At 43.7% G+C, this 72,089-nt stretch overlaps 1 protein-coding gene across 1 annotated transcript; it reads right to left on the reverse strand.

The window, feature by feature from the left end:
- Nucleotides 1–19,768: 19,768 nt before the first annotated feature.
- On the reverse strand, nt 19,769–36,541 carry LOC146752512 (kinesin-like protein KIF20B). Its single transcript, XM_085531746.1, has 12 exons — nt 36,425–36,541; nt 35,010–35,205; nt 31,684–32,560; nt 30,770–30,908; nt 29,918–30,040; nt 29,358–29,519; nt 27,505–27,624; nt 25,780–25,980; nt 24,697–24,823; nt 24,009–24,151; nt 20,168–20,313; nt 19,769–19,805 (listed from the first exon to the last, which is right to left on the reverse strand). The coding sequence occupies exons 1-12, from the start codon at nt 36,539–36,541 to the stop codon at nt 19,769–19,771; spliced, it is 2,388 nt and encodes a 795-aa protein (XP_085387872.1).
- Nucleotides 36,542–72,089: the final 35,548 nt, after the last annotated feature.

The raw sequence follows: 72,089 nt of genomic DNA on the forward strand, positions 1-72,089 counted from the left end.
GCAGTTTTGCCATTTTCTCAAAATTAATAAATAGTAGGTTAGGTTATAGAGTTTTGTTCTCAACTTAGGGATTTGTATGGAATAAATATAAATTGTTGAGAAAAATAAGGTTGCTGATTATTCACAATTATACATATGAGTGTGTATGTATGTATAAACATAATGTAATGATGTAGAATAAGGGGTGGAATGTCATGGTTTAATAATTTTGTAATTTTTGCTATCAGTATTCCACATCATAACATCATATAAAGCATGAATAATTTTACTGAATCTGCAACTTACAGAAGAAGACTACATCTCCCAGAGAGCAACACGATGGGTCACGGGACTTGGACTCTATATTAACTCTGTCGCAGAACAGACTGACGTCTTTCGAGTTCTGACGTTCAGGGGAGTGTGTGGGAGCCTTCAGCCGTTCGCCTAGATTTACAGTAGGCCTCTCGGTTACGGGACTCATTCTCTCTCCTATTTTGCTTGATTCGTTAGCTCAATTTTCAATTATATTGTATTATATTGTGTTATCCTGTATTTCGATATAGTATTTAGTAAATAAGTGTGCCTCCTTAGATCGTTGCCGCTGTTTTCTTTTCTTAATTAATTTTTTTTCCTTTCGGCCTAGGGCCCCTCCGGGGCCCACAGCCCCTGTCACGGGCGCAGGTGGATTTTTAGTTCAAACCGTGACAAAGGTCAAGCAGCATAGCAAAATAAATACCCTAATCCAGCATCCAGAGTTGACAAATAATGCAGCTGGGAAAACAAGCAGCAAGCAAGGAGCTGTGCAATGCAGCTTCATGAGAAGACTCAGCAAGCTCCACACATAGGGAAACTATCAGCACCATGGCCTGCACATCTCCAACTCCCACAAACCCTGTCCACCCTGGACAGATGTGCTGTTACCACAACCCTTGGAGCCTCACATCTGGCACCAAAATGACAATGGTTGTTGAACCCAACATGTGGCTCAGCAGCACACAGTGCTTTGTGTACTGCCCCATTCCCAGTGGGATGGGGATGAGAACTGGGAAAAAGAGTACAACTTCTGGGTTGTAACAAAACAGTTTACTAAGAGAGATAAAAGGAGAGGAGTAATAGTTATCACTATATATCCGTTGATATGGAATCGTATGTAACAACTGATGCACAAGCACTTGCTCAGCACCACCAGACTGATGCTCAGCTGGACCCTGGGCAGTGAAGAGACTGAGATGAACTCCCACCCCTTTCAATACAATTTCTGCTTCCTGTCAGCTGATAGAGAACGTCCCTTTGGCCACTTTCAGTCAGCTGTCCTCACTCTGTTCCCTCCCAGCTCCATGTGCCCTCCACTGACCATGGCCTTGGCTCCGTACAACACTGCTTAGCAGCAGCTGTAAACATCTGTCCAGAGCGAGATAACTCAGGGCTTTGTGGGAGCTGGAGAAGTGCAGGCCATGGTGCTGATATGTGTGGATGTGCTCCCTATGTGTGGAGCTTGTTGAGTCTTCTCATGAAGCTTCACTGCACAGCTCCTTACTTGGTGCTTGGATGCTGGATTAGGGTATTTATTTTACTATGCTGTTTGACCTCAGTTTGTACCATGATAAAATTGGCAGCTGACAAAGTGAATTTTTGTGCACATTCAGCTCTGCGGTCATCTTTGGGATTTGGAAGTAATATTGTCCATATGATTAGGAATTACACAATTTACATTGTCGCCTCTGTGAGTCCGGGGGTGTACTGGATATTGTGTTGAGGGACATGGTTTAGTGGGAGCTATAGGTAATAGGTGAACGGTTGGAATGGATGATCTTTCAGGCCTTTTCCAACCTTGGTGATTCTATGAATCTATGATTGAGGTTAAACAATTATTCAGGAATATCACTGAGAGATCTACCACAAGGTGAGAAGGCTCTGCATGGCAGAGGGTGTGGGACAGTCTGGGCAGCTGCCTGGAGCGGTGGGCACCCCCAGGGCTTTGGAACTTCATCTCCGAACAACTGCAGGATCCTGAGAAACTGGTAGAATAGTGGGGGCAGGTCTGCTGTGACACTGGTATGACTGCAGTGTGCCAGATCCAGAGAGCTGGATCTGCTGACAATGCTGCAACCTCTGCGACTCCTGGCACAGACCCTGCAGCAGCTCCAAGGTTTTGCTACACGTCCTGCAGTTGCTCCAAGCTCTGGGACAGATCCCGCTGTCACTCCATCCCTCATAATGAGCTCTGCAGTCACTCCTGCTACGGGTCCTGTAGCTGTTCCAAGTATGGTAATAAGAAAATGGTACAAATTCCTCCCAAGGGAGGAAGTACAGCCCTGCGGTGGCTCCAACCCCTCCAATGAGCCCAGTGGCTGCTCCAACATAGTCACAGGTCCTGTGGTGGTTCCAGCTCTGGCAGTGAACTCTGAGGTCACTTCAACTCCTGCAACAGCCCGACAGCCACTTCAGCTCCTACAGTGAACCCTGTGGCTGTTAAAACCCCTGCAACTAGTCCTGGACTTGCAAACAGATGCGCACAGGGATTAGTTCATATATGTTTACAACTGCATATGTTGTATATGTGTGAAAATACACTAAATATATTATATATGTATAAATACATTTGTCATAATTATTATCCTTTTCTTTTTCTCTTTGTCTCAACCCATAAACCTTAAACAACAGCACTGCCCCGAGGCGCTTACGGATCTCCTTGGGACTATTCAATCTGATCTGGTCACACAGTGAAGAGCACCCGAAGATCTCAAGGTTTTCTCAGGGAGCAGCTCCTGAGGTATATTCATTATACCAGCTTTGGAAGAGGCCTCCCTCCAGTTCTCTGGTCCTGCACTAAAGGGGCCCTCTTGTTATGGCAGTGCCATCAAGGAGACCAGCTCTGACAGACCTGTTCATATTGCTGGCTACTGACTGCAGCCCTGGAGTGCTGCTGTAGAGACAACAGGAATGTCATGAGACACACAAGACCTTCAGGACTGCACAAATGAGAGGACTTGAGAGCACAGTGGTGGTGTAAAGAGATCAGAAATGAAAAGAGCACGTTGAGCTGCTGTCCGTGGCTGTACCTCCCCAAATCCAGACAAAGTAGGAAAAAAGAAAAGCTAAGTAAAAGTCTATTTTGAAACCTTTTTAGGTATACTTTAACGTATTCGGGGAATCTGGATATATGTTTACATGAGCTCTTGGAGTGAAAAAAATGGAAATTAGGTAGGAAATAAGTGTAATACATTTTTATTTATAAGTTCAATAACATTTTTTTGCAGGTTGCTATATCTCACATAATCAAACAATCAAAGATGCATAAAACATGAAGAACCATCACTGGGAATCCTATGAGAAAGTTGTGCATTTTATGGAAGCTGGATTAGTGCTCACTGCAACACCTTCCTGAGAGCGTGCTTGATCTCCCTGTTCCTCATGCTGTAGATAATAGGGTTCAGTGTTGGAGGAACCACTGAGTACAGAAGTGCCACTGCCAGATCCAGGAGTGGGGAGGAAATGGAGCGGGGTTTCAGGTAGGCAAAAAAGGCAGTGCTGAGAAATAGGGAGACCACGGCCAGGTGAGGGAGGCACGTGGAGAAGGCTTTGTGCCGTCCCTGCTCAGAGGGCATCCTCAGCACAGCAAAGAAGATCTGCACATAGGACACCACTATGAAAACGAAGCATCCAAAGAATAAACTGGCACTAAAAATTATAAACACAACTTCTCTGAGATTTGATTCTGAGCAGGAGAGCTTGAGGATCTGGGGGATTTCACAGAAAAACTGGTTCACAACATTGCCTTGGCAGAGAGGCAGTGAAAACGTACTGGCAGTGTGCAGCAGGGAATTGAGAACCCCAGTGCCCCAGGCAGCTGCTGCCATGGTGGCACAAGCTCTGCTGTCCATCAAGGTCCCGTAGTGCAGGGGCTTGCAGATGGCAACGTAGCGGTCATAGGACATGATGGTGAGAAGGGAATACTCTGCTGAGATGAAGAAGACAAAGAAAAAGAGCTGTGCAGCACATCCTGTGTAGGAGATGGCCCTGTTGTCCCAGAGGGCGTTGGGCATGGCTTTGGGGAGAGTGGTGGAGATGCTGCCCAGGTCGAGGAGGGCCAGGTTGAGGAGGAAGAAGTACATGGGGGTGTGCAGGCGGCGGTCGCAGGCTACGGCTGTGCTGATGAGGCCGTTGCCCAGGAGGGCAGCCAGGTAGATGCCCAGGAAGAGCCAGAAGTGCAGGAGCTGCAGCTGCCGCGTGTCTGCCAACGGCAGCAGGAGGAACTCACTGATGGAGCTGCTGTTGGGCATCTGCTTTTGTTGTGCTTGGAGTCCTGCTCAGAGTGCAGAAGATAATGACAAGTCCAGACCATTCTCAGAGACACTCCTCCTGCTATACTATGAAATGTTTTTATTCTCTTACAACAGTGTACATTTAGCAACATTACTTGCATTTAATTTCATGTATTTCAACATTCCTTAAGCAGAAGCAGCATATGGAGCTCTAACCTTCCTCTTATTTTCTTATGCCTTCTCCCTGGATATTTTCATCTGTTTCATGTCTCATATCTTTACCCCAAGTGCTCTTAGAGCCCTTTACCCCAGCTTCTGTGGCATTCAGTTTCAGTTAGAAAATGCTGCCTGTTTGTAGGATAAGTGAATTATTCATGCCTACAGAAAATGATGATAATTCCATCCTTCGAGAAAGGGGAGACTGAAAGCACATCATGTGTGACTGTTCACAAAACAAGCAATTGATTGATGAAAAATTCTCAGAACTCTTATTGCCCCTTTTAGATTTCTGACTCCAAACCTCTTTGCCACAGAACAGGAAATGGAAATCCCCTGCCTTGGCTCTCCTCTTGCAAAGTGCCCTCACAAACATCCTGTTGTGCAGTGGAGCTGTGATCCCCTGCCCCAGGCAGCAGCTGTGGCAGCACAAGCCCTGCCGGGGGCTCCTTCCCCCCACCTGTCTCCCCGCAGCGCCCTGGGCAGCTCCCCGGGCAGGCTGAGTGCTGAGCCTGGCAGGCGGCAGAGTCCCATACCCAGCACACAGCCCCTGGGGAACAGCAGGGACCCTGCTCTGCAGGACAGCCCTGGGCACCCGTCTCAGCTGGAGCAGAAAGCTTTTTCCACAGTAAAGAAACATGCAGTGCCTGCAGTCAGATCTCCTATGGGATGTCCCAGTTATAGTTATCCCTTAATTAAAAGCAGCTCATGGTCAGCTTTGAGACTTACCTTGTCATGGTCTGTGAGCAATGCTCCTGCAGAGAGCTCACAGCCCACTCACACCACACACATCCTGCAAGCTCTCTTCAATTTCTCTCCTCTCCTTCTGTCACCTGCAGGCTGTGCTGTGCACAAGAGCTGCTCCTGGGCACAGCTGTCTCTCTGCAGCCCTGCACACTTTTATGAGCTCCCTGTGTCCCAGGAGCCTGGACAAGCAAGCAGCAGATGATGTCATTTTTATCCTTCCCACTCATGACCCCTGACACATCCCTGGGTCCTCATGGCCAACAGCTCCTGAAAGACAACAGCATCATGACTGTGCTTTGAAATTCACTCAATTAACCACCACATGTCCAGTGGTCAGTGATGAAGCACAAAGGGCACCCAGATGAGGACGGGGAGGTTTGGACTTTCCCTGTGCAGGACAGTGATCCAGCTGAGGCAGTGCAGGAGTCTCATCCCTTGACAGAAATCCTGGAGCTGAAATGGGATTCAGCTCCCTACACACCCACAGGAGCTGGGATTTCTCTGGTTCAGTTCAGAAGTGCACAAGGAGTTGCCTGCACGTGAGCTCCTGCTCTGAGTCCTTGGTCCTTCAGCTGGGAGGCAGCTGCTCACACACAGACACTGGGTGATGCCCAAGGTGCCTGGGCTGCTCCTGATGTGTGCCAGTGCTTGTAAACTGTGTGGGAAATCCCTGAGACAGACAGTTCCTTCCTGGGCATCAGCTGAGGGCCAGAAAGGGGATAGCACCGGCTGTCTGGTGAATTCACTCACAGCTGCAAGTGCAGCACAGGGCCTTCAGCAAAGCCATGCCCATGGTGTGTTCGTGCTGCTACGTCACCTCCAAGACACACGATCGGTCTAATGTTTGTGTGCCACCTTCTGCACACTGATACCATAGATGAGCTATCCAGTCAGGCTATGTCCAGTGATGCTTTTCAATGAGGATGTTTACTTCTGTGCTTTTGCACTAATGCAAACACCAACACACAAGAAGCTCGAAATCTTGGTAGAGCTGCTGGCCTGAGCTCCTGTTTGGACCATGGGGACAAAGTTTAATGGCTTCCTGTCACGGTTTGAACTAAAAATCCACCTGCGTCCGTGACAGGGGCCGTGGGCCCCGGAGGGGCCCTAGGCCGAAAGGAAAAAGTTAATTAGGAAAAGAAAACAGCGGCAACGATCTAAGGAGGCACACTTACTTACTAAATACTATATCGAAATACAGGATAACACAATATAATACAATATAATTGAAAATTGAAAATTGAGCTAACAAATCAAGCAAAATAGGAGAGAGAATGAGTCCCGTAACCGAGAGGCCTACTGTGAATCTAGGCGAACAGCTGAAGGCTCCCACACGCTCCCCTGAACGCCAGAACTCGAAAGACGTCAGTCTGTTCTGCGACAGAGTTAATATAGAGTCCAGGTCCCGTGACCTATCGTGTTATTCCCTGGGAGATGTAGTCTTCTTCTGTAAGTTGCAGATTCAGTAAAATTATTCATGCTTAATATGATGTTATGATGTGGAATACTGATAGCAAAAATTACAAAATTATTAAACCATGACATTTCCACAACTGCACTGTAGCACAAGGGGGATACCGAGTCTTTAGGATGGGTGGGTGAGGAGATAGAGAAGGGTGAATGCCCTCTGTGAGAGTGCACTGAGCTCTGCCTGGGGATGGAAGAGCAGACAGGTCAGAGCTAATGGAAATGGCCAACAGAGGAGACCATCAGTGTCTTTTCCTGTCTTCCTGATCAGGGAGAGTAAATGGAAGGTGCCCTCTGCAGACAGATGGGAATCTGATGTTGTCTGTCCCTTGTCCCATTTGGGGGCCTTTGTCACTCCATTATCTGCGGCAGGGACAGCACAGCAGGGCATGTGGTATCCAGCAGATCCATGGAGAGCACAGATGGCAGCTTCTTGACCAAGCCATGGAGGAACCAAAGAGGAGAGGTGCTCTGCTGGATCTCATACTCCCTGGCATGGAAGGACTTGTGGGAACTGTGAAGGTCAAAGGGGCATCAGGCCATGTGCAAGATGCAAATGTATCTCTTTTAATTTATTTATTTATTTTGAGGCTGTAAGCTTAATAGTTGATCATAAATGTCAATAAAACTGAAACAAATAATTGAAGACAAAGATGGAAATCAATGAAAATGTGTTAACCCTTCTCAACATGAGAAATTCTCATGAGTCTTGTTCCATTTTAAGTTGTATATATGAATCTTTGAGGTGATTTGATGTCTTTTTTTTTCTTTCTTTCTTTCTTTTTTTTCTTTTGCTGAAACTACAATGTTTTCCAGAACTGTGTTCGCTGGACACAAATGTCTTCAGATTCAGAGACACAGACAGTGGTGCCAGTGCCAATGCCCTGTGACTATAGCCTGGTGCCCAGCACCACTCTTCCCTGCTGCCTATTTGATGTGTCTCATCCTCCAAGTGTTTTCAGCTCTCCTAAATAAAAGGGCATGTTTTCAGCAGACCATTTGGGCACACACTACTCCCACTGCCCTCCAGATTTCTCCATCCCTTGCTCTTTGTTCAGTCAGATACCTCCCAATTATCTGTCTGATTTCTGACTTTCAGGGGGATTACTGGAATTTGTTCCATCTCCCCAAATTCTGAGAATCAGTGAGAATGTGTTAACCCGTCTCAATGTGTGAAATACTCACAAGTCCTGATCAATTTTAAGTTGATACCTCTCAACTACCTGGCTGATCTATCCCAGGACGATTACTGGAATTTGCTCCATCTCCCAGAGTCTGATGGCCTCTGTTGTCAACTCCTTCACTGTGATTCAATCTATCCTATCCTACCTCAGTCTAATTCATTTATTTTAAAAGTATTCCATATGAAAGACAAACTTCAATAGATGCAGCTTGAACATGGCATGCAGTTGATCACTGTGTTTTACTGTTCATTCAATTGCATCACCTTTCTTTCCATTTGCTGGCCAGTTAAAAAAGAGAAATCTTTCCTTTTCCATGTGCAGCTGGTTCTCTGAGGAAAGCCAGTGGGAGTTGGTGCAAAGCAGTTTTAACACTGAGCGGATGAATGCAGAGGAGAAGAGTGATGTGAAGAAAAGTGATGCAAGTCCCATTGTTCCATTGTGAGCAGAAATTGGGTGGGGAGGTTGAGAAGGACCTTTGTCAACACAGTAACAGTACAGAACTCATTGGGACAACCTGGATTGGTATCAGTTGCACAGTGCTGCTTTAAAACCAGATATAAATAAAGAGAAAATAAATTTATAATGGATTCTCTTTAATCTCTCTCCAGATATCCCTCCTTTTTGCTGAACAAGTTCTGATAACCTGAAGAAGATAACAAGATGGCATAAGGCACAGGAGATTATTTAGGTTATAATGGTCCCAGGGTGCATTTGATGCTGAGTTCATCAGCCTCCAGTGCAGAGAGAAGTTTGCACGAAGTGCTCAACAAGACAAAGTCAGAAGTAACAGTGAAGTTTCTTGGAGTATTAATGGGCCCACTGAGGAACATTAACAACAAGCTTCCCAAGGGACTTGTTAGAGAAGATAACTGGAAGCCATGACTACAGGCAGGCAAAGGCACTGGCATGCTAAGAAACCTCTCCTTTGCCTTACGAAGCAGACAGGTCAAGCTCAAGCCCTGATTACAAGACCAGTGGTAGAGAGATCCTGTATCTCATGTTGGCTCAGGGCATTTCCTGGGGCAATGGGTTGGAGGTCTGTATGATGTTAAATGAAAGACATGGGGACAGAAGATCCCAGGCTCTACATGTGGTGCAAGGACGCTGTGAGGTTCATGTCCCCTATGAGACCTATGTTTCATTGCAGGATGTGAGAAGGGATGTGAGAAGGACCCAGTCTGAACAAGCAGTCAATCCCTGTGAAACTCTGAACTTCAGATCTCTCAGTTCCAGTGCCCTCCTTTGCACATTCTTCCAGAGTTTGAAGTCCTTTATGTTCTGTGGTGCCCAGAACATAGTGAGGCAGTAGCAATGCAGAGCAGAGGGATGATCCTTTCCCTCACCCAGCTGACAATAAGTTGCTTCATGCACTCCAGGGGACCGTTGGCTTTCCTGGCTGCCTTGGCACACTGCTGACTCACATTCAGTGTGATGCTGACCAGCACCCCAATCCTTTCCAGTCAGACTCCTCTCCAGTGTCCCATATCCACTCAGTGTGTATGTCCAGCATTGCCCCTACCCAGGTGCACAATCAGGAACTTGTTCTTGTTATACTTTATGCACTTGGTGCTTAGTACCAATTGGTACCCACTTTTCTGACTTGTCCACATCTCTCTGCAAGTCCTCTCCACCCTCAGTGGAGGCAACAGCACTTCCTCATCTGGTCTCATCAGCAAACTTGCTCAGAACATCTTCTAGTCCTACATTCAAGTCATCTGCATAAACATGAAAGGAAAGTGGCCCCAAAATGGAACCCTGGGGACCCCGACAGTGACCATCTACCAGCCTGATGGAACCCACTAACTATAATCCTTTGGGACTGACCTACTGGCCAACTGCTCACCCACCACATTGTGTTTCTGTCTAGCCATATGCAGAACATTCTGTCCAGAAGGTTGTTGTGAGAAACAGTATCGAAATCTCCACTGAAATCCTCATGGATTACATCAACTGGCTTCCCTTGGTCAACTAAACGGATAACTGTGTCACAAAATGAGCTTAAATTAAACAGGACCTTCACCTCACAAACTTGTGTTGCCTGCAACCAATGACAGAATTGTCCTTCAGATGTTTTTCCATAACTCCCACCATCATTTTCTCCATAATTTTACCAGGCTCTGGACTGACAGGTCCATAATTGCCCATGTCATCTTTCTTGCTCTTCCTTACAATGAGACAACATTTGCCAGCTTCCTGTCAGCTGGCATGACCCTAGACTTCTATAGATGCAATTGAAATGAGAGCCCAGAGCACACTAAGGTGTCATCATTGAAAGAAAGTAGATGTGCCATAGCTTTGCAATGCCTTGAACTCCAGAGTATGCCACAAATGGAGCAGAGGGGAAGATTTGCCTCTTCTGTAGTGAACTCATTCATTTGGTAAGCAGAATAACACTACCTGATACATGGGGACTGTGTCTCCACTCTTCTCTGCTCAGCTCACAGGGCAGCGGTGCAGGGTGTTGCTCTCATGTCAGTGCAGGTAAACTCACTTTAACCCTTTTTCCTCTGTAAATGCTTCCTCTATTTGTATGCTCAGATACACTTCCACATTCACTCAAGTACGCTTTCATATATAATTAACAATTACACTTTCTTATACCATCAAAACAGTTTGTCAAACAGTACGGTTCTTCAGTTCACATAAACTCCCTTAATACAGTCTGTATTCTTCAGTTATAAACACCGTGCCACAGAACCAGCACTGATTGAACCACCTCCCTCACACACTTCCTCGCAAGCAGTACATAGTATTACATAAATGGGTTGACACTCATTGGTCGGGTGGAATGTACACCTCTCCTCAGGACAATCTTACTAATCTACAGAGTACAAACTCCCATCTTCTTACATACAAGCAGAAAGTACATATGAGTGGACAGACAACACAGTCTTTCACTTTGTCCGTGTCCGGCCATTTCCCTCACAGGAGGAAGGAAACATGGATCGGGACTCGGCACTCACCCTGCAGCTGTTCTGTGTCTCACTCACACCACACTCACTCTGACATTTAGATCAAAAACCATGGTTAATTCATACTACACAATGCTGACAACGTTTTCCAGATGGAATCTTAATAACACTCATACTCTGGTCGACCAGTTGCAAACATTAATGTTTTTCCCAGAGTCGGCTTGACACACGGTACCAAACACTTAAAGCAGATGATAATATTGAACATACAACCTATAAGCCCTGTGATTACAACTTGGAGAACCCAGGCTACCATTTGACAGGCTATCCACTATATCCCATACCCGTAGGAGACACCAACCTAGGTCCCTCCTATTGCCAACCACCTGGGAGAGAGTATTTGTTCTTGTTTCCATTCATATGACATACAATTCCCTTTCATAGGAACTCACCCAAGGAGTCTTCCTACCCCAGCTGGCAACCAAAGCCATGAGCTCACCTCCCTGGGAGCAGCACGTATGGCTGTAAACTGTGTAGGATGTCTCCTCAAGACATATGGGCTCCACTTACCATACACATACCTGGTCCACCTATGGGCGGTCCTTGTCTGTCCCTGCAGTGATCAGGTGAGGAAGGGAGTCCTTCAGAGAAATCTCATAGTGCGCAAAAAGTGTCTCCCTCTCAGCTGGTCCTGCAGCGAACAGAGCTGGTCCCACCTGGGCCGCCAAATTGACTACAGGAATTGAACTCTATAACCTCTATAACTGATACAGTCTCCCATGACATACTTATACCAAAGTTGAGGAAGTATGGGATAGGTGAGTGGACAGTGAAGTGGGTCGAGAATTGGCTGACTGGCAGAGTGCAGAGGGTTGTTGTTGGCAGTGCAGTGTCTGGCTGCAGGGCTGTAACTAGCGGCGTCCCCCAGGGGTCTGTGCTGGGTCCGGTCTTGTTCAGCATCTTCATCAATGACCACCCTCAGCAAGTTTGCTGATGACACGAAGTTGGGAGGATTGGCTGACACACCTGAAGGCTGTGCTGCCATTCAGCGAGACCTGGACAGGCTGGAGAGCTGGGCAGTAAGAAACCGGATGAGGTTTAACAAAAGCAAGTGTAGAGTCTTGCACCTGGGTAGAAATAATTGCATGCACCAGTACAGGCTGGGGGAAGAGCTGCTGGAGAGGAGCTCTGCTGAGAGGGACCTGGGCGTCCTGGTGGACGACAGATTGACCATGAGCCAGCAGTGTGCCCTTGTAGCCAAAAAAGCCAATGGCATACTGGGGTGCATTAAAAAGAGCGTGTCCAGCAGGTCGAAGGAGGTGATCCTCCCCCTCTACTCTGCCCTGGTGAGGCCTCATCTGGAATATTGTGTCCAGTTCTGGGCTCCCCAGTACAAAAAAGACAGGGATCTCTTAGAAAGAGTCCAGCGGAGGGTCACAAAGATGGTGAAGGGCCTGGAGCATCTCCCCTATGAGGAGAGACTTAGCGAACTCGGTCTGTTTAGCCTTGAGAAAAGAAGGCTGAGAGGGGACAGGATCCAGGTTAATAAATACCTGAGGTGTGGGGGTCATAGTGGTGAGGCTGGTGTCTTTTCAGTAATGTGTGGGGACAGGATTAGGGGTAATGGGATGAATGTACAGCATAGGAAGTTCTGCACTAATGTGTGCAATAACTTCTTTATGGTGAGAGTGACAGAGCACTGGAACAGGCTGCCCAGGGTGGTTGTGGAATCTCCTTCTCTGGAGACATTCAAGACCTGCCTGGATGCCGAGCTGTGCAATGTGGTGTAGGGAACATGCTTTGGCAGGGGGACTGGACTCAGTGGTCTCTGGAGGTCCCTTCCAACCCCTACAATTCTGTGATTCTGTGAATATCAATGGGGTGGTTTTGATGGGGAAAGACTACCCCTTTGAATGACCTTTCGTCAGGGCATGTCCTGGGATTCCTAGGATCCTCAAAATGCAGCATTGCTTCTGTCGCTGAAAAATGGGGCCCTGTGTAGGACGGAGGGAGGGTCCATGAGTCCCTGGCCCACCTGACTGAGTATTTCCATGGTCTTAGCAAAGACATACCTACAACATGAGAATGACAATTAGCTGCGTTCATGGTGGCATGGCCACTGCTGATGGCCTTGAACTGTCTGAACATAACTGAAGAGGCTCAGGCTGATGCAAATCAGCTATTGAATGACAGTGTTGAAAAACTGGAAAGACAGGTGGCAGTTTTGATGGGGAAAAAACCTAATTCAATCATTCTCCTATGGAAGATCAGGAACATCTCTCTGGAAGACCATGGGGACCCTGTACAAGGGAATCTGTATAAAATGGACTCTGTAAATGAAGGCACTAAAAGGTCAGATTTTGAGGTTCCATTTGGACTAGATCTATTTGAGATCTGACTGATTGTAACCCAAAAATGAAAAAAATAATAAATAAATGCAGGATAGGCTGGTGGGAGTGCCCTGACCAGTGTCCAGCCCCCCAAACCCTGCTGCCCATAATACAGCAGCTGAACTGATGGATATAGTACAGTGGTTTAGACAGAAACCAAGAGAGCATGCCAGCATAGCTGCTCTGGTTATGGGACATGGAGGCAGAAAGCGCTGTGGTGAATGGACTGGAAATTTCAAAACTGACATCCATTACTACTCACCCCGCCCTCAGGCAAAGACTGTATGCTCTGTCCAACATAATGAGGATAGCCATTTGATCAGTGAATGATTTATGGCTGTGTGTCATATAACATGGCCAAATAAGAATGACATACCATTAAATATCAGCCTGTGGTCCTCTATGGAGGACTAACAAAATTATATTAGAGAATTAGGCATGAAAGAGGCAATCTATGAAGATGATTTTGAGAGCCCAGTCAATAAATTTTTCATCAGGAACGAGGGATCTCATCCTACAGCCATCACCTTTACATCAGGATGGGTCTATGTTATCCATACTGAACCCCCCAGTGGCCCTCAGGTGCTGTAATACAACAGGCTGCCCAATTGATGGGGAGACAAGAGTGCCTACGGCCAGATGCAGGCTCTGAATGGTGGTGGAAAGGTCAGAGAACCATCTGCTGTCATGACTTAGGCGTCCAGCCCCTAAGGTAATCCAGTCTGGACCCATTAGGGTCTTGAGACAACAAATGTTTAAAGACCAGATTAGAGCAGGAGTTCAGTTTAAAAAGATCGATGGACAGGATAATCAGGAAAAAATATCTGTTAAACAGGCCCAAGCACTGAGTATTTTCAGTCCAACCTTTTCAGCCAAACTAGATGTGAATGTAACTCAAGAAGGGTCTGGATGGGGGCTCTGGCAGAGCCAGAGTTCTTTGTGAACCCCTATGAGGTTTTGGTCACAGGTTTGGCATGGAGCAGAATAAAGATACATCACAGTTGAAAAGCATTTATTGGCTACCTATTCTACACTAGAGGTGGTAGAACCAGTAACTCAGATTTCAGAGGTTATCGTTAAACAACAAGTCCAGTCCAGGGGTGGGTAAAAGATCTAACACACATCTCTATGACGGGGGTGGCCCAATCACAAGCAGTGGTGCGCTCAGTTGTTCTGCTTGCCTGCTCCTCAAGGAGTTAGGAGAAATCTGTGCCTGTTGCGTGTTCGAGTGCATGCACAATGCCATGTGGAGGGCTTATCACAATAAAGATTGGCGGATTTGCTGCGTAGACCAGTCAGAACTCAGATCTGCGTTGTGCTTCCTGCGGCACCAAACGCCCAACAGTGGCAGTTCCGTGTATTGGCCAGCAGGTGGCAGCAGAGACCATGGAAAGAACGTCTGCGGGACAGACCCTGGGGATCCGTTCTCTTTTGATTATAGGGGAAGAACACAAAGATGGAAGAGGAGGGAAAAAGGAAAAAAAAGAAAAAAAGAAAAAACTAAACCACAGCAAACAAATAAAAACTTCTCCAAACGTAGCAAACGTGAATGTCTGTCAATAAATAAATGAGTAATTGAACTGATGTCCGTTTCCCCTTCCCCCTCTCTCCCCCCCCCAACTTCTGAGATGAAAAAAAACCACCTGGTATCAATTGGACAGATGCACACAGTGAAGCCAGGGATGGTCTGAAACGCAAAGCAGCTGAGCAGCTTTTAGAAGAAAACAGAGTAGTAACAACTTCTGTACCTACATTCACCACTCTGAGATCCTGTCTGGGTCACCCAAGGCTTGTAAATAACCACTGGGTCGGTTCTGATGTCGAGTGATTTGTTGTCAGTTCTCTCATGGTTCTCCGGTCAGTTCTCCGGTGCCAGGATCTGCCACAGGGCATTCTGACCACGGGCATCATGTTTCTACGCTGCCGCCTGCATTTAACAGGCAATGGGACTGCCCAGCATGTGCAAGGCAGCACCTCTTTCACACCACCAGAATGTTTAAGGCTGTTGGGATTGTTGTTAGCGTCCCATTAACACTGAGGCTAGAGATACCCTTAGGATTGACATTACTATTAGCATTACTTTGATGGTGCCCTATCTGGGTCATCTTCAGGGGATGTCTGGAGTAAGGCACAGTGTCAGGAGAAAAAGAACAGACTCTGTTACTTTATAAAAGTGATAATAGAGAGAGTTCATTGGAAAAAATACAACTCTTAAATAATACAAAGCATGCTTCTGATTGGATGCAGGCATCATCTGGGCTCTGATTAATATTACTTTTAAGGTAAAGATTATTGTTACCTTAATGATTGTTTTTTGGATTATGATCAGGGTTAAGGCTCCTTTTGCTACAAACTTCCAGCATCATTTTTGTTGTTACATTTGGAGTTAGAGACGATTTTAGAATCAGGGTAAGGGTTAGGATTAGAGTTACATTGCGGGTTAATGCTGTTATCTTTACAGCTCCTGTGAGGGTTGGGGTCTGGGTCAGGAGTTTAAAAAATGAAATGAAAAAAGCATAAAAAAAATATATTGAAAGCTTCAGATTTCCTTAATCTTTGTGGGAATCATATAATGTGCAACTCAGATCTACCTCTTCGTGCAGTGACTGCCTGTAAATTTGCTAGAGCCTAATATAATATGGCCTTGTGCTTTCCGCTAACTCACCTTCATTTCATTTTCATTACATTTGCTTGGTAGTCAGATTTTGGTAGGTGGATATTTTAAAACAATCTGACACTGGCAAAAAATTAAAAATAATAATTAAAAAAATGCACGACAGAATCAATTGTATCAATTTTTATAGATAAGATAAAGAAGAACAGTTTCCCTTAGTTTTCTGTGCCTCTTTACTTTTCTACCCTCTCCCCTTGTGTGAGAAACTCTCAAAGTCAAAGATTTCTGGTTAGGCAAAGATGGCAGCGATAGCAGCAGTGCTTATTCATTATTGCAATACTGCGCGCACATCCCCTGTTGGCAAGGGAGAAATTGCACACCAGTCAGTGAAATCAATTCTGTTCTATGCCCTAAACCCAATGCAGGTGATGCTCTCACGGCTCTCATTGGTTGAGCAACACAGGCTCACAGACTCCTCGAGACTGTTGCTAGGATTCATTTCCATATAAGGTCAATTACCAACCTCTTCTTTTTAGGTCTGCCTTGTACTTTTCTGTGGAGAGAGAAGGGCGATGTTTCCAAAAGTCAGTACATTCATTCTGTCCTGTGCTGGGCTCTACCCACCCTGTGTATTTATCTTGTGCTTGTCTCAATTCTACCCATGTCAGAATGCCCCCAGTCTGAACTTAACTCTGTTCAGCAACTTTCTTGGTGGAAAAACTACTTATACAGCTGTTTTACAAGAGGGTTATACATTCAGTTAGAGCCAACACTATGTACTGAAAATACTGGAAACCTCCACTGCAAAAACACAATCTACCTCTCCCATCTGTGCAGCCTTGCAGACCCAGAGCATGCCAGGTTATTTCTGCTTTCATAGCATTTGCATGCTGTAGGGTGAGCAAAAGGTTCTGCTGCTTGATCCTTCTGCAAGAGCTGCCTACCGGCAAATGGTTGCAGGGATGGAGGATGTGACAGAAAGCATTTGTCTCCACAAGAGCAGAGTTACATTCAGTGCAGAGAGTGTGAGAGTCAGGTTGGTGTGGAAAAGCACTGTCACGCTGGGGATGATGCAGTGCTCACATGTCTAACACTCACAGACATTACTGTCAGAAGGATGGTGCTGTGTTGTGCTTCTACCTTTGGCAGCCCCTGGAGAAATGCTGTGGCACACAGAACACCTTTGTATTGCACTGACTGCTGCCATGCAGCATGGATTTAACACACCAAATCCAGAGGAGCATGACTGCATCTAACTGCCCTGAGAAAAACTACTGTAGCTGAAGAGATGAGGAGGCAGCTGCTCATCTGCAGAACAAGCAGCACTGCCAGACATTGGGCCAGGTGAGCACCTCCTGCTGCAGCGTGATGATGACAGGGCTGGAGATGATCTGCAAAGCCAGCTTAAAAGTGGGAGTCATGAGTCAACATGGCAGGAGGACAGAGGTGTTAGGGAGCAGCCAAGGCATCAAAGAGTATCAAAAGGCTTTGAAAGGTATCACAAAGTGACAGCCAGGAAGACTGGGATTATCATGAGCAGCAACCTGGATGCTAGAGATTATTTGCTCCCATACAAAATGGTAGAGATCTTGCTGCAGACATCCCAAAGCCAGGCAAAATGGGAACCCAGAGCTCTGCCTGCACGAACCCCACAGCCAGAGTGTTGCAAGCTGAGCTGCCTTGCTGTTTGTTGCATTCATCCCAATCCCTGTGAATGAAGACTCAGAATGCAGTCAAGGCGATGACTGAGCATGAGAGTGACTTTATTCAATAAAAGACAGGAGGGCTTGAGAGGTCAAGGGTGAAGATGGGACTCCTCTTGTCAAGATGAGAGTGGCTCAGAGCTGGTGCTGCTGCCTGGTGCCTGGGACTGGCAGTCTGACTCTAAGTCCCCATCTAAGATGCTCAGCTTCACCTCACTGATGCTGACCTGCTCCTGCATGGTGGTGCTGCTGCTGGGGCACTCAGGCTGTGCTTGGGATGGGCAGCACTGCAAAGGCGCTGGGTCACAATCCAGGCAGGTGACTGCTGTGTCTGGCAGGCTCAGGTCAGCATCTTCAGCAGAGCCAGGAGATATGAGAGCATGAATGTGGATGAGCCCTTTGTGTCCATCACTGTTACCATGTGGAAGGCTGTCATCCGAATTGCAGCGATTCGTGCTTAATAAGAACTCTCCATTGATGGAAACACACTGCACATCACTACTTGGTTTGGATCTTTGGGGTTGACAAGGGCTCGAATCACCTAGGAAGGCATAGAAACACAAGGGTTAGTGTCAAACGTTTGCAAGTTGAATCATGAAAGGTTGTTGATATTTGGTAATAGAGTGGTGTCAGGAAGAAGCAAATAGGCTTCAAGCAACAGAGCCACTGTCTTGAAAGTGATCCTCGTGCAGGTCCAGCTCGTGTGTTGTTTCACTGTAATCCGCTTCTTTGGGTCTACCTAGTGGGCAGCAACACTCGAGCTGTTACTGATATCACTGAAAAGAACAGGAGACAATTGTTCTATTCCTAAGAGCTTCAAGGTGCCTAGAAGCACAAATAGAAACCAGCAGCATTTCATCACTTCACCAAAAGGAAGGTCAAACACCTGAGCTGTGAAGAGCAGTTACAGAACCTATGCATAAGATCACACCAGACATACTTTGTTCTAACAACAGTTATGGCACATAGTCCATTTCCTTCAATATTCCCAAAATGAAATGATGTGGAGCATTACAGGGAAAGAAACACTGCACACAGACACTATGACCCTGATTATACTCAAGCAGCAGACTTAAAACAAGTCAGAGTTTTAGATTCCAGGATATTTCAGGACCTATAATGTGTGAAATTCAGTTACACAACAGTGCCTAGGTGCCTGCGTTTCAAGCAACTTTCAGATCACAGCCATGTAAAATAAAAACAAATTCAGTGCAGAAATAGCAATCCTGTACCTTAATACTCATGAGATTATCCATTTTTTACAGCACTCTGACTAAGTTCTAAAACTTGCTCATCCCACTTCACTTCAACAAGTTCCACCAGTTCAAGCAACGCAGTTCTGAGATCCTATGTATGTTAGGCAGATAGAATTGAGCAGTGCAGAAATAATCTCTGACAGCTTTAAGAGCTCCGTTCTGCTTACAAACTCTCAGTCCAAAACTATTCTCAGTTTTAAGGAAATGAACACCTGAAGCAGTTGGATCATCTGCCATTTGCTGCATTCTGCTTCTTGGCATCGTGATTAGCACAAAGGGTTTTCTGCTGTCCTGCAGAGATGGACAAAGTCCTGCTTACAAATGGACCAAGTTTCAGTGTACAGCAGAGTTTGTACCAGACTAACAAGCCACGTCATTCAATTCATTTGCTCAGGTTGTTATGCACTCAGAAAGGAAACAGAACTAACTGTTGAATTCTGAAGGTAATCTGTGGGGTCCTGTAGAGAGTGTTTTTTACAGCTAGTTAGCTGAGAAGGGTCGTAAACACGGTGCGGTTAATCAAGCAGCCATAACACCTGCAAGGACAGTGAGAACATCAGGATGCCCTGTGATGGTTAGAAACTAGCCATGGTTCTGGGAACTCAGCAAGGGAGTATCTTTCAGGATGATAACAACAAGCTGTTAAGATACTCGGGGATGGTATGTAATTGGGAACCAATGATGAGCTCCACTTTTGCAATATGTATGAGCTAATTATCCGTATTATAAATGTACACACAGCCAAGGAATAAACGAGATTAGCTGATCATATGTCAATGACAGGTGTGGTCGTCTGCTTTTCTCCCGCCGTTCTGCAACATACATACATCAAATGAGATGAGATGAAAGGTCTTTTCTCATGGTATATTGATGAACAGGGTGAAGATACTGCTAAACAAGTTTCTTCCCAGCAGGGAAGAAATGAGGATTTTGGAGCGCCTCTAGATAAGGTAGCCGGAGCCATAGAGAAGGCTGGAGTACCAGAGTACATGAGGGAAATAATGCTAAAACATTGTGCACTTCAGAATTGTAATGCTACAGTTCGTGGCATTCTGAGTACTTTGAGGAGTAACTGGACAATAGAGGAGGCATTAGACAGATTATCAAGCGTTCCTACAGGGGCTCAGGCTTTCATAGTTGAGGCTATCAAAGAGCTAGGGGCAGGATTAAAGGCACAGGCTGAGGCTTCTCAGAATCAAGTATCAGCAGCTCTTGCACCCTTACAAGCGTCTGCAGTAACCAGTGCAGGCCCAAGCACCTCTGTTAAATGTTTCCGGTGCGGCGTTAAGGGACATTTGCGACGGAATTGCCAAGCTGTCGGTGTGTGGTGCCAGAACTGCCGCTCGGACAACCACAACACCGTCACCTGCCGTCGCCGGTCAGGAAACCTCCAGCCCAGCGCACAAAAGAACAGCGGCCGCGCTCCGACACAACCAGCCGTTCCCAGCCAACGGCCACCTGCCACCACCCCCACGTCGCTTGCCGCGTTGTCGGCCTCTACGTCCCCCCGCCCTCTGCTTCGCCCACGTCATTCTCCGTGCCTCGTCATGCCGCCCACCCCTCGTCGTGCGCGGTTGCGTCTGTGCAGCCCGCGTGTAACGTGGTTAAAGACGCGGATGGACCGAAACCAGGGGATTGTTGTGACCCCGGTCCAGTAGATCCAGAAAGAGAATCGGACGCATTTCCTCCTGATGATACTTTGTTTGGAGCAGGAACGACAAATTTCCCTACAGCGTACTGTGATGTCTTAGAGCAAGGCAGAAAAGAAACAATATTAAGGGGTGATGCTGACACGTTGCAAACCTTTCCTAATCAGGTCCCCCATTTGGAATCCCTGCCTTGTGAGGCAGTGAAGGAGCTAAGGGAGTCAGTGAGAACATACGGAATTCAGTCAGCCTTTACATACAATCTTTTGGTTGCAAACAGTGACAGTTACTCTATGACCCCTCACGATTGGAAAACTGTGTTAAGGATGATCCTCTCTCCTACGCAATACACCGTGTTTGTCTCTGAATACCAGCTACATAATTTGACTGATACCTCTTTGCCTCAAACTGGGACAAATCCATGTGGCACAACACCTCTTCAACTGTGTCAGACAGATGTCACTCACGTTCCTGAATTTGGCTGTCTAAAATATGCACATGTAACAATAGATACTAATTTTTCTTACGTATTTATCACAGCACATACAGGTGAACACAGTCATGACACCCGTAAACACTGGTTATCTGCTTATGCTGCTATGGGAATCCCACATACTACAAAAACAGATAATGGGCCTGCGTATACCTCTAAGGCCACTCAAACTTTCCTCCAAGAAGGGTGTGTTAAACATACTACAGCCATTGCTCATTCTCCCACTGGACAAGCTATCACTGATCACATTTATCAAACATTGAAATCCATTCTTATTATTATTAAACAAAAAAGGGGGAATATGGGAGACACGCTACAAGAAATATTATGCAAGGTTTTGCTTGTTTTGCTTGTGCTGAATTTTTTGAAAATATTATGTAAGGTTTTGCTTGTTTTGTTTGTGCTGAATTTTTTGAATCGTGATCATAGAGATACAGCTTGTGTGGATCGTCATTTTGAGGCTTCCCCAGTGCTAAAGGAACAGCCTATGGTTAATGTTTGGAATATGGCCATAGGACTTTGGGACTGTTCCCTACCACTGACAACTTGGGGTCGTGAATATGCTCGTATTTCCACAGGGACTGGCCCTATGTGGGTTCCAGCATGATATCTTCGGTCTCATCTGAAGGCAGAAAATAGCATCCAGCCTTCATAGTAATTGTAATTATGTGTTTCTTACTTACTGATATTGCTTTCTAACTTGCTGTGTTATAGATAACATTAGTAATAGTTTGACATAGTGTGTGATTTTCTGTTTTACCAATGCAGTCTCAAGATTTAGAATTTAAGGCATTAGCTAGGATGTTGTGTGCTTCTTCTATTTTAGTAATAGATCAGATGTGTATTAAACAGGATTTGATCTAATCAATACTAGAATCTACAGGAATAGCTCTTTTAATGTTTTAGTACTGTTTGGTTATGATGTTATTAGCCTATTAATTAGCCCCTAGTGATACTTTAGTACATTTGTCCTCTAAAATTGGTTCTATTTGACATGCTACTTGATAAAATTGCACGATCATTAATCAATTATTAGCCCGGATAACTCAGTCGGTAGAGCATGCTTATGAGCATCTTAAAAGCATTTATTGCACAAATTTTAGTGGTCATTAAAATCAATATATCAGAGTATATGAAAATTGAAGACTTTTCCTGATCAGTTACACATTAACACAATGGGACCCTCATGGATTTATTTTCAGGTTACAGAAACTTAGGTTGCAGTACAAACATGTTTGTTCTTTTTAGAGGGTTTAACAGTAATGTTGTTATGTTGTATTTGACTTGTCTCTTTTTTCACTTTTAGAGTATTGTCAATCAAGGCCTTGATTGAGTTATAATAGTTATGTTATTAATTTAAGTAGTGTTGCTATTCTATAGGCAGTATTGTAAGAAGAATTCTACGGAGTGTCCGTCATGGATCCAGATGAGAAGTTCACAGAACAGCAGCTACGAAGCAGGATAAAACTACATGAGAACTGATTGAACAAATGAACTGAACTGCTTGTTAAATATGATTAATCGGCCGTTAAATCAAACCCTTTTTCAGCCTAAAAGAAAACGGGGGAAATGTAGAGAGTGTTTTTTACAGCTAGTTAGCTGAGAAGGGTCGTAAACATGGTGCAGCTAAGCAAGAAGCCATAACACCTGCAAGGACAGCAAGAACAACAGGATGCCCTGGGATGGTGAGAAACTAGCCATGGTTCTGGGAACTCAGCAAGGGAGTAGCTTTCAGTTGATAACAACAAGCTGTTAAGATACTCGGGGATGGTATGTAATTGGGAACCAATGATGAGCTCCACTTTTGCAATATGTATGAGCTAATTATCCGTATTATAAAGGTACACGCAGCCAAGGAATAAATGAGATTCGCTGATCATATGTCAATGACAGGTGTGGTCGTCTGCTTTTCTCCCGCAGTTCTGCAACAAACACCTATATACAAATTTAAGAACACAACGGAGTAACTGTTACTGTTTATTAACAACCAGTTTTAATAATACGATAAAAGTATGTCCTGAGAAAGGGGAACAAACACGCTTCTTCAAGGTTTTTTAGCTGTTCTGGATCTCAGCCGTCGCTTGATGATCAGATGATCACTTTCCTTCTTTTGTTCCTCAGATTCCTGAAGAAAACATTTCAAAAGTTACTCATCTTTTCACACAAGACTGACAAGCTCTTCTTGACCCACGCAAACATATTTCTTCCCCTAAATGGATTTCAGAATGGAATTTGCTTATTATATTTTACTCAGAAAACTATGGGATACCGAGATCATTTTAATGCAGCTTAATCACAAGGAAAAAATATGGAGAATGTACAAAATCCTGTTTATCTTAAAAAAGCACACACATCTGAGGAAAGCCTGAAGGCAGCTTTCATTTTGAAATACTTGTTTTCAAAAGAGTATTATAATACTTGTTTTGTGAAACATGAAGCGTTCAGAAAACATTTTTAGCCTCAATCCCTGTAGCTATGACTTGCCCAGAATTTCAGTTCTCGGTTCAGTTCCATGTTCTCAGAACTACAGTGAGAAAAAAAATTCTCATCTTCTTCATCCTCTAACAAAAAAAAATAACATTTTGGTTTCTGCCCCTATCATTCATCAAATCATCAAAAAATTCAGAGGGATATTACAGTATGGGCAAATGATCACTTTGCTGAACAGAAAAAGGACTCTAATATAATTAAAAGATGCAGTTCCAACAGAGCAAGAATGTTCTTAGCACAATAGCTGCCGACAGAGTGATGAAACTGGCACATCAGATCCTCTGCAAGTTGGCTTAGACAGGAGATCATAGTTTAAGCATACCTAAAAAGCTGTCTAAGTTGTGCTCTAGAAAAGCGTGTAGTAGAATAATCCCACTCCGACACACTGAAATTATCTATGATTCCAAATTAGAAGACATCTCCGTGATTGCTACATCACCTACTTAGTAAACTGTAAGCCAGCCAAACACAGAGATCTTTGAGGACAAACTAAAACAGAACAGCAGGAAGACCAACAAGAATGACTTGGTAGAATAAAGAAATACCTCAGTACTTTCAACCTCCTCCTGCAAATAGATGAAACCTCCAGTCTGTTTGGACTCCTTAGTAGTTTATTTTAAGCCAAGACTACAGTATAATTGCTTACCAAAGAAGCAGGTCTATCTAGAGGGCCAGAAACGACAGTGGAATACAGCTTCCTTTTGCATCGTTTTGGCTTGGTCTCTCCTTCTTCGAGACTTTCAGGTTCGTTTGATTTAGGAGAACTTACTGCTGACATCAGCTTCTTGGCTCGAAGAAATTTGTTTTGATACATAAACCAATCAACTTACTGGTTTTGTGAGTCTTTAAACCACTGAATGCAAAAAAAGCTTCGTAACAAACTTGGTTTATAAATGACACGTAAAATTTAAGTGAAAATACTCAGAAATTGTATTTGTTCATCGAGGTTCTTTATTGCTTCTATAGCTGAAACAGTTTATAGCTTCAGGTACGGCAGCTTAAAGCACGCATTAAAATGGAGTATGAAAGACAATCATGGCTCAGAAGTCGCTGGAAGTCAGAAACTTCAGCAGGAGTTAAACAACAGGCCTAACTTTCGTGCTGACAGAAGCACAAGACAGAACCAACTTTCTCTGTATACTTGTAGGTTTTCACAAATGTAATAATGAATCTCTGAAGAGACGAATAAATGCATTTACTTCATAAATCAAAGGACAAGACAACTTTACATGGCAGACAAGTTCTCTAAGAACACATACATTAATAGCCTACAGCAGAAACAAGCCATTCTACAATGTCTAGAAAACATGGAATAAAACTTATTCTTCACCAACCTTTAGAGTGTATAATAGAAGGAGAGCTTTGAATAAAATCTCCAACTTTTTGCAGTGTTTCATCCTTCTTTTTAGTCAGTCTTGAAGCATGTACTCGCTTTCTCAGGAAGTAGTCTTTTCTGGATTTCTGTTCAACAGAGATGTGAACATGTGAAACAACAGATGGGAAAAATCTACTACTCATACTCTGACCATGCCAAGGATACTGCTATCACATGTGAACATCTGTTTTTAAAAACTGCCATGCATATTAATGATATGAACCTTAGTTTAATACAAGGGCTTCACTTACAAAAGCACACGATAATACACTAAAGCTTCTCTTCCCAACTATTCAGTGTGCAATATCCTTCCCTCCAAATCATTACACAGTACAGCCATTACACGCTCTGGGGACAGACTGACTTGCCCTTTGGTTAGCTTATAGAATTTAATAGGAAGAGCTCATAAGCATGTAAGATTCCCATTCAGGTATACACATAAGGATAAGACACTGCTTCTTCCGTGTGACCACACAATTACAGGAAGTCCCAAGCTAGCTTCAAAACTAGAACAAAAACCAACCATTTTCTCATCACTTGCAGAGGGTGAATTAAAAGCCATGACAGATTTTGTATTTTTCGTGCTCTTACTTTTCACAAAATCCTGGGAAAATAAGACATGTTTCAGCCATGATTCTTTTGGAAAGAACAATTGATGTCACAAAAGTGAACACTTTAAACACTTTTGCTAATAGTAGGAAAGTATTTGCTAGTGGTAACTATTCCACTGTAAATCAGATAATAAATAAGCATTCAATTATAAAAACAGGACATTAAGATATCAGTATTAGACATCTCATGATGTCTAAAAAGCTGATTTATGTCTACAGGTTTCAAAGAAAATACACAATGGAGTTAAGAGAAATTCCCTTCTCTTAAACCATTATCACTGAGCTTGGCTATTAGTTTTGTTCATTAAAGCAGTTCATTGATTAAATTCTTCAACTACTTTACTGAGGTAGAAATAGCATTTTTTTAATGCTTAAATGAGAATGGTAAAAAGGCATCAGATATTTTGTTTTCTGTTGGGTCTAGGTCATACCTCATCCATGTCATCACTTCTTTTCTTTTTTGCCTTAGGCATTTTCACTCCTAAAGGTATCATGCTGCCGTGCTGCTTTATCTCCGTCTTATCAGGTTGCAAAGGTGTCAGTGGGATTTCCACCTCCGGTTTTGGGAACCGACTAGTTTTGCCATTTTCTGCGGACACTCCAGAAGAGTCGAGGACAGTTTCCAAATGCTCCTGATAGCACAGAAGAATTTTAAGTGCAAGTGTTAAGGTAGCCATGAGATTAAAAAGCTATAAAGCATCTGGAAAAGGATATGTAAGCATTCGATTTTCCTGCTGTAAGAACACTTGTAACAGAAGAAGTCTATTTCAGTTACAGCAGAGTTTTACCCCTCTTTCCTAGAACTTGTTACATTTAAAATTATTTCCAATCTATGATCACAAAAAAAGTTCTTCATGTTAAACTGAGCCTGATACTTTACAAGTCATTTTTTCTCAAGGGCACAGACAACTACACTTTTTTTTAATAGAGAATGGTGGTAGAACTGACACGATTTTCTTCATCTCAACTCTGCTGTGTCAGAACTGGGCAGGAACAGGAGCATTTGATTCAAGTGTTCGATTAACTTCCAGCTTAATCTTAGGGAATTTGCCCTTCCTCTTCTACACTAGAGATGTTATTTACATAAGTAAGGTCCAGCTGGCAAGGTGCAAGCCAAGTACAAGTCATTAAAGAGCTCCATTGCTATCTTTTCCCTGGAGAGAATACAGACATTCAAGCAATGACACCGTACTTAAGCTGAAGGCTATCATGTACCTGCTCATGGTCAAATGGCAGCAAATGCACAGCTAAGTGACAGGGAAATGTCAGTATGCATTTCCCCAGCAGCACTTACTGTCCACAATCCACCCAATCCTGTTTTTCTCAACAGGAACAACAAAGTCAGAACTGAGATCACCTGGACTCCTCCTTCTCTATGGCAGGAATTCAGCTAGCATATCAAAAATGAGTTCAGTTGCTGGTTGAACACATGGAAGACAGGCTGCTGGGGACATCAGAAAATGGTAGATGGCTGCTTCTACTGCTGCTAGTAACTAGCAAACTCCAGTGTCCCAAACACAGACTAGCAGCTTTTACTACTTACACTGTTCCAACCCCCTGAGGGGAGTCTTCTTCCTCTCAAAAAGTTACCAAAGATTGTAGAAAGACAAAAAGTAGTCAGAGCCACTTTATCAGGCTCTGCTAAGAATCTGAATGGAGTATCACCACCCACTGTATTTCCAGTAGCATGTTGGTTAATAAATCAAGTTGGTTAATAAATACTTTGTTTTTAAAATATATGTAACTGCTATTTTATGAAAGTTAGCAATTAAAAACTTATATAGGAATGATTAACATCATCTGCTAACAAAACAATCTCCAGAAATCCTGCAGAGGAAGAAAATAAGTTCAATTTGCTGTGCCCGTTTCAGTGGCTCCATGAATTTTTTCCAAGTAACTTATCTAATCATGAGCCACTTCATAAGCATTAACATGAGGAGAGTTTTCAACAGCACCTGACAAAAATTCATCACACAATTGTTTCAACAGCTTTTATTCCTATCAAAGGCTATAAAAACAGGTGATCTGATCACCTTGAAAGGGATAAATAAATTAAAACTTGGGAATTGTTTAGAGAACATGAGATCTTTTCCTACTCATTCCTTATCAAAAGCAATACAATCACAACATTTTCAGATCTGAAGTTTCATACTAACCTCAGATTCATTTAATGAAGTGAGGCTCCTAGTACATCGATGTGACAAATAATTGCCTTCAGCTTTGCATCTTAATGGAATACTTTCTCCAGTTTTAGTTTTGCTTTGTTGTTTCCTAGGCTGTAAATATTTAAAAGGAGTAAAGATTAGGCTATGCATTAGACCTCCAAAATCTCTCGAGTTTTCTAAAGTTACAGTGTAAAACCTCAAGCTCAGACGCCACATGAACACGTAAGCTGAAACACAGCACAAGTGTGGGAAGGTAGTAACATCTATTCATTGTGTGATCTTCAGATACACCCTACTGGGTCTCACTAACAGTCTCAGGCAGTATTCTGCCTCCAAAAGAGAGAAAGCGAGACATTATTTAAGGACAAAATCTGTAACGCTGGTCGTTTTGTCATCCATTCCCCCCATACTCTGCACGCTCACAGCTGCTATGTTAGAACACCAAAGGCTAAACCTCTGCCTAATCTTCAGCATCCACATACGAATACATGGAAAACTGCATGGAAAAGTTCCATAATGTACACACAGAGATGGTGTTCTAGTAAATACAATATTTTTGAGAAGATGAGAGCTCATGCTTGAGTGGAAGACAAAAAGAACCAACAAGTACTGATCACTGAATATGTAGTTAAAGGACTATATGCTAAGAAAAATGATTCCAGCTCCAGTATCTCCTAGGAAAACAGAAGAACAAAAAGGGGTTAACAAGATGTTAAGTACTGACTTTCTATAAATATAATCATACTTTTTCATTTACAGAGTCATTCCTTCTACTTTGTCTTTCTTCAAGTAAAGGTATTTCCGGCAAACACTGAGGGCTACTGTGGTTAATGCGTTGTTTTAATTCCTTTATAAAGTCATCTTTGTCAGCCAGTTCTTTTCTTAACTCTTCTATCACAGTTGCATTATCCTAATAAACAGTAAAAACTGCTGAGTTGTGGGATTGGCAAAAGGAATTAACACACACAAGCAGTATTGCAATTACTTAGTAGCATCAGTTTTAGAATTGCAGGCTAGAACACTTAACTATTCAAGAACAGTAACATTTCACTGTTACAAGTGCAGTAGTCACAGAATTGCCTGGGAAGTTGTAATACAATATATTTTGATTCTTCTATTTTACTTATGTGCTTCAGCCTTCATCTCTCTTAAGATATAATAACCCGAGCTTTTATTTGTTCCCAAATCCTCGGTACTGTGAGAAAGTCGACAGTTGTAGGGGAAGTTTTGCTATGAGAACATCTTTCTTCTCAGAGAAAGTGAATCCAAACATTCTCAAAAGAGCACAACTCATTTAGTCTTCTGTTTAGCTTCTGAAATTCTATGCTACGGCTTAGATTGGCTATCCTGATTAAAAGCTGGATGTTGAAATAAGAAATGCAACTTCCAGAGATCATCCCCCCTCTGCTTTTTGGTGCTTCCCTTAATCTCTCTCCACGTCCCCTTCTGTCTTTTCATGCCATTGTAGATACTACCTCAGAGAAAGCAAAGAAAGTAAGAAACCTGAGACAGAACTACTGTCTGAGTATTGAGCCTAGCTTGGGATCCGGAAATGCTGTGAATTATCAGAAAAAGCTACAGATGTCCAGTATGATTGTAGGATCATAAGCATCAAACTGACATCTGCTTATCTGAACTACTGAAAAAATTGAAATTTTAGTAATTAACAGAAATTCTGTTTCTGAAGAACAAAAATAAAAGCTGGTGCTTTTTTTGGTTAGTTGCACATGATGTCAATACGACAGTGTTCAAGAACAGAACCACACCCAGAATACAAAGAGCAGGTACAGGAGTCTTACAGAATTTATGGGTAGCTAATCAGGTAGGAGGAAAGGAGAGCTGACCTTGCTTGAATCCTTTAAGGCAGATTGTCTCAGTTCTGCTATTTCTGTCTCTTTTTGTATGGCATTAGAAGCCAAAGTTTTGAGCTGTTTTTCCAAAGCTTCAACTAACTGATCTCTCTCCTCACGCCACTTTTGAAGATTATGGTCCTTTTCCTCCAGCTCCTATATTTCATGATGAAAGAAAAGCATACACAGTAGAAACAAGCAGAATTTTTAAGACAGCCTAGAATTAATAAGTTTTTCATATAGCATAAATAAGGACTCAAGCTGATAAAAAGAGTTTATGGTAAGACATTTCAATTAACATATTGTGATGTCACTCAACAAGATCAGGTTACATGCATGTATTACATATGTATTTACTATGCAGATTATTGTATTTAAAGCAATCTGCCAGTGCTCTGTAGTGACTAATTATTTGAATATCTTTCATGGTCTACCGCTAATTTCAGTTGGCCACTTTAATTTTGCTCATATTTTTTTTTTTTTTTTGACCTTTTTCCTGTTGCTTGGAAAACCTGCATCATTCATTTAATAAAAATTAAGAGCAAGAAAAATACCTGTTTAAGTTGTTGGATAGTATAGTCTTTATAATCCAGCTCATCCTTAAACTGGTTATTAATCCTTTCAAGTTCTTCCATCTTGTTCCTGAGGGATTCCTCCACAGAACGCATCGTGGACACCTGTAATGTAAGCACAGCTCACGGTTCATTAAAAGACTTCTGTAATCCAACCTGGCCAAATACTTCTTTGTTAAATAAAGAGGAATTCACAAACAAGTGCTGAGTAGGAAAACAACAGCAAGTGCAAGGTTACCAAGGAAGACATGAATTCATTTTTAAGCTTCAATTTTCCACCCCAAGCACACCCAATAAACTTTCAGACTAAGATCCTGCAAAATGGGTTTTAAGATATCTTCTTGTTTAATAATTAAATTTTAACTATTAACATAACTGAAGCTGAAATTGAAGAAAAAAAATATACATGCTTATATTAAAGAGCCTCTGGAAATTAGTCTATTTCTCTTCAAGTAAATAGCATTCTTCTTCCCAGTTATCAGCGTTTTTTCACAAGACTTAGGTTTTAGGCTTTGGAGTTACCACGGATACCAATGGCAAGTCACCAGTAACGTAGAGATAATAACAAGTCCCCTCCAGAGGCAGATTAGCTATTCTCTTCACAAACCTTATTCCAGACTACCAACCAACTTTACTTTCCTCTGTTCATTATCTATGTGAAACCATGTTTTAACTTCTGGTCCCCTCTAGAGCTTCAATGGCAACTTTACCTAAGATTTGCTGCTAGCCACACTAGTGTGAAATTTCCAGCTTCATAGTTAAAGTTTGAGAAGTTTTAACAGCAGAAAGCCAAGCATAATCTTACAGAAAAAAATAGCTCAGTTGACTACAAACCTCGCTTTGTACTTGCTGAATTTGTTTCTCAGCATCAGAATGTTTGTCTTTTAGATCTGCATACTCTTCTTCTTTCCTCTGCAAATCTTTTTTCAAATTCAATACAAGGGCAGAACTCTCAGAAAGAATATTTTCTAGCCTTATGTTAAAAATAAAGAGACAAAGAACATTACTGTTACACATCTCATGGAAACAGCAATTACAGCTCAATCCATGCCCTGCCTGTTGGTTTCTATTTGTAAATAGACTCTTAAATCTATCTAGACCAGTGACAAGATTTAAACAATTACTTTTGAATTTCAGCTTGCTTCTCATAATCAGATGCTGAAACAATAAATTATTCAGATGCTATTCTGAGGGATGTACAACAAAACCACCAGAAATCCCCATATTATTCTTTATTTCCTTGCACACTCCTGTTTTCCCTTGGAACTCAAGTAGCATACCAAAGCATCCTAAAGTAGTAGTTTGGCCATTGATTAGCATGCAGATGCATTAAGTCGAAGGGATGTTCCCATTAACTATTTTTAACTCTAGTTCATTCTCAAAGGGCTCTAAGTTAACTCAGTGGTTACTTACGATTCTATACGTTGCACTTTCTCCATTTCACTCTTTTCCTTTTCCCGAAGAGAGTGTTTCATCTGCTCCAAGCTGTTTTTCAGCTGCATAACTTCTTGAATCAGATTTGCTTCATTGCTACTTAACTTTTCAAACTTTTTGTCTGCATTTGCAGACTTCTCCTGCAGAGTTGCTGTAACTGTCTCCAGATTAACAATAATAGATTCTTTTTCTTTAAGTAATTCATTGAGTTTTGACACATTGTCTTCCATTGTCTTGGAAGCCTCCAGGCGATATTCAAGCTCTCTTATTTTTACCTCACAGTTGGCAACTTCCTCCTGAAATTGTGCAATCACTCTCTGATCTTCTGATCTTCTGCAGTCTTTTCTTCAAAGTCCTGAGTTTTATTTTCTATTTGCTCATGTAACTGATTCACAAGATCATCTTCCTGACTAGTGTGAGTTGTAATCTCACATAGCTTCATTACAAGTTGATGATTATGATTTTCAGCATTATTCAGTCCCGCCTTTAGGTTTTCATTGTCTTGAAGCAGTGCTTTGATGTGCTGACTTTTTTGTGAGGAAACATCAACAATACTTCTGCATACTTCCCAAATCCTTTCAAGACTATAGTTAAAGGAGATGTCCTGCACAAGATCTGAGATGGAAGAAGTCTGTGACTGAATGCATGCAGAACTAATTTGAGATGTCCCTGTCTCATCTTTTTCTGAGTCTGAGGAATCCTTTACACTGACAAAGTCAGTACCGATGGCGTGAAACTCTAAGTGACATTTGTATAATTCATCTAATTTGGTCCGCATTTCTTTTACTTGTGACACTTTATCAATTATATATTCTTTGGCAACTTCTATGTTGTTAGTTAGTTGGGCATTTTTGTCTTCTAGTGTCATATTTATAGATTTCTGTTCATCCAGTTCAGAAGCAATTTCCCGATAGTCAGCTTGACCCTGCAGAATTTGTTCACGAAGGACATCAGCTGTTTCTTCAGAAAAAGAAAGCTCAATACGCAGGCTTGTTACCTGCTTACTGAAGTCTTCTTTTTTATTTTTTTCTCTTCTGCATTGTTCTTCAAGCACAGTTAAATGATGTTCCAAGATTTCAGTTCTTTCCCTCAGTGCTAGTACTTCCTTTCGGTACGCGGAGCACTTTTGTTTCATGTGTTCAATTTTCTTTTGCTCTACAGTGTTCTTTTTCTTTCTCTCATTTACAACTACTTTAAAACAAACAAACAAACAAAAAAAAGGGAAAAGGTATGTAGCTCAGATTGATTAAAATCATTATTACATAGCAGTTCACAACACCAAGTAGCAACTTCTAAGTGAAAAACTGTCATAATATGCAAGCCATGCCCTCACATCACATAGTATTTGATACTAGTGAAGGAATTAAAGTCCTCTGAACACGTAATCAGGTGCCTCAGATTTCTATACAGAATTAACAGCAAAAGGTTTTCAGTCTGGAAGAACACTTTTACCATGGCACTACTCAAACCTTCCACTCCACACCAGTAGAAAATCTTATTAGATCTAAGAAACATGGGAACGAGATAGATAATTCACAGCTATATTCTTTCTATCTTCCCTGCTTCAGCAATCCCTATAAGGCAGCCAGGAATCACTCCATCTACATCTAAATGGTAGATAAACAGTACTCTAAGAAATTTCATTCCAACTCACAGTCCTCTTACTTTCAAAAGAAAGATAAAACCCTGGACAAGTTGATCACTTAAGTGTTGATATCTGTCTCTCTTATTCAGTTGATCTCTAAACAAAATATGAGGATTCCTACTTCTGTCCACACTTACTCTTTTGCATATAAAGTTCACGCATAAAGTTGTACAAATTTGCAGATTCAAGTTTCCATAAATATTCCATTAGCTTGGGGCTGTTTTTTTCTTTAACTGGGTAGCAATTAGCTAAAATCACATGCATTTTCTTTCTATCAAAAGCGACTTCTGTATTTCATCATTGCTTTAGAATCCAGTTATGTCCATTCCATAATATGCATACTTTAAGTATTAGAAAAATAAATATAAGTCAAGACTTACTAGGGATTGGGTCACCACAACAATATATTCCATGGTGATTCTTGTACAGTCCTTTTATTACTACAACTACAGAAATGCAGAATTTTATAGCGCCCACGTGCAGCCTGCATTACATACAGATTCACATGTACTGCATGGAAACAGCCTCTTAACTCATCTAAGGATTTTTATATACAGCCCTCAACTGATTTAAAAGTCATACTGAAGAAACAGCAGTGGCGTATTCCACCCCAAACCAGGTTTTGGGTTTTGACTGCTGCTCCCAGCAACACTAGTGAGGGGAATATGATTTATAAGTAATCTAAACACTTTATGCTGAAAACAACAAGCAAGCACTAAAGCAAGATAAATAAGACTAGGGAGAAGATGTGTAATGTTCAGTCTAGAAGCTCCTTACAGAGGAAGTAGGGAAAAAGCATTATTACAGAGCATAGGAAACAAGACCTAAAAGCTCAGAGAATGGTGTAAATACCCTGAACTTGAAGCTGAGATAACCTAGCATCTCCTAAAACACTTTTGCTCGTGCTACTTATATAATTAATTCTACAAAAGAACCAGCACAACATACCTGTGCTCATTGTTCTACTGTGTATATTTAACATAGCTAAAGAATATATATTAAGCGGTTTTTGAAATTGGATGCTATTAATACTCACAAATAGAAGAAAATTTTAACATGATTGAATACTCAGTACTTCTTAACAGAAAACTTCATGCTGACATTGTGACTATCAGCTACCCATTTTAATTCCTATGTGGAGCATTGCTGTCATTAATTTTTAAATGAGAGCTTTGGTCATATGATTAGAACAAACCCACTACTATTTGGAGTATGGAGGAGTCCACATCCCTCCCTCAGTCTCTGGTAAGATGCTTATATGTGATGCCATTCAGTGGTCACATTAGGATTCAATATTTATGCCAAATAAAGGCAGCAGGGACAAATCATCCAAGAACAGCATCTCATCCAAAGAAGGCCTTGACTTTCTCCCTTGCACATATTTTGCAAGAGGAATACAAGAAAGGAAGGGAATACAGCTAAGTTTTACATTTTCCCTTCTACATTGTATATGCCTTCCGTAATTGTTCCGTAATTGGATTCCGTAATCCATGCTCAGCTGTGCCCAGAAGTGAAGTTAAATGCATCAGAGCTTATCCAAACCATTTTGCTCAAATATTGCCCATGAGCGAGCAATTAGCAGGTCGTCAACAATTTTGATAGTTGCTTCAGGAAAAACAAAACAAACAAACAAAAAAAGGCACTTGAGCAGCTGATGCTACTCAGAAGATCAGCAACAGCAGTTGAAACAATCCTAAAGAAACTGCTTTAAAACTATTACCAAATCTGCAAGTGCATCAACAGATGAGGAAAAAGCAGCAAAAAGGAAAAAAATAGTGCAAAAACTTTTATTCTTAAGCATTCAAAAATGAACAGCATAGGACCTTCTGAAAAAGGGATATTTACATAACAGTTACTTCTATTTACAGTTTAACACAGTGGCTTTTCTCCTTATACCATAAAGTACGCGCTTCACAGCCTTTTGCTTCCTATCCGGAATAGGAAGCAATTTATTGTTTTGGAAGACACCCTGTTCAATGATGGAAGAAACTGTACCTTTCTTTGGAGGTGGCTCTTCCACAGTAGGCTTATCTTCATCAGTACTGCGCTTTCTTCCCACTTCCAACTCAGTTTTATCTTGTTTCAGTGCTTTAACTGAAAGCACTGAAAATTGGCTGCTTTCAGTTCCTTTATTAGTGTTCTCTTCTGCCGGTTCTGCTTTAATGGTAGTTAAATGGTAGGTAGTCTTTTCCTGTATTGATATAAGATCAGTTACATTGAAGCTTAACAAAAGGAGCACTTAAGTCTCAGTAATCTTCTGTAGGCAAATATTTACACAAAACCATACAGCTAAAATATTTACCCGGTGACTCTATAGACATCAGTTACAAATCTCAATAGCAGACAGAACAAGTACACCTTCAGATAATGACAAGTGCAATACTCGGTAGAGTATACAAGGGAAAGCAAGAGCCTAGCAGGTTACAAAGTAAAAGACTTGCACACAATCAAGAGTTTACCAGTTTATCAAAGAATTTCCTGTTTCCAAGAAGTCAACAAAATTACAAACATGGTCAAAGAGCAAATGGTCAGCTCTCATACAAGTTCATCACATCACACTTCTGCTAAGCTGCTAAAATCACTTTCATCGTGACAGATATAATCCAACCTTAAAGCTTAGTCAGCTCTGTCACGCATATTTTAGATTGTGTCCTTGACCACAAGTGAAGCTTCCTTACTTACAAGATGACGATTGTTAAGCCATGCTGGCACTGCCAAGGACTGATTATTCATCTTTAGTAGCTTATGAAAAGAAAAGCCTCAGAAGTGTTCAGGCCACACAATCTCACAGATAGAGTTGGAGCCTTGTTCTTGGAAGAAGTAATAGGTGAGGACATGACTACTCATCACAGTCAGCTTTAATACCATGGAAATACTAAGTTGCAGTGATGCAGACAGTCAAAGACTAAGAAGGGTCAAGTTGCTAAGCTTACAAGGTTAGAGATCTGAGTGACAGAATTAACTATAAATGTTTTCAGAGCTACTTCAGGCTACCAAACATCAAAAAATGAACAAAAACCACCAGAAGTGGTATGCACACATACTTAATCAAGCTAGTCTTCACATATTCAGTAGCTCGCAGTACATTAGTCAGGATAAAGTTTTATGGACTGCATAGAACGTGGAGATATCCTGACCATTCCTACTCGTACTTCCAACTCTACTCAACATACTTTTACTGTTGCTCTTCCTCTGATGTAGGAGTGTGAGGCAGGAGTTAGTGGAACACACTGATATTTTTGTTGTTTGTGTTAACAACAACTACCTTCAGATCAATTTGAATTGTTTACAATTTCAAGCGAGTACCAGCTACATACAGAAAATCAGTTTTCCAAAAATGTGTTGATTACAAGCATAGAATTAGTGTTTTTCTTTTTTTGTATAAGGATATGGAGATGTGTAAAACTCACATAATCTTTTACTTTTTCCTCTAAATGAGATTTTAAGTCTTGTAGCTCTGTAATAAGGTCATCTTTCTGCACCACGATGTCCATTAGCTCTCGAATCCTTTCATTTTGTGCATTCATTTCCTTAGAAATAAAAAATAAAAAAAATTCAGTCATCAGTTTCTAATGGAGTGTTAAGTAGCTGAATTACACAATGCATTAAAGGCAAATTCAGTTAAGCTAAGCTCGGTAAGAAATCTATTAATGGAGCCTACTGGAATAGCATTTTAAGCTACCACAAGTTGGTATTAAAACAATTTTACACAACATCTTCTTGATAAAGTTACCTCAGTTGCTTCTTTAAGTTGCTCATCAGACTCATCCAATTTAATCACCTGCATTTCAAAGTCTGTAACACACAGAAAAGGTTGTGTTACATAAGTAGCCAAAAGATAGTTTATTAAGTAATCAATTTTACCAGATATTCTAACGTTTAGGTAGCTTTTGAACAGATTAATTAATTTGCATGTGGTCTTCACTTATTGGGAGTGATTCAAAAGTTTTCTATATTTCTTGGAACGAAAACATTGCATCAACAAGACATAAAGAAGAGTAGAGATTGCAATATAAAAGTAAAAATCAAGATATAGACATTTAACCCCATACTTACAAAAGCGTAAAGCTGCTAGTTGCAGTTTAAAGGAGAGGGGGAAAAAAAGAAAAGAAATAACCAAAAACCGTGGAATTGCTGAACCTGAATATACACAAGGAACAAACTATCACTTATCTACAGGCTATGGTTCCAAAGGTAGAACATCTCCTCTAATTCCTACTCAAACTGGTTATTTCTCTTTTAGATTAATGAACTATTTCTGTCTTCTACCTTTCACATCGCATAACTCACCTTTGTTCTTCTGCATCAGCTCTTCAGTTTTAAGTAGTTTGGAGTTTTTCTCTGTTAGCTCTTCTTTGGTCTCCATCAGTTCAAAGTTAGTTTTCTCCAGCTGCTTTTCAAACCAGCCAGTATCTTCCTTCGGGTCCTCCAGGGATACAGTGTAACTATGTGCTGCCTCAGCTTGCTCTTTAATATCCATGACATCATAATGCACAGAATCAAGAATGCCCTCAGGATCAACACAGGTGTCAGGCACTATGCTATGTTCTCCACCCTGAAACGTAATTTATAATCAGTTAAAACTGGTGAATAGCTGACTACATAATAGCTGTTATTTCTACACATAGTCTGGATAGCCACTATGAAGACAGCCATACAAGAAGTTTTTAATTTCAGCTTCAAAACCCACCTCGCAAATTCACATACAACACGACAGTGATTCATATGGGGGGAAGATAAGTGGCATTCTAGTAACAGCTAATATATTTTATAGTATTTGATGACCACGCTCCCTTTTTTTTTTTTTTTTCTTTTTTTAAATATTACCCCAGATTGATCTCCTTCAAATTTAACGTACAAGTTCGGATTCCCCTTTTCTCTGTATACAGCGTAAATTTTCATTTTGTGTTGCAGAAACAAGGAAAACGCCCAAATTCCCAAAGCTTTCTGAAACTGTTCTTAAGGCTCAGCAACTATTCCTGCTAGATGAAGAATAGATGTATCTTGCTCATCATACAGCAACACAGCATGCACTTCTTTGTAAACAGCCTTGTGTTTCTACAAGATGTGCCCATAACATTTAAATAGTAAAAAGGAAAATATTTAAGAAAAAAAAAAGAAAAATACCAGGGTGTCATGGTTTAATAATTTTGTAATTTTGCTATCAGTATTCCACATCATAACGTCATATAAAGCATGAATAATTTTACTGCTCCCGAACACTTGCAGTATATTGATGATATTGTCATGTGGGGCCATACAGCAGCAGAGATTTTCAAGAAAAGAAAACAGATAATCCAAATTCTTTTGCAAGCTGGTTTTGCTATTAAGCGCAGCAAGGTGAAGGGGTCTGCCCAGGAAATCCAGTTCTTAGGTGTAAAATGGCAAGATGGGCATCGACACATCCCAGCAGATGTGATTGAAAAAATCACTGCTATGTCTCCTCCCACCAACAAGACAGAGACCCAATCTTTTCTGGGAGTAGTGGGCTTTTGGAGAATGCATGTCCCAAACTACAGCCACATAGTGAGCCCTCTCTATCAGGTAACACGGAAGAAGAATAATTTCTCATGGGGTCCTGAGCAGCAGCAGGCTTTTGAGCAGAGAAAACAAGAGATAGCCCGTGCCGTGGCCTTGGGGCCAGTACGGACAGGACAGGATGTAAAGAACATCCTCTACACTGCTGCTGGAGAGAAAGGTCCCACTTGGAGTTTGTGGCAAAGAGCTTTAGGAGAAACCCAAGGCCAACCCCCGGGACTTTGGAGTCGAGCATATAAAGGGTCTGAGGAGTGCTACACTCCAACTGAGAAGGAGATCTTAGCCATGTACGAGGGGGTTTGGGCTGCTTCTGAAGTACTTGGGACAGAGGTTCAGCTCCTTCTAGCACCTCGCTTGCCTGTGGCCCCCCTGTCACGGACACAGGTAGATTTTTGTTTAAACCGTGACAACTACCCAGAATGCAGCATAAGGGAATTTTTGCCTAGAACTCTGGAGGACTATTTGTAACTCAGAAAGGTCAGAGATAGAAAGTTCACACTGATTTCTGGGTCACCAGCCTCACCGTACATCAGCATTTTTGGTTTTTAGATGATACATAAAGTTCTCAATGGCACTGCTCTAGTCGGTAGTTCTTTCCCTTTCTGTGCAGCTTGCTCTGTGCATGGCTTGTGAACCGCTATTCAGGCCAGACAGCTGCAGCCCCAAAGACCTGCCATAAATGTACAAATTCTACCAGGATAATTTCTTGGTAGTGGAGAAACAGGATGCGCAGTCATATGGCTCTCACACATACCTTGTACAACCAGCTTGGCTCTGGACTGGGCATCACCAATGTCACAGGTGTACACGTCACTGTCACTTTTCTCCAGATTTTTTATGCACAGCTGCAGGTCTCGTCCTTTCTGTGCCCTCTTGTATTTCCTGCCAGGCCTGAGCTCAGCAATGCCTTTCCTCCATATGACGAAGGATGCGGCTTTCTCGCTCTGACATGTAAAAAGTGCACTTCCACTTTCTTCAATTTTCACATCTGAAAGTTCCTTGATAAAATAATTAGGTTTTTCTGGAAGGAAAAAAAAAAGGAAGAGGGTGTAGGACAAAGGGATTTGTTACCACAACAAGTCCCAAGCATACAGAGGTGTCCTGAATCTCCTTTGCCCTCATTTCAGAATATCACATAGAGATGCAAAGAGTCTAAGAAGACCACAGAGTCCACCCATTTACATAGGTTTGATAATTCCAGTAGATATCTGGAAAGTTCAATACCATTATACATGCGCTGGTAGGATCTCATCTGATAAACTGCATATAGTTTTGATTACACATATTCAATATAGACTAATTCAGATTGCCATCTTTTCTTGGCTCACTAACACCCAAGATCATAGAACCATAGAATGATCACAGAATCATAGAGTGGCCTGAGTAGGAGAGGACCTCAAAGAGCATCTAGTTTTAAACCCCCTGTCAAGGGGCCACCAACCACCAGACCAGGCTGCCCAGATCCACATCACACTGGAGAATCATTCGGTTTCCAGATTATTTTAAGGAAAAGATTTTAATCCATCGTATTTTCTGAAAACTAAGAATTGATCCTGCTCAAGGAAACAGAAGAGAAAAACATCACCCACAGGCTGCAGATATTTACCTCGACTTCTCTACATGCCATCCCCAGTGTGCTTTTCAACTCACCTTGCACAGTGACCCTGGCTTTTGTTATGGAGTCCTCTGTCTCACAGGGGTACTCCCCACTGTCCTTGGCAGTAGAGTCATGGATGATCAGAATGGCCCCACTTCCCTCCTGCTGCAAGTCGTACTTCTGGCTTTTTCTGATTGCTTTGCCATCCTTGTACCACCTGATGTTCAAATCCGGTTTTGACAGCTCACAGCTCAGGCTGATGTCCTGCCCTGCTGCTGCTGTCTTATCCTCCAGCTGTTTTGTAACCTCAGTAGGTTTTTCTGAAAGAAAACATGCTTTTTGAGCAACATACACTTAGGGTAGGATGCCTCTCTCAAAATACATACATCTACAAGCTAGAGATAAATTAGAGAGGCACTTGCAACAGAAGCCATCCTACAGCCAGCAGTAATCTGCAAAGTACAGACAATAGAATTCTAGGCAGCATTTATTGTCTCTTAAATCTACCCAATTGAGGATGATGAACCATGTCTGAAAACTGCCTCTTTCTTCTCTCCACTCATCACACTGGGAGCCTCGGATGATGCTCTCAGATGCACATGTTCTAGATAGGAATTTGTTGTACAGCTAGATGATGTGAAGGCCATCCCTTCAGCTTATACTTAGAGGATATTTGCTCCCACAGTTCCCTCAACAGAGCATTCCTGATTTACTGTTAATGGAACAAGCTGTAGTGAGATGCCCATTTCCAACACTACCCCAGTGCTTTGGGTAGTTCTCACATTTGTGTAAAATGTTTTGTCCTTTTACTTATTTTTAAGAGAAATTCTCAGTGCTTCGAGGTTCAAGTAGAAGGTTGCTATTCACTTTAACCATATTATGAGTTAGCTCTCACGACAATCTTATCAGAAGACAGTTGAAGGAATCAGACCCCAGAATCTCTCCCATCTCATTACCTTTCACAGACAGAGAGGCTTTGGAGGTTAGACCACGGGCAGTAAAAACGACTTCCCCAGCATCAGTAGGAGTCACACTTTTGATAATGAGAGTATATTTCCGACTCACGTTAGAAGCTTTAAATCACCCACCATTTTCCACTCAGTGCTTCCATTCAGTGTCCAGTTGAACTCATCAATGCTTTCATGGGACAGAATGCATTCAAAAGTACAATCTTCTCCCTCCTGGATTTCAGTGGTTTTCAGCCGTTTGGTAATGCCTCTATTCAGCTCTGGAAGGTAAGAGATACGTTAGTATGAGGTTTATATGGAGAAAAGGCATTTGTGACTGACATGAGTAGCAGCACTGGTGTTTTAACTCAGGATTTGCAGAACATGGCTGCATTCCTTACTGATGTATTCTCTAAGACATTCTCCACTCAGAATTACCAGAAAGCTATAAAAAAAAAGAGACGTGAATCTCTTGTCTTTGCTCTGGAAGAACTACAATTAGAGCAGCTCAGTCCATGGAGCAGAATGAAGATTCAATGAGCTACAGAGGGAACAACCTAACAGAGAGGACAACTCTAGGATGCTGCGTGAGAAAAAGGGTTTTGCCTATGACAAGAAATTAAATGTTTCTATTAGCTAATTTGTTACCATCCTACCCCTACTGGTGTTCAAACCATTTCTCCATTTTAGGGATGTTTAGAAAGGAAATATTTCCAGGACATTCTTGATGTGTTTGGTGATTTTCATGGCAAAATGAGATACATTTACATCAAAAGCAATGGGAATTTTCCAGACATCACTGCACTAAATTGCAGTAATACACTTCTATTGTAGAAACTATTAAGGCTCATGGGGGAATAGGTGTAAGACATAGTGACCACACTGAATGTGCTTTCAGTACTCCTTTACTTTCCACAGTACTTACCCTGAATGCCGACCTTTGACTTGGCAACATCAGTGCCAATATCACAGGTATAGAAACCTGCATCTGACTTCTCGAGGTCATGGATAAGGGGACATAGGGTCTTCCCAGACTGTACCAGCTCATACTTGTTGCCAGAAGGGAGCACAACACCGTCCTTTTTCCACACTGGTTTGACCTTCTCTTTATAGAGACTTCGCATTCCAATTTAATCACACCCCGCTCCTCAACAAAAACATCATCCAAGGACTTCATGAAGACAGCAGGCTTCTCTGCAATTAAACAGGCAAAACAGAACAACATGATACAGAAGATCAGACATTTCCAGTTGCTTTCAGATTTTTAAAGAGGGATAAATAAATCTTCACCACTACTGACGACACCAATATAGAACCTAAAGCGGTTTCATGTCTGTTGACTGAATGCACTTTATGGAATTCTGAACTAATCAGTAGGAGAATACAGGGAACAGGAGGGACAGCCTGCATTGCTGGTGGGTGGGACTGATATCATATGAAGTAATTGGGATGCAGCTCTTCTAAAGCTGGAGAGCTGGCATTGCCCTCACATGGAGCAGAGCTCATACAGCAGGCCACAGGATTAAGAGGAACACTTTTGATTTTCCTGTATTATTGACTCCTCTTATCTGTCTTCTATTTCACACATCAGATTTTTATACTGGGGAAAAAACTTCCACCAAATGCAAAAGAAAGGAGAAAGAGGAAATCCTTCAAACTCTGAGCGCATAGAGTAAAAGAGCTTAATTGCTGGGGAGAGCAGATTAGAATCACAGTATCCTTAGAATTGGAAGAGACCCTTAAAGGCCATCTAGCCCAGCTCCCCTGCAATAAAAAGGGACATTCACAGCTAGATCAGGTTGCTCACAGCCTGGTCATTAGTCATCCCAGAGGCAAAACACACACTGAATGATCTCTCCCTGCAGTCATAAATCCTTAATTCCATAAATCACTGGAAGAAAGCCCATCATGACTTTGGTGGCTATCTGAGCCCCAGAGAGGTGAGCTTTAGAAGCAGGATTGCTGCACAATAGAATGAACTGGAGCTCCTTAGCATCTCTTACATCCAGGAGGGGTGTGATCAGACCCACCTATCACCTTCAGGTGTGCTTTCTGACACCTTGTCTGACTTCACTGTCACTGTGCCAGCATCCTCAGGCTTAACCTGCTTCATTGTCAGTGTGCAGCAATTGCCAATGTTCTTGATGTCGTTGTAATTGTTGGTGTAAAGGAGGTTGCCATTCAGGAACCATTCCACGTCCTCGTCATTATGGGACAGCTCGCAGGAGAAGACAGCAGAGCTCTCTTCTTCAATTTCCACATCCTGCAGGTGCTTCGTTACTTCTACATTGCAGGCTGTGGGGAAACAAGGTGAACTGTTACCACTGTTACTATAAATCATACTGGGATGTGGTAGAATGGTTGGACTAGATGATCTTTGTGTAATCTTCTCAGAGAAGATTATACATTTATAAAGTTAGCAGGAGAGAACGGCAGAAATCAACCTCAAGAAGAGAAATCTGAGGTGAAATAGGACATGGAAGAGGCCACCCTCCCTGCTCATACCTTCAGCTGTCAGCGTGGCCTCAGTCTCTGCAGTTCCTGCCTTGCACTTGTACACACCAGCATCATCGGGCTTCAGCTTCAGAATCTTGAGCTCTGCTGAATGCTTATCCCTCTTGATCTTGTACTTCTCAGAGGGCTTGATGAGTGTGTGGCCCTTGAACCATTTCACAACCTTTGGAGAAGGCCTGAAGTCACAGGACAGGATGACAGAATGACGTTCCAATGCTGTCTTGTCCTCCAACTTCCTGGTGATTTCTATATGGTAATCTGCAAAGCAGGGGTGGAAGAGAAGAAAGGACGAGGACAATTGGAAGAAGAGGAAAGTCTCTTGCATGTATTCAATTCCAATTAATGTCATGTTCACAATGGTTTTTTGAACCACTCCAAAGATAAAACAAATGATTGTCTATAGGGAATGCCATTGACTACATTTCTATAAAGTAATACTGTATATTATCTACCAAATGCAAGGTCCAGCTCTTGTTCTGTGCTAATTAAATTGCTCCCAATTGTTGAGGCTTTTATTCAAATAGGAGTGAGTTGAAAATATAACAAATACTTCAGGATGTGAATGCAGACTCTTACGCTGGGGACAACAGCAGATAAAAAGCCTGCAAGTTTCTTTCAGATGAAATCAGTGACAAACTGCATCAAATTTAGCTGCTACCAAAATTAAACTTGTCTAGTTCAGAAATACAATTAATTTCACCTGATCTGATTTCTTTGGTATAGCCAAGGACAAAACCTCAGCTCTGTAGATCTGAATAGTAAGCACATCACAGCTATTCAAACAGATCTTTTACTGAGATGCAGCTGTCTCATTTAGTGTCCAACGACTTTGAACTGGAAATGGAGCAGACCCTCCAGACACACACACAATATTTCAAAGACCCCAGTGAAGGAAGACTGTACGTTAATTAATTCTTCATCTTCATGATGTAAACCAAGCCTGGATATGTTACCTCTGACAAGCAGATTGGCTATGGATTTTGATTTGCCAATTGAGAACTGAATGGTGCTTGTCATATCAGTGGTGGTTTTCGGTATGGTCAGCTGGTGGATGGTGCCTTCTTGCTGCATAATCAAGTTTCTGCCAGCCTGTAAGACTTCCCCACGTAGGAATACCACTTGGGAAGTTTCACAGAAGGAATGGATATCTCGCATTCAAATTTGGCTTCTTCAGGCTCAGTCACATAGTCATCACACAGCTCCTTTACTAGATTAATGGATTGCTCTTTAAGAAGGATGGAACAAGAGAAAGCAGAGATTTAGAAGGAATGTAAAAAACCCTTACATTATCACCCCACTTACTCACGTCAGCATTACTGCACATGAACACTACACCTATCAGCTCAGAATGCCTTGAAACATCATTAAAAAATAATAGAAAGAAAGGAATGTTGTTAAGAAGTCAGACAATAAGATTGACAATCTGAAAAGTGCCCAGATCTTCTGATTCCCAGTCCAACATCTAAATCAAACCATGACCTTCCCATCCCAATATCAAACTCCTCGCATTACGAAATGGAAAAGAGGTTCAATGAAACACGGACATTGATAATTACTTTGGTTAAATACAGCAACTTAGCTCTGAACAACAAGTTTTCACCTAGTAAAGGTCTCTGTAGCTCAAATGTAATGACTCTACTTAGGAGAAATTCATTTTCCAGGAAGTTCTTGCCCTTATAATGGTAACAGTGGCAAAGCTGGGGACTGACCTCTTGAGTAGTGTGCTAACTCAAATGTCTCCCTTTTCTTTATCACACTTAACATCATATATATACCCTAACATTGTATATATTAAAAAAAAACCAAAACCCTGTGTTCTTTTCAAACAGCAAGAGAAAATGAAGAAAAAGTCAAGCTATGTTTTTTATCCCTCAACATTCAAACACAAATCTGAAGTCTAAACATAGAAAATCAACCTCCTAAGAAAATAATCTCTTTTACTTAGCAAAAGTAAATTCCAAAAGAGAAGCTGGATATTTTGTGGGCAGAAAGGTAGGTAGGTAGGAGTTTTTATTTCTGTGAAAGGTCCTGGTGGTGTTTAACTTCCTTGACATTAAAGCAAAGGATGTTAGCTGGTTTATAACATAAGATAATTTAATCAAAATTGTCATGAGAAGCATAATTACCTTTAACTGTAAGATGGGCACACGATTCACGAGATTCTGCCTTTTCTGCTACCGATTTTATTTCTGCTGCATCCTTGACTTGGACACATGTGTAAGTCAGCGAGTAGCTCTTTCCTGAAGCAGAGAACCACAGAGTCACTAAGGCTGGAAAAGACCACTAAGGTCATCTAGTCCAACCGCCAGCTCATCCCTACCAAACTGTGCTCTTGAGAGCAAACCCACAACTACACTTGGCTTCCTTGAGCAAAGAGCTCTGAGGCACATGGCCAGGCTGAGCATCATCCATCTGGTTTCACAGCATCACTGCCTGTTCTCTCATGTCAATGAAACCACCCATTCCCCCACGTCCACATCCTCACCAAAGCGGAATCTAAACATGGCTTCTACAAGGACTGACCAAATGTGGCCGTCGTCACCTTCAAAGTACCTGATACAGAAGGATCACACTCACTGTCAGACAAAACCTCTTTGGAGAGGTGAACTGACTGCCCTGTTCACCCCCACTTTGGAAATAACTGCACTCATTTCCTACCTGCTCCCGGCAGTGTGGGATGGTGGGATAGCATCACACTTCCCACACTAAGCATCCCACCATGTCACTTGTTCCACCCTAACCTCAGTCCCAAAACAAAAGGGGAACTCCCTTCTGAACCCTCTTCACTTCATTTCAGATGTCTTATATGCTTGATCTCCAACCCACCCCCCACTCAGGAGAAAGATCCCCCTCTTACACCCTACCATCTTGCCGCATTCTGATGTTGTCATCAGCCTTCAGCTTGTTGTCATCTTTGTACCACTGGGTCTGAACCTCATCGTGTGAAATCTCACAGACAAAAGATACACTCCCACATTCATTCACTTCCACATCTTCCAGTGGTTTAAAAATCTTGATATCTCCAGCTGTGAAACAGTAGAGATATATTTGTCAGGGTATTTCTTTAACTGAGTGCAGCATCTTTACCTTACACAAATTTTCATAGAAAATAAGTAGGATTATGTTTTATTCTAAACCATCATCCATTCCTGAGTCATTTCTCTTTTCAACACAGTCAATGCATTATTGCCCTTGAACTTAAAGATAGACTTACTAGCTACAATGGAGCTCCCTGCAAACAGTTTTCATGGAAACCAGAACCTCATTTATTCTAAAACCTTTCAAGCAAAATTAAGGGTAGAAAAACAATAGAACTGACTGAATCTTTAAGGTCATTTAGTTCCAGTCCCCCTGCTATAGGCAGGGACACCTCCCTCCACACCAACTCTTCTCCTCAGGGTCAAGGCTTCTCTCAAATCATTCTCCTCTAAGCCTGTGCCTGTGCTTGGGATTGCCCTGACCCAGGTGCAGGGCCTTGTACTTGGCCACACTCAAGTTCATGAGGCTGCCAAGGGCCCACCTCTCCAGCCTGTCCAGGTCCCTCTGGGTAGCATCCCTTCCCTCTAGCACATCAACAGCACCGCTCAGCTTGGTGTCATCTGCAAACTTGCTGAGGCTGCATTTGATTCCACTGTCCATGTTGCCTACAAAAATGTTAAATAACACTGGTCCCAACACCACCCTCCACCTGGACACTGAGCTATTGACTGCAGCTCTCTGAGTGTGACGATCCAGACAGTTCCCTATCCTGCAACTGGTCCATCCATCAAAACCATTTTTCTCCAGTCTGGTGACCAGGATGTCATGCAGGACAGGATCAAATGCTCTGCACAAGTCCAAGTAGATGATGTCAGTTGCTCTCCCATTATCCACTGATGCTGTTACTCCATCATGAAAGGCCACCAAGTTTGTCAGGCATGGCTTGAATTTGAGGAAGCCATGTTGGTTACCACCAATCTCCTCATCTTCATTTTCCAAACTATGCCGAGGAGAACTAGACAGAACTCTACAATGTCGTGTCACTACAAACCTGTCTGAACCATTGGCTTCTCTGCATGCTCATCACTAGTCTCTCCTTAGCCTGTGTGCCCACAGTGTATGGGGAATGTCAGCCACAAATCTTACCTAGGGGACATCTTTGCTTCAAAGTCCCTTGAACATCACACAGTCCCTTTTAACTCTCCAGGTCTGCACTTATTTATGTCAGAATCAGACAATATTTCTGTGCTGCTATTTCCCTTTCCTTCTGAAGGGCCTGGATAACACTTGGATTAACCTCAGGAGCAGAGTTCCTGCATAAAACAGCCTGTACTGAAACAGCAACCCAACCTGGTTGCAGACTGAGAGAAAATGAGAGTTCACCAAAGTCATGGGACAGGACAGATGTTCATGTTCATGCTAACAATGAACCCAAGTGGCCACATGAGGACAGCATCTAGTAGGAAATCAGAAAAAAAGCATCCTTTCAGACGTCCCTTAGGAAGGTGGAATCTACCAGGGCACAGCAGACCTGTGTGTTCAGTAACCAGTCTGATGCTTCAGAGCCTGGTGATGAGCTACAAACTGGGGTTTAACCAATGCAACACATGGAGGGAAAATCTATCTTGAGCATAAAGAAGAAAGAGAAAGGTATCCAAAAGGACTAACCAAGAAGTGCCCAAACTGCCCATGAAGCATTTCTTCAGGGTAGCTGATGTCTTGTCTTCAGCTGCTTGGCATGTGCATGTTCCCTGATTTTCATATTCTCACTAGTGAACAATAAGACTTCTCTTATTTCCTTGGGAAATAATGCCCACTTCTTTTACTTTGACGGAGCTCCTTCCCATCCTAGAAAGGAAAATATCAAGTCAGATCTCCATGAGTCCTTCCATCTCTGCACTCAGCAAAGGGAGCTTTCAGATCTATGCTTAATTCACCCACTCCCCTAGAATTAATGGAACTGTGCTTACTGGAACATATGCTGAAGCTTAAGCACAGTGCAGTGTTTTCAACATGTAGGAATGGCTATAGAACATGCATAAATTCTGGCTGACCTATGACAGCTTAAAGCACTGCAGAGGACTGTTAACAAGCCTGTTTGGACATCACCGTGAATAAATGATGTTATCCCCAAGTAAGGGAAGGAACAGCTGAGCACCGGGGAGGTACACAAAGTGCCAGAGCAAATTCTCACACTGTCAGGTGCAAAGAAAACTCAGATTTCACCCCAAAAACCCAGTTGACAACAAGGCTACAAAATCCTGGCTGAGAATTTCTGTGTTAGACTTGAAGCTCAAGACTGTACTGTAGTTCAACCAACAATATTTTGTGCAGCATGACCTAAAAAGTTCACAATAAAACCAAAACAAACTTCAATTTCAACTTGATAAATGAACTCAGGACATAATAACAAAGAGTGCTGATCTGGGCAAATAAAAGAGCATAAAGAAAAGAGAGCAGTGAAAAAGCTATCAAGAAAAAGCTCAGACTCGCATCCCTTGGAAGTGAAATTAAAGGCTCTCATTCATTTCCAGAGAAGTCAGAAAGGAAAATACCATTACATGCCATACCTTGAACCACTTGATGTCCACCTTGGGCCTGGACAGCTCACACTCAAATGTGACCTTGTCCTTCTGAGTCACGCTAATGTCTGCAAATGGTTTGCTGATTTTCACAGGCAATCCTGAGAAGGAAAAAGAAGGATGTGGATTTAGTTGACAACTTAGTTTTGTTCATAACCAGGTCCATGGGTGCTCTTAAATGGATTGTTCCTGATGGAAAAAACATTTCAGGTGGCCTCCTAGATTCTACCCCTTTTTGTATTGCACGCAAGACTGAAAAAAAAAAAATTACTTTTGCAAAGTTCTTCTTGTCATGAGGAAACAAACATTTGGGGAATGGCAGAACCAGGTAAAATTTTCCTTCACGTCAAGAAAGTATAAATTTCACTCTCATGCTCTTGGTGTGCTTTCTGCTATGATTATTTGGACTAATTAAGCTTTTCCCTGATGAAAGCCTAGAAGTATATCACAAGAAGGACCAACTTACCCATGACCTTTTATTTGTCTTACTCAAGCATCTCCTCCTGACCATAACTGACAATAAAATATTCAGCCAGACTACAGGTTTGAGCAGCTGAGTTGTTTCTAGGATCTCCTGCAATCTCAAGCTTGGAACACACACTTGTCTTTTGACTAAGTGTCTCTTATAGTGCAGTAAACAACAGGTTTTCACATGGCTATTCCTCATTTACCTTGATCTGAAATCATTCTCAAACCATGCAGGATCAGTCCAGGGAGAAGAGGAGGAGAGGGGAAGGGAAAGGGGAAGTCCACGGTCCTCTAAAATCAGGCTTCTTAGCCTAAAGCTCAACAGCAAATAGCAGTCCACTTCCCCACATTGCTAGACTCCGAGCATTTAAAGAACATCAGCTGACCTCATGATGAGCTCTAACATAGCCAAAGGAATTCATATATTCAAATATTCCCTCAGGGGGAATTGTGGCTGTTCCATGCCCACAGGGTAGAAGACAGCCAGCCTTCCTCTCAGCCACATAAACAGCTGCTTAGTGCTCCCAAAGCGAATGCTCACCAGTTGTTTCCAACTTGAAGGTCATCTTCTGGCCAGCAGCCTCGCAGATGTATTCTCCAGCATCTTTCTTCTCCAGCTGCTCCACAACCAGATGCCGTGTTTTGCCCACAGATTCCATTCTGAACTTCTGGAGGAGGCAAGCAGTCTTCCATCCTTGAACCATTTTACTCCAGTTGGATCCTGTGCTACTTCACAGCTGAGGGAGGCACTTGCTGCCAGGGCAGCACTCAGCTCTTTCTGCACCTTCTCCTGGTTTATAAACACAGGTTTTGGCTCTGAGGGAAGAAAAGAAAAAGTATTGACTGAGGGACTGAAATGAGACCAACTTGCAGGTTTGTATGTACAGCTTGGAACAGGTTTAGGTTACCACTTGTGCCCAAACTAATAGCCTTCACTAGAGAATATCAGCTCTTCTGTTGAAACAAAGTGTCAAATCTAGGCAAGAAAGAACCTAGGAACTGAAGGAACCAAGAGGGTCCTTGAACACCAGTCCCATGGTTGCAAGTCACTATGCAAACATATTGAACCCAAAAGAACATCTGTCCTGCAGGCAACCAAAACCTGAGTTCCTTTTACTTAAGACCCACTGTGAAACATCAAAACACATAAACATGTGATAGTCAAACCACTGGCTGCCTTTTCATGACCCAGAACAGTACTCCTGGCTTCCTGAACAGACTCCTCATGGCCTCTACCATTGCCACAACTGTGACTGTCAAAGGTACAAAGGAAATACGCTCACCAACGCAGTCCTTTGTTCTTTGTGTGTGATTTGCAGATATCTATCTTACCTTGAGCTCTGGGAATAGTCAGCTCTACCAGGTCTCTTACTGGGAGTAGCAGACTCACCTATCCAGATGCAGCCTCCAACATAAAGGCATAGTAAAAAGGCAGTGTACTACTAGGAGAAGTTCCTGCTTCTCCTGCCACGAAAGGCTGCACGTAGAACATGCACTCCAGCCTCACTGCACATACTTCTCTTAGTCAAATGTTTAGGTGAACAAGAATTACAGTTTGGGATCTCAGGCACAGGAGAGATTTGAATAATATCTTGAATATTGCTTCCATTGTACATATATCAGTAATTATTATTCTACAGACAGACTGAAACAGGTCTTTGTGCCATACTAAAACCAAATACTTGCTACAAACCCAGGCAATCAAGTATAGGGGAAAAAATCAATTGCCAGTGAAGAACTTCCTCCCTGCCAGACCAAAACAGCTTAGATAGCCCTAAACTTGTTTTCATTTCCACCAGTATCATGTTCCAAAATCTTCAAAAATTAAAAAACACCCCTTTCCCCACTGTCCAGCAGCACACCAGCATACGCAGTCATTGAAAAGTCTGTTTCATACAAGGGGACAGGCATTAAATTGTCCAAACAAGCTGACAGCTGTAAGTTGCTTTGCCAGCAAAAGCCAGGTGAGGGTCAAGGTTAAATTCTGTTTGTGATTAAGTCATAGTGAGGAAATGTATTTTTCTCACCTACTTATTTCTGAAAACAATTCTAATATCTCCTGAGTTTTCAGAGGCAGTAATAAAATGGTTTCCCCTATGGAATCATAGAACGGTTTGGGTATAGAAGGAAGCTTTAAAGATCATCCAGTCCAACCTCTTGCCGTGGTCAGGGACATCATTCACTAAATGAGGCTGCCCAGGGTCCCCATCCAGCCTGGCCTTGGACACTCCAATGATGAGTCACCCACAACCTTCACTGGACAATCTGTTCCAGTGTATCACCACCCTCATCATAAAGAACTTTTCTCATGTCCAAACTGAGTCTACCCTCTTCACTTTTGAAACCATTGCCCCTTCTTATGTTGCTATACACCCTGGTAAAAAGCCTTGTTCCACTTTCTTATCAGACTCTCCTAATAAATAGAATGCCTGTCCTCCTCCATTTCTGGAAAGAAAAGCACCAGCTTGAAGCCTTTCTATTTTTAAGCATTTCTTTTGTACCTGCTATAGAGAAGAAAACAAAAGAAAATACAGGAAAACCTTTTTAGTTGCAGGTTTCTTTAATTTAATAGAAACCACCAGTGCCGCCTTCTAGCATTGTGACCAAATGCTGTCTCTGAGACTATTTAGGAAGAAGCATTTGCAGAGGTGTGCTTGTGCCCTGAAGATATCTTTAATATTCTTTAATTTCCCCTGTAATTACTGACTTCTCATTTTGCTATCATTGCATCTACTTGAGATGCCCAGGGAAATTCCCCAGTTATTTCCAGCCTGTCTTAAGCTGAGGCTACCCAAGTCCAAAGTGTTCATAGCTTCAGAAGGCAAACAGAAAGTACACGAATTAAACAGAATTTAAGCACCGTCTACATCACTGAATGCTGGGGTTGAATGTGTCAAACCACTTAACTTTCCCTTCCTTCTTTGTTGGGGGCTTCAGTACAGTCGAAACAATATCTCTCACCTGTGACATGAATCTTGAAGGTGAGTTTCTGGCCAGCAGCGTCACAGCTGTACTCCCCTGCATCTTTCTTCTCCACCTGGCTCACCACCAGCCGACGCTGTTTCCCCTCTGACTCCACCTTGAACTTCTTGCTCGAGGTGATCAGTTTCCCCTCGTTGTACCACTTCACCTCCGTCTTCTCCTGGGCCACCTCGCAGCTCAGCGTGGCATTTTGAGTCAGTACAGCCTTCACCTCCTTTTGTACCTTGTCCTTGTTTGTAAACACGTCTTCTTTCTCTGCAGGGACATCACAACAGTCACACCGTTTTGCTGTAGTCTGCTGCAGAGCTAACTCCAGTTCCCCATTTTCACTATACTTGCCCTTCACAGGGAGCATTGTGATGCCTCATTAAGACAGGAAAATACTTTTCCCTCTATTTTGCCTTGGGAAATGATAGGCATATCATATCATATCATATCATATCATATCATATCATATCATATCATATCATATCATATCATATCATATCATATCATATCGCATCATATCACAGAGCTAAACATTTCGCACTCTGATAGCAGATTTGGACATGTGATTTAGAACACCTGCATGCACAACTAAACCTTCTCCCTTATCTTTTTTTTCTTCTGATGTCTCTCTACATTTCCAGTAAATCAGAAGGGAATGGCCCTCTAGAACAGGTTGCCCAAGGAGACTATGGATGCTCCATGCCTGCAGGCATTCAAGGCCAGGCTGGATGTGGTTCTGGGCAGCCTGGGCTGCTGGTTGGCAACCCTGCACATAGGAAGAAGGGGGTTGGAACTGGATGAGCACTGTGGGCCTTTGCAACCCAGGCCATTTATGAGTCTGATTAGTGGCATTTTCCACCTAATTGTGTCATTCAAATTTTGTAACCAGTTCCCTTCAAACACCTCCCCTTTTCTCACTCCTTGCATGCCTGGTGTGCTCTTGCACTGTAACCCTGCAGACACCAGCTGACTACAAGAGCTGCACAAGTTACCCTCCTTGCCTATGGTTTGTTGCAGTAATTCATTCCTGGATGGAAAAGCACATGTAGAAAAGTGTTGCTATGACACTAGATGACAAAGAAAGTCCTATAGCCAAAGTGTTTTGCACCAGAGAGGCTGTCAGTTGATCCTCCAAATGCAAGACACACAAAATGAAGCATTCCTTTCTCTCCGGGATTTCAAGCATTTTCTCACCTCTGACTTTCACTTGGAATGTTGCTTTGTCATCTTTTGTTTCACAGCTGTAGCTCCCTTGGTCTTTCAGGGTCACATTTTTGATCATGAGCTTGAGGTGCGTCCCCTAGGAGATGATGGTTGTCCTCTGGTCCTGCTTCACCTCTGTTTGATCTTTCTTCCATACGACAGCTCCGCTTGCAGCTGACACCTCACACACCAGCTCCAGGTCTTCAGAAGGACTGACTGATATTTCTGGAGTCGTTTTGGACTTGCTGACAAAATTAATGGCTTCATCTGAAGAAAAAAAGAGTAAGTGGTTTACATCCTGACTCAGGCTTATTCGGCACAGCATGAAGATACAGTTAGAACTGATTGTAATGTCTCTGCTCATTACATTTGGGTGATTGAGTTTCACCTCTGGAGGTACTCACATACAAACGTGTGCTTGATTCTCCTGTGTAAGGAAAGAGTAAGTTCTATGCAGACAGTTCTTATTTCTTTTAATCAATTCTGTATTCTGCACATGTTCTTCTGAAGCTAAAATGAAGGCAGCTAAGTAACGTGTTTGCAATACATGAACAAACCTATTCAACACCTTGTCTGTAAGCTAACAAGCAGCGTTTGATGAGCACATCAGTATTTCATGCCCTTCATTCCATCCACACAGAACCTGCCTGAGGAGCAAGCTGATGGCTGTCAGCTACAGGCAGACCTAGCTTAGTATTGCATTTCTTAGAGCAACAACTGTTGCTTTCAGTCACTGAATATACCAAGGCCAATTGCTATGCCAGGCACATTTATGGCATCAGTGAACAAATAATGCCTTAAAAATTGTAATAGACAGGAGCCATCTATTCTTTTAAAACTAGGTGACCAAAGAAGAACAGTCCCTCTAGAGTCAAGCTGTTAAGAACTAATAGCATCAAGCAATATCACATAGATAGATTACTTCCCTGCCCTAAGACCATCTTGTGACCATTTGGTGCTATTAATTAAGCCCTCTTGATGGCTTTTTTGTCTGAGCCATGTGACATTTTGTGATAGGAGTTACTGCTAGTGTTCCCTTAACCCAACACCAAAGTAGGAGGTATCCATTCTCAGGGAATCATGCAGGCTTCCTCTGTATTTGATGCTCAGAGACAGCCCCAGAACTTTTTAAATCTTAGCTTAGCTCTCATCCAATAATGTTCATCAAACAGTGCAACTTGTCCTTTGGGGATGCCTTTGTTCTGCATCAACCAGTTCCAACGGAGTCTTCTTGGCTTGTTTTAGATCAGTTTTTCAACAGATAAAGCCAGGGTCTTTGAATTACAAAGTGAAATTGCAGAATGCATGATTCTCAACCAAACAGAACAGGAGGTGGGATGCAGGGTGAATACCTGAGCCAATACCACCTGCAAGCAATCCTTCAGTATCTTAGGAATCTCTAGCCATCCCAAATCCAGTGTTGTGCTTGATCTATCATCTCTGCTGAGTTTTTAGCTAGCTGATGGTGAGCATCATGGTGGTGATGGGTGAGCAGTCAGACTAGAGGGTCTTAATCAACCTTAAGGATCCTGTGATCAGAGGAATGTGAATGTGCTGTTAGAGGTCACAAGCGCTGTACTGCAGCATGAGCATACACAGCGAAAGGCTTTCAGTAGAGCTTCAGTTCATAAATGAAAACTGGGTTATGGAAAATAGGCTCAAGATAGAAACCAGAAAACAGATCTTAATGCCAGGTTCTGTGAATGCAGCCAGCTGAATTTCACAGATATTGAATTTCAATGACAATTTCTTGTGTTATTTTACCCTCCAGCTCCACCGTGAACTGGAACATGTCAGTGACAAGCATTACTCCTCCAGGCTTGACCTGACAGTGCTTTACTTGTACTATGAGCTAATGCCAGGAAGAGCAGGAAAAGAGTTTCATCCACGTGCCTTCTCCTTCCTTAGTAAAACCAGTGTGAAACTGCAGCCACGTCAGGCTGAAGGAGACGTCTCAGATGTCCTGCCTGGATGCAGGAGGTCACGTGTCAGAGGATGTCTGGCACGTCAAGTCTCATGGCAGTGCAGTGCATGACAAACTGCAACAACACTTTCCTGTGGGCTCCTTTGGGCACGAGGCCCAGCGGGTGACACACCTCTGGCTGCAGCTCTTCAGAGCCTCCCAGCAGCCACGTGATGCCCATGGGAGAGACACAGCTGACCCGCACAGCAGATGATTTACCAGCTAGCTCTGGTTTACAGCAAGAGAAGATACAAGTGGCGATGCTGAATGGTGAAATACTGCGAGTGTGTGGCATGGGTATAAGATTGGTGAGCCTGAGGATGTTCAAAGTCAGGCTGGACAGGGCTCAGAGCACCTGATGGAGCTGCGGTGCCCCTGTTCATTGTGGGGGAGTCCAACTAGCTGACCCTTAAGGGTCTCTTCCCTATCTATGAGATACACGAAAGCTGATTCTGCAGTACCCAACCTACCAACAGCAGTTGTTTGTCTTACAGTTTGCCAGCACAGATTTTAAAATAACAGCATTGATTACTCATTTGATAGTCACATTACAGTGCAAAGCACATGGAAACATCCATCAGCGAATTCAATTAATTCTGGGGGCAGACCTGCCAGTATGAAATATTATGCTAACATGACAAAGAGAGAGAAGAAAAGCAAAATTAAGACTAGCTGACAAGCCTTGGCAGGAATTCTGATCTCCATAAATTTAGTCCCATTATTCAATTCTGTTGGGAGCTGTATCCATGTCTCTCTGGAGTTTGTTCTTTGAGAAGAAGCAATTAAGTAAGCTCTCCAACGCCAAAGTGCATACACTACTCTAGGGCTTTGTTGTTTCTCCATGGACCAACAAGGGTGACAAGCCAGCAGAATATGATAAAGAGCCTCATGCATACTCAGTGTGAAAATAAAAAAGCCAATTGTTGCTGGGAAGAAGGTTCATTTGCATTTGTGTCATCTGCAGAGGGTACTGCAGAAATGGAAAGTCTTCCACTGGAGCAAACAAAGGGCTCTCATTTATTGCAATCAAGGCCCAGCGTGTGGATCTCAGAGATCAGACCTACACCCTGCAGCAAAACAGAAACCTGCGTGGGAAAGTTCAGTTTCTCTCTACATCTGTGCAAGAAAAAGCCCACCATGGAATGACAGCTAAGTAAACATCCCTGTGACTCTTCACAGGTCTCTTCCACATTTGGGATCACTGCTACAAAAAGAGCTGTTTACATCATCTCTCGTGGCCACCCTGAGAGAAGAACAGGAAGACTGGGATGCTCTTTTTCCTATCTTTCCCTTCATTTCCTCTATATCTTAGGGACGAATCACAGGACAGAACACAGAAATCAAATGGCTCTACAAAGCAGATTGGCCAGTTCAAGTCAAAACACCCACTGAAAACACCCCAGATGCTGTCTGACAACAGTTGGACTGTCGGGGAGTCAGGTGAATGCAGTCTGCTGGCCCTGGGCAGGAAGAGGACAGCCCAGACTGTCACATACCTTTCAGTGAAAGCTGATAGAGCATTTTATCCCCCTCACAGATGCACTGACAACTTCCAGCATCATCCATTGAGACGCTGTGAATTTTCAGGGTGTGTTTCTTCCCCACAATGTGCAGTTCATGTTTTTCACTGGCCTTGAGCTCCTTCCCATCCTTCATCCACTCCACAGTAGCACCTGTGTCTGAAAGCTCAGCCTGCAGTTTGGCTTCCTCACACAGCCGAGCGGAGATCTTTTCTACATCTTTGCTCTTCTTGGTAAATCTCACTGCAGCACCTGTCAGGAGCAAAGGCCGCGTTATTTCAATTTATATCAGGCTAATGTGGTCAATATTTGCTGCAAGATCTCTGAAAAAGTATCACCTTCTGTTCCTGCACTCATCATTGTGTCAGTGCTGAGCAATTCAAGATGTTTCATTTGGTCTTCTTGCCGGATTTACTAAGTAAAAATCAACCAAACATCTCCTTCTACTGATTAAGAATGCTCTAAACATGCTTCTGCAGAGGTTTCCACCCAATGACAAACAGGTCCTCCCATCATGAATCTTTATTTGTTCTATTTCTCATGCAAAGCTGATTGATAGAGATATTATTGGAATGATTGCTCCCCTACTTCTAAACTATTCCAGTGCAATCAGAAAGGCTGTCTGAACCTGGAGCTGAAAGTACTGCCCCATGGTGATGCAGTGGTAAACCTGGTGACTGAATGCACTAGCCAGTAGCTGTGAACTGCAGACATTCATCAGCTGGCATGAAGCAATCTGGTTCAGATACCAAGCAGCTGGGTAGACTGGCTTACCCTACACTCAGTGCTATCATGTTTAGGTCATTACCAGGACTCACGTCAGTCCATGGCATGCAATTTCAGGTATTTGGTACAGTCAGTGAATGCCTGCAGCCCCAGTTCTAATCATCAGATCACAGCAACTATGCCTTGACTGTAAGAGGAAAGGAGAAGGATCAAAGCAAATACCTCTCACTCTCATCTTGCTGCTGACACCAACATTTTCGGCAACAAATTTCACTTCTGCTCCATCATCGTTCTTGGTGACGTTCTTTATAATTAGGCTGTGAGTAGTTTGGGTCTCTTGATGATCCAGGTCTCGCTTTCCTGTAAAACTTTACCACTGAGGTACCAAGTGCCGCAACACGTTGTTGTAAGGTCAATAGTAAACATGGCATCCCCTCCAGGTACAGCTTCACCAGTTGTTAGGGGGGATTTCACAACCAGGACTGGTTCTGAGGAAGAACAACATGGATGTCTTAATGCTCTTTAGATGCAAGTCTGGTATCTCATTTAGAGATGGAAGATTAAATCATAGGGACATTTCTACTTCTCCCTCTGCATGAGTGCTGGAAGAAGCACTTCTATGCTTAAGATCTGTTACAGAAAGTTCTGCCTTTTGCACATGTGAGATATCAAAAGATAAGGATATTCATGTCTCTGTCACAGAAACATAACTCGTATCACTTTAGTGGTAGCTGGAGGTTGATAGGAGATAGGAGAACTAGGAATAAAGGAAAGCCTTTGGTCTGTTAATGCACTACTGCCCTTAAAGTCAAAGGAAACATCTTTAGGGAACCAACACAGCTGCTCAGCACACACTGACCCATTTCCATTGGGGTTTTTGTGCTTACCAAGGTGCACGCTCCCTGGGAATTCCAGAGACGGGCTCTGTCCATGCGCATTGACTGCAGACACTTGGAACTGATCATCAGCCTCTGCAGACAGATTTACAGCCCCTGCACAGCTCTATATAACAGTCTTATAGAACTACCTCTAGTAGAAGCAATCTCCACACAGAGATCCTTTCCCAGCACACTCCGACACGGGGGGGGGCAAAACGGGGAGGGGGCCACATACACACACAGCGCCGGGGGGGGCCCGTAACTGACCCCCACCCATCCTTTAAAGGGGTGGGGGGTCCATTTTGGTGGGGGGAGGGCAGTGACAATCCCCCCCTCACCCCATCGTTTAAAGGAGGGGGCGTCCGAGACCACCCCCCCACACCCCATCTTTTGGGGGGGGGGGGTCAGGGGCTCATGGGGGGCAGCACAACGTGCACAACATTTGGGGGGGGGGGGCTTTAAAATGGGGGGGTTACAAAAAGCATAGCTCTCAACTATAGATGGGATTGGGGGGGGCTCAATCGATGGGGGGGGGCCCTTCATGCAGGGGGGGCACAGCGTAAGGCAGCGGCTTTGAGGGGGGGGTTGGGGCTGTTTGGCCTTTGGGGGGGTTATTGTGTGCCCCACCCCCACCACCCCCACACACAATGGGGTGTTAATGTGGGGGGGGGGCTTAGATTAGTTGCGTTCCCTATAGCGCTGCCCCCCCCCCGTCATTAACCCCCCCGCTTTATCCTTACGGCTGAGCCCCCCCCCCACAGCGCCCCATTCATCTTGATGGGGGGGGGGGGGTTTGTCACACGACCCCGGCGCGGCTTACGGCACATCGTCGACCCCACCCCCACCCCCCATAACCCCACCCGGGGGGGGAGGGGGTGATGTGGTGAGTGGGGGGGGGGTTCCGGAGTTGGGGGGTGGGGGTGAGCAAAGCGCAATATAGGGGGGGAGGGGGGTGTCCTATAACTGGAGGGCAGCGGCTGCATAAAGAGCCCGCGGGGGTCGGAGAGCAGCACTTTGGCTGGGGGGGGGGGTCCACGGGGTCCGGGGGTAATGCCGCCACCCCCCCTCCAACACCCTCCACTGCCGACCCCTCCCCGCGTTGCCCCCCTGCCCCAACGTCAGCTCCGATTGGCTGAGCCACAGTGCGCGGGAGCGGCTGTTGTGTGCCGGTCGGTGGAGGGGCGGCTCTTCATGGAGCTGCCCCGCAGCCAACAACAGCCTGAATGAGATCCTGGAGTCCCAGACGCTGGAGGATGAGCTGGGAAAGAGCAGAGGCTCCCCACAGAAGGGCAAATCACGTCTGATAACGTGAGTGTGGAGCACAGCCAGCCCCTTCCTCACATGTGTGGGGCTTCCATGTTCCTCTGTGCCCATTGCAGTGTGCCACCCCAATCCTGCTGCCCAGCCAGGAGTGGATGGGATGAGCAGGTTGGGATGCACAGAGCAGTGCTCAGACATTGCTGGGACATTTGTGCACTGCTGTTGAGCTTCCCTTTGTGCAGCAGGGGAGAGGATGGAGGTTTACAGGTGGATGGTTGTTATTTCTATGGCATTGCACAGGTGGTAGAACCATGTCCATTCCCAAAGTTATTGCAGGGCATGCGGGAATTTGTGCAGTTGTAGTTCCTGAATTGTGCTATTTAAAACCCTCCTGTAAATGGGGATGTTTTGTAATGCCTGCTGGGGCTGCAGGCAGCATTGCCTTCCTCCTTAGGGGGCAGGTTTAATCACAAACCTCCCTATTTCCTATCACAAACGTCCTACAAACCATGTCTGGGCATTGCTGTCTCGGCCTGGATCTCAGCTCCTGAGACTGTCAGATGTGAAGCAGCAGCAGCTGGGACAGGGCTGGCTCTGAGTGCCCTCTGTGGGTCTGTGGGCACAGAGTGGGGCAGAGGGATGACTGTGAGAGGGAGGAATTGCCCAGCCACTAGAAAGAGGAAATCAGCTGAAAAGGGGAGATTTTAGAAGCACTGAGGCTGTGGCTGCTTTGACAGTAAGAAGAAACCAAGCTGTCACTGTGCAGATGGGAACTCCAGTAGGAGAGCTGTGGTGGCTTTACAGATGGCAGACAGCAGCTGGAGTGTAGAGCCAAGGGTAGGGGGGGGATCTTCCTGTTAGCAATGCCATGCAAAGAATGATGCAGACTCCTGCAGGGTCGGCTTTGCTGTGTGACCCTGGGTGGAAGCAGCTGGAAGGTCTCAGCCCTCTGCGTTATCCCAGGAGCTGGGGCAGTGCTCGGTCTCATCCCACCTCTGCTAATAGCAAATGCAGAATCCCTTATCTGAGTGCCCTTTTCTCTCATGTAGAGTCACCAACCCTGGGAAGTTCACAAAAAGTTTGGGTGTTGTGTTGAGGGATGTGATTTAACTGGGAAGTATTGGTGATGGTTGGACTGGATGATCATAAGATCATCCAGATCATAAGATCTGAGATCATAAGATCATAAGATCATCCAGGTCTTTTCCAACCTTGAAAATTCTATGGTGTTGTAGCAGATTGTGGGGGTGTAGGTGTGGTATATATATGTACACAGATGGGAATATCCGTATGGAAAAGATAGATCCATGTGTGTTCTGGGCTGCACTGAAAAAGGGGTGGCCAGCAGGAGAGGGAGGTGATTGTCCACTCCTGCTCAGCTCTTGTGAGGCCATATTTGCAGCACTGTGTCCAGGCCTGGGAAGGATGTGGAGCTGTTGGGGGGGGTCCAGAGGAGGGCCACTGTGATGATCAGAGGGCTGGAGCAGCTCTCCTATGAGGAAAGGTGGAGGGATCTGGGCTTGTTTAGCCTGGAGAATGGAAGGCTGTGGGGAGACCTCATTGTGGCCTTTCAGTACTTGAAGGGAGCATATAAACAGGAGGGGGAATGGCTGTTTATGAGGGTGGATAATGATAGGACAAGGGGGAATGGTTTAAAACTAAGACTGGGGAGGTATAGGTTGGATCTTAGGTAGATGTTTTTTGCTCAGAGGGTGGTGACGCACTGGAACAGGTTGCCCAAGGAGGTTGTGGATGCCCCATTCAAGGCCTGCAGGCATTCAAGGCCAGGTTGGATGGGCTCTGTCCATGAGCATTGACTGCAGACGCTCGGAACTGATCATCACCCTCTGCAGACAGATTTACAGCCCCTGCACAGCTCTATATAACAGTCTTATAGAACTACCTCTAGTAGAAGCAATCTCCACACAGAGATCCTTTCCCAGCGCCCCTTTTTGACGTCATAATGCCCCTTTGTGACATCATAACACCCCCTTGTGACATCATAATGCACCTTTCTGATGTCATAATGCCCCTTTCTGACGTCATAATGACCCATTGTGATGTCTTAATGCCTCTTTGTGACGTCATAATGCCCTTTGTGATGTCATAATGCCATTTGAGACGTCATAAGGCTCCTTTGTGATGTCATAATGCCCCTTTGTGACGTGATAATGCCTCTTTGGGACGTCATAATGCCCTTTGTGACGTCTTAATGCCCCTTTGTGATGTCTTAATGCTCTTTTGTGATGTCACAATACCCCTTTGTGATGTTATAACACCCCTTTGTGACGTCATAATGCCCCTTTCAGACGTCATAATGACCCTTTTTGACGTCATAATTCCCCTTTGTGATGTCATAATGCTTCTTTGTGATGTCATAATGCTACTTTGTGACGTCATAACGTCCTTTGTGACGTCATAATGCTCTTTGAGACGTCATAATGCTCCTTTGTGATTCATAATGCCCTTTGTGATGTCATAATGCCCTTTCTGACATCATAATGCCCCTTTGTGGTGTCATAATGCTTCTTTGTGAGGTATCTGTGGTGCCATTGATAATGAAGTGTGATGAACTGGAAGGCTTTCAGTAGAATTGCAGCCCTAACATAAACAATGACTTAAACTCTGGAATTCTGTGTAAAATCATTAGCTAGCTTGTGGTCCGGGTCTTCAAACCAAAGGCTGTGAGGTGCTGCTCTTGTTGACACAGGCTGTGAAAGATGACTTGAGCTCTAAGAGTAATTTCCCTTCTGCTCTTGATAGGAACGTCAAATCCACAATTAGAATATTAAGAAGATAATATAAAAGTTTGTGCTGCTGGACTGAGGACTTCCATTAGCTGTTAGCCATAGTTTGGAACTTGCAAAGCAATCATATTGGAGCCTTGCTGGGCAACCTGCTCCAGTGTCTCACCACACCCACAGTAAAGCATTTCTTCCTAATATCCAATCCTAATCTACCTTCTTCCCATGTAAAGCCATTTCCCCTCATTCTGTTGCTACCTGCCCTTATGAAAAGTCCCTCCCCAGCCTTCCCTGTAGGCCCTCTTCAGATACTGGAAGGCCACTCTAAGGTCTCCTTGGAGTCTTCTCCAGGCTGAAGAGCCCCATCTCTCTCAGCCTGTGCACATAGTAGAGGTGCTTTCAGCCCTCTCTGATCTCTGATCACCTTCATGGCCCTCCTCTGGACCTGCCTGAACATCTCCAAGTCCTTCTTGTGTTGAGGGCTCCAGAACTGCATGCAGTGCTCCAGATGGGGTTTCAATGAGAGGAGTGTGGAGGGGCAGCACCACCTCCCTCGACCTGCTGGTCATGCTTCTGTGCTTTAAGCTTATGCTTTAAGGTCCTATATGCTTTAAGGTTTAGATAGTGCAGTCTCGTCACCTCTTCAGTTTTATCTGTGAAGGCCCCTTCCAAGTGAACCGTGCTGATCCAGACAGTTCGGACTGCTCATTAAAATGTTTTAGTAAGTTGGGCTGGTCCTACGAAGTAGTTTGACTGCAGTAAGCAGTGTACATGGTGCGCTGTGAGTACTGCACACATTCCTCTTGGCAGCTTGTGGAACAGAAACTGTGCATTGTTTGGATTGTGTAAGTATTCCTGTTGGTCTCTTGTGATGCTTACCTTCTTAGAGCACCTTTCCTCGTTTGGGTCTACATATTTTGGTACCTTACTTGTTCTGTTTGGCTTAGCAGGGAAGGTCTTCTTCTGAAGCATCCTCAGTCTTGGTCTGGGCAGCATACTTAGAAATGACATGGACGTTACATGAGTGGGTGGTCAAAGGGGGGAAGAACTCACCTTTCTGATCTGTTTCCTTTTAGAACACAGTCCTGGAGAGGATTTGCTTTCCTTGTTTCCTGGAGACTTGGATTCTTAGATGGTTTTGACTGCAGCTATTTCTGATGTTAATTCCTTTTTCTGTACTTTAGTAGCCAAGTGCAAGTGGAGTGCTTTGGGAATTGTCTGAAGTTGCCAGGTTGCGTGTGATCACATATGTAACGTGGAGTTATGTGTGGTGCCAGTGATAATTCAGTGTGATGAACTTGAAGGCTTTCAGTAGAATTGCAGCCCTAATGTAAACAGTGACTTGAACTCTGGAATTCTGTGTAAAATCATTAGCTAGCTTGTGGTCCGGGTCTTCAAACCAAAGGCTATGAGGTGCTGCTCTTGTTGACACAGGCTGTGAAAGATGACTTGAGCTCTAAGAGTAATTTCCCTTCTGCTCTTGATAGGAACATCATATCAACAATTAGAATATTAAGAACATAATATAAAAGTTTGTGCTGCTGGCCTGTGGACTTCCATTAGCTGTTAGCCATAGTTTGGAACTTGCAAAGCAATCTTATTTAGACTTTGGTGATGAAATCTTCTGATGAAATCCTCCTTCTAATTCTGCAAAAGAATCTCGATGGAACATTTCTGTCTGAAAAGGCTCTGGCATATGAAGATGTGCCAGACTGTAGCCATGTGCCAGATGCGTTTGGATCCATGGAATTTTCTGATGTAGCTTCAGTGTTTGAAGAATCTCCACTCGATCTAAATACTCAGAAAACAAAGCAGGTGTGTGAAGATGTAGTGCTAGTTTCTTACAGAAAAAATACAGCTCTTAATCTAGAAATCTGCTTCTCATTGTATCTAGTGCTTACTCCATATTTAAGTATCTAGTGGACCTTGACCAAAGGAAGATAAAGATAGAGCAAAGAAGTATGTTAAGCATAAATTTTGTTGCCTTCTACCTGTAGGCCATGGTTGGATTGACGTGATCCCTAACTCCAGTGTTTGGTTTGCACAGAAACAGCAAGCAAGGGAACAAGTAAAGGAGTCAGTGAGGATTTTAAAACACAATGGGAAGAGATAAGGCACAGTTAATAAGATTCTGGAGTTAGGCTGGAGGTAGGCAGAGGTTGAAAGGTACCGAAAGAAATTCAATCTTACTGTGTTGGACAACAAAATCCACTGTGATATTATTCAAATTTTTAACTAAACCAAGTGATAATTCATATTTATGTTTAGATAAGCTGGTGAGGGTTAATCCTCAATGGAGACTTGAGATGAACAAATCAAAAAATGGCGTTTGACAGTCTATAAGAAACGAACTTATTCCAGGAGAGAATCAGAGTTTTCAACTGTTTTGTTCAATAGCCAAATAATGTATGATATTTTTATAAGCATTGTGTCTGACCTTCTCAGCTGTTAGAATTTCTTTGCAGTAACTTCTCCGGCTGTGATCAGAAAACCTTTTGTTCCGTCTCTGGCAGCATTCGAGGCATGATACTCAACTGGGTGATATGGAATTCACACTGTCAACTCCAGTGACAAGAAAAGTGGCATCTAAGAAGCGTGCAAACACAGAGAATGTTGATGCAGAGTCAGCGTTAAGAAATGAGCTGCCCTTTGCATTTCCTGCTCCAAAGGCCTTCTTTTCGAAGAGCCAGACAGAGAAGCAAGTAGAAGGCATATCCTTTCAGGCGCCTACTTCCAAAGGTATGTTGTATCTAACAAATGGAAACCTAGAACATGTGTAGCTTAGGAATTTTTTACTTTAAATATGAATGCAATACTTGTAGATCCTAAAATTCTGAAAGGTTTCAGTGTGGGGTTTATTTGGTCACAGCACATACAGCTGCCATCCTGTACATCTGACAGTGCACTGCAAGCAGTTTAACCATATATCAGGGCATGGTACACGTCTGTTAATGATAGAAGTTCTCACAGTTTCACAAGGAGCATGCCTTGAGATGCATTCAGATAATGAGATAAGCGCTGTGTTCCTAAAACTAGCATGTGTCTCCACTCTCCATTGAGATCTAGTAGATAATTTCTTTAACAATTATGATGAGGGTTTTGTTTTGTTTTTATTTTTTTCTGGGCTATTATTTTGAGTGAAAGAAAAGGGTATGCTTTTATTTAAGTGAGCTTTTGATTGCATCATGCTTCTAAATTAAATGTAACCTACTGGATTCCTCATGATAGCATACGAGTACTTGCGTGTATCTGTTCTCCCTAATAGAGGGAGAAGAGACTCAGTGAACCTGGACAGTGTTACCCAGGGTTGTGAGAACAGCTGAATGATTGTTGAGAACTGGTCAACTCATGAGCCTGAGACCTGGCATCCTCCATCCTAGGGTGGAACTTTACTGGAGCACGTGGGTGCCACAGCAACAAAAGGACTGTGTACAATAGACTGAGAGTTTGCTGAGTTTCTTGGTTGACAGAAAGCACAACTAACTCAGCAGCAAGTGATGTATTTGGGATAGGAGATGACAGCTGGACTTTGAACCTTAGGGACTGCCAAGAAAGAAGCCATCTGCTCAATCCCTGAGCTGCAAACTGCCAAGGAACTGCATACGTTGCCAGGAATGACAGGAGGGTGCCGACCATGGATACACAGCTACGGACTGATGGTAAACTTGAAACAGCTTGAAGTGAGTAAGGGATATCCAGGGTGCACTGGTGCTCAATATTCAAGAAGCCCATCAATCTACACTGGGCCAAAGGATACCAGTTTTAATATCTCATGCAGTGTTTACTGTATTGGAGGCAAAAGGGGGACATTGGCTTTCACCCCAAAGATTCCCGAAATACCAGGCCATCCTGGTAGAGCAGGGTGATATAGAAATAATTGTAACTACTATTGCCAACCCAGTATCTTTCCTTAGCGGAACTCCCCTGGTGGAGAACCAGGATGACATCACTGCTTTGAAACAACTGATGCTGCACATTACATCCAGTCGGTCGGAGCTGAAGGACGAACCCTTAGAAGATGCAGAAGACGCCTGGTTTACCAGCAGCTGCAGTTTTGTGAGACAAGGAGGCTGTAAGGCAGGACATGCAGTAACTGCTACTGAGCAGGGAATGGAAGCACAACCATCAGCCGTGGGGACTACCCCTCAGAAGGCTGAAATAACTGCCTTGACGAGAGCCTTAATGATATGGACAGATGCTAACTATGTGTTTGGGGTGTCACACGCTCATAGTACCATCTGAAAAGAGCAAGGATTGCTCACACACAAGGAAAAGAGCATGATGTAAATGTACCTATGTTGTAGGGCACAGTTCTCTATCCAGGCCCAAGTCTGTGTGGGTGTCTCCTCTATCCACAAAGCTGCTCACACTGCAGGAGGCACAGGCTGAGAGGAGAGGCCAGAGCAGCTCTCCCACTGTGACATGGAGCAGCAGGATACAAGTAAAGGAAGGCCCCGCAGCTGTACTGGGAAGATTCCACACAGTCATCAATTTTTCATCTGAAAGGTAAAGAGGAATTCTCTTTTCTGCCCCTATCATCATTGGTCGGGTGAGTAGCAATGATGCCCGGTGTGCTTCCATCAATGGAGCAGAATAGGCGGAAGGCTGGGGTGCAGGCTGACCTCTGCTGAGGTGAGTGGGGGCTCAGGGTGTTGCTCAGTGGTAGATTTGTTCACACTGAGTTCTAACAGGAAACTTGCTCAACATCGAAGGCCTTGCAAAAGTCTGGCTGAGTGATGTCAGTTGCTTTTCCTTTCCCTACTGATGCTGTCACTCCACTGTAGAAGGCCACCAAAGCGACCAGGCTGCATGTCTCCGTTTCCGCTGTTTCTCCATTTCCTTCTTGTTGCTCCCTGTAACCAGCAGGTTCAGCCATGCTGCTTTCCTGCCTCCTCTGCTGTGTTTCATGTGGTCGGGATGGAGCTCAGAGCTCCAGCTCTGAGAAAGGTTTTCTGAGAAAGTTACCATCTCTTTTCCATTCCTTTACCCCTAAAAACAGTTTTCCAGTGTCTCTCATGCAAGAATTCTTTGAACAGCCTGCAGCTGACTCTCCTGAAGCTCAGGGTCCTGACTTTGCTTTTTGCCAGGCACACATTCCTTGAGATGAGGAACTCTAGGAGGGCATGGTCACTACAGCCCTGACCACCTCCAGTCTTAACCCCTGCTGTTCAGCATGTCCAGTAATGCTTCCCTTCTGCTTGGTGTGCTTAATGCTTGGCCCACAAAGTTATTGTCAGTGCACTCCAGCAGGCTCTCAGACAGCTTGCAGCAACTGGGATTGGTGCTGGGTGGTTGCTGGGAGGTGTCTCAGCAGAAAAGCTGGGCTGGGGTGGGCGTGCTATGTCAGTCCTCATCGCAGCTGGCAGAGAGAGTTAGAGGAGGGTGATGGGTGCTGCCTGCTCTCAATGCTGCTGCACTGAATTTGGGGCACAGCAGCACACTGGTGAGTGAGCTGGGAGGGAGACGGACTGCTGCTGTGCATGGCTAGGCCAGAGCTGGAGGATTGTCAAACACGTGAGTCATGCTGGTGCAGCCATTGCAGCTGCAGCAGGAGTAGAAGACAAAGAGGTTTTGTAGAGGACAGAGGGTGGTGACTCATGGTTTGATGTCCAGGTGGAGGCCGATAACAAGTGGTGTCATCCAGGAGTCTGTCTTGGGACCAGTGCTTTTTTACATGGTTATCAGAGACACCAATGATGCAAAGGAGTGCACCCTCTGCTGTTTGCTGAGTGGTGCGGCTGATGCAGTGGAAGGAAGGGATGCCATTCAGAGGGAGCTCAACCGAGAGGTTGGCCTACGTGAATCTAATGAGGTTCAACACAGCAAAGTGCAAGGTTTTGCACTTGGGCTGGAGGAATCCCAGGCATTTCTACAGCCTGGGAGGAGCAGTCCTTAAGAGAAGCCCCGCAGAGAAGGACCTGGGGGTTCTGGTGGATGAAAAACAGAACGTGAGCCATCAGCGTGCTCTTGCAGCTCAGAGAGCAAATGGTCCCCTGGGCTCCATCAGAAGAGGGGATGGCCAGCAGGGACAGGGAGGTGATTGATCTTCATGATCCTTGAGGTCCCTTCCAACCCGGGCCATTCTATGATTCTGTGATTACACTCGCTGTCAGAAAGAACGGCAGCTGTACAGATGTTGGATATATTTTGGGACAGTTCTTGTAACCAGCTGATTTTAAGACCTTGCCCGAGTCAAGAGTCTTAATTGAGTGTCAGAAGAAAGCTGGTAAAGTGGCTATTGCTCATTCTTTTTCATTTGCTGATTCTTTCTCTAGGGTTCCTTTTCCAAAGGAGATTCTGGTGATGGAAGCAATTGAAGAAAGAACCAAAGCAGCTCTTGCCAAGAGTGCTTGAAGTCCCTGTGGAGAGAAGCAAAGAACTTGGGCTTCCTCTGGGATGCTCCCCACCATGTCTCAGGAAGGAGACAACTGCTGTTCCACTTTCTGCTCTGTGTGTGGAAAGGTACGTCTGGGTTTCTTCTACTTGTTTTTCTTTCTTTTTCTGGCTTTGAAGGAGAAGGGGTGGAGCAAGGGGAGACCCACTGGTCATTTGTTAACTCAAGAGCAGGATGGATTCTGCATTGACTGTGAAAAACCTGGGCTAGTAGCATGGGCATATTTCAGGCTGGACTCTTCTTTTGCTGCTTGGTTTCCTTTTGGCTACAGGGAGACAGCTGTCTAAAGGTGTGTTTTCAAACCCACTCTCCAGAACCATGTTTCATTGTTGCAGGTGGTTCAGTGTGCTCTTGCAGGGTAGATGTGTTTGCTGTAGAATCTGAATGGTTTCTGTTCCTAGGGGAGGACTGGGAGGAGGTAGTGAGAAGAGAATTCAATGCCTGAGGTGTATCTTAGTGAGAAATGTTGGCATGAGGTGCTGAAAGTCTTGAGTTGTCAAAGGCCAGTGAGGCTCAGACTCCTTAACCTGCTGGAGCAGGGTGGAAGCAAGGAGTGGGCACTGCCGTCACACAAGCTGCACTTGGTTCTGGTCTGCCAGGTCTGTGCTGGCCTGGATTTCTTCTGAGAAGCTTGTTGGAGCTGCTTGGAGTAGTGAAGGGTGGGGAAGAAGTGCTGCTCCAGAGCTATGAGACGTGCAGCTCCTTCTGAAGTGCTCCTGAGAAGGATGGAGCGCATTTGCTGCAGCTTTCTCTGCAGATGTGCCCCTCACCTTGAAATCCTCCTGGTTTGTCCTCAGCTCCTGACCACGGCCTGTTCTCTGTTTTGCAGGCTGATAACATGCAGAAGCCACAGCTGGTGCGTGCTATGTCATCTTTAAACGTACCAGCGTTTGCGGCAGCCCATGTTATTAAGAGCCACGTCGCCCAGGGGCCAGATGAGCTCTCTCTGGAGGTAAGCAGTTCCAGGCGTTCCTTGTTGTCATGCATAGAGGAGGGCAGTCCTTTCTGCTTTGTTTTCCTACCAGATTTGCTGAATCTGGGATTGATGTTTCAATCTCTTGCAGGTCAGAGATCTGGTGAGCATTGTTGATATGAGGACATATCAACAGGCTGAGCCCCTGGTGGAGAGGCAAGCCTGGCTTTGAGGTAGGCACACATTTTTGACTAGAGAGCACAACTTCAGTAGAGTTGGGAATCTCAGGTTGGAGCTGCTCTGCCTGCACAGGATGGCTTCTGGATGCAAACAGTTGCCCTGTGTCACTGTCAGTGGACCTTCCCTTTGGCTCTGGGCTCGGGCTAATGCTCACCTGTCTTTTTGTTCTAATTACAGGTTGGGCTTTTCCCTGGTGAGTGCATGGAACTCATCAGCGGAAAAGTTCCCGATTCCCTCCTCAATTCATTGCCAAAGCCAGGTGCGTAATTTACATTTGACAATGCGAGTTAGTCAAATAGGGTCAGAACATTACTTTCAGGGGGTTTGTTTATGCCCAAGTTCAGCAAGCTTAGAAAGAGAACTACAGTAATCTCCTTGGGCACCTCCAGGGATGGGGAAAATCCATTCTTGCGTGTCCTTGTTGGGAATGTTCTTCCCGTTATTACATGCTCTGTTGAATGCGTTGCGCTCAGCTTCGTCCAACTGAGCCAGGCCTGAAATGAACTGGTTTCTTTGTTTTGTTGCGCAGAGCCAAAGAAATGGGGCAAGCTCATCAACCGCCTTCGTTCCCTGGTGAAGGCCAGCCCCGGGAGAGCGAAGCAGCCTGAGCCTCCGACATTCTCCGGATCCATGTCCTTGCTTGACATTGTTGAGAGTTATTTAGCCTTCAGGACTTGAGGGCTGAGCTGTAGGAATGGAAGCATCCTCTGCTGTTTGAAACAGAGGGCGTTTCTAAGCTGTGTTTCAGCAGAAAGCAGGCAGTGCCCAGAACAGGCAACTTTTGGCCAGGGCTCGGTGCAGCTCTTCCCTCACCCTGCACCACGTCTGACGGCATGCTCTGTTTTCTCTGCAGACTGAGTTCTCCCAGTAAGAGGGCAGAGTCAGCAGCTGGCAGTTGGCGTTCCTGCTTCTGCCTGGGCAAACCATCCCCTGTGGCCAAACGCCAACTGCAGAGCAGTGCTAGGGAGCCCTCTGAAGCTGAAGTCTTGGTCCTGGCAGGTAAGCATGCAAATCCAGCTTACAAAACACTGCTTGTCAGCAACACAGGTAGAATTCATGCTTTCAGTGGGCTTGTACATCCTTCTGGCGTTCAAGTCCGTGCCTGACATCTTCAGTTGACACCTGTCTTTCCCAAATGAGTCTCTTGTCAACACAAGAGCTGGACCTGCACGTGGATCACTTTCAAGACAGTGACACTATTGCTAGAAGCCTATTTGCTTCTGCCCACCACCACTACATAGCCAAATGTCAAGAATCTCCATGGTTCATCTTGTGAACGTTCGACACTAACCGCTGTACATCTACTCCTTCCTAGGTGACCCAAGCCCTTGTATATCCCCAAGACACAGGGCATGTTACGATGACGCATCTTCCATCAATTAAGAGTTGTTACTAAGCACAGGATGCTGCAGTTCAGATGAAAGCCTTCCATATAACATCAGCTATCAAGAGAAGAATGTCATCATCGTTGAAGCCCTCATTCATCCCATCCCTACTGAAGCTGCTGACCTGAGCCTGCCAGACACCTCAGGCACCAGCCTGGACTCAATGTCTCTGCAGTGCAGTCCAGCCCAAGCACAGCCTGAGTGCCCCGACAGCAGCACCACCATGCAGGCTCAGGTCAGCATCACCGAGGAGA

Source organism: Coturnix japonica, unplaced genomic scaffold (genome assembly GCF_054131305.1).
Source record: "Coturnix japonica strain WE unplaced genomic scaffold, WE-NBRP24 Scf044, whole genome shotgun sequence".
Classification (NCBI taxonomy): domain Eukaryota; kingdom Metazoa; phylum Chordata; class Aves; order Galliformes; family Phasianidae; genus Coturnix; species Coturnix japonica.

Coding starts and splice junctions, on each gene's coding strand:
- LOC146752512 (XM_085531746.1), bottom strand. CDS start 36,541: ATGAATGCACAAAATGAAAGGATTCGAGAGCTAATGGACATCGTGGTG. Junction 30,909..31,683: donor GAAGATCAGAAGATCAGAGA/GTGATTGCACAA, acceptor TTTTAACATAAG/GCTAGAAAATATTCTTTCTG. Junction 29,520..29,917: donor CTATCCAACAACTTAAACAG/GTATTTTTCTTG, acceptor CATGAAATATAG/GAGCTGGAGGAAAAGGACCA.